We start from the raw sequence: 70,239 nt of genomic DNA, 5'->3' as shown, positions 1-70,239 counted from the left end.
ATGAGGTTAAGGCAAAGCGGAGTTAGGTGATGCGTCCAAGGTCACATAGCTGGTAACTGGAAGTGCTGGGATTCAAACCCAGGACCCCTCTGCCCCACAGCACCATCAGCCACCCACTGAGACAAGAACACACATGCTTTATAAAGTGTAAATTGCAAGCTGGCCCTTCGCTGCCCAACAAATGTTGCCACGTAAGAGGAAACTCTAAGGCTGGTTGCCCTCCCCACCTCCTGTCCCTCTGGACAGAGGGTCCTACCTGAAGATGCCACGGGGTCTGTCATCCCAGGGTCAGTGCTGCTGCTGGGCTGGGTGGAGTCAGGGCTGGGGCCAAGGGTGGAGGCTGGGGGGAGGCGCTCCTTGGCAGGACTGTCCGGGTCCTGCACCTCCTCTGGGCACAGGTAGACTTCGATGGGCCCCTGGGTGCTCTTCAGATAGATCTGCAGGTTCTCCTAGAGGCAGAAGAGAATCCAGGTCACGGCTCTGGGCAGCAGGGCACTGACTCACGGATTGGGGTATACGGATGGACATCCATAGACACCCATCCATGTGAGCAAGCTCAACTCCTGAGCTGGGCCCTGCCGCCTGCCCCATCTGACCTGTGGTGGGCATCTGCTCCTTCTGCCTGTCTGGTCCCCAAGCTCCCTTCTTTGAGGGAGAATATCTTGATTTTCCTTTGGGAAACCACTCCACTCCTATTCTCAAGTCACGTAGTTGAGAGCAGGGGGGATAACACCTTTCCCAACCGCACCAGGTGAGCTTGGGGTGCAGGCTGGGAAAATCACAGTGATGGTGACTTGTTCAGGGAAACACATGACTCAGCTCAGTCCACAAGCGTCAGACCCAGGACTCCTGCCGGACTTGGAAATGGAAACCCCCTTCCCAACTGGCCCCCCCTCCTCCAGCTGGTCTCACAGGAAAGCTACCTTTGCCACCAGAAGAGGGGAGCCCGCCTGGGAATGGATGCAGCACAAAGAATGGCAGAGGAAGACAGAAGGCATGGGGTGAACCAAAAGTCAGTTTGAGCTCTAGTTTGAGTTTGAACTCTACACCTCTCAGTTTGAGCTCTACATCTAGCCCTGCCTGCAATTCCCAAATCTCCTCTCTGGATCTGTCACCCCCACCCCAACTTAAGCCATTTGGACTGGGCTTTGAAACCAAGAGTCCTGATATTTGGCTTTCCCCCTCCTGCTTCTTCCCTCCCATGATCAACTACACATGTGCCATTCTAATACGCATGTCTCCCCCTATTTCCCCTAACAAAAATCCTGTTCATTCTTTAGGACTCAATACATGTAACCATCTGTGGGCTCTTCCTCCAGCTGTCCTTTCTCTGGGCCCTCACAGAAACTTTAAGTCTATAAATGGCAGCATGACTGCTTGCTTGGGTCTTTTTCCCATGAGGTCCTGAGCTCCTTCACGGCAAGGGTGGGGTCTCATTTATTTTAATGTCCTTCCATTAATCGAATTATTTCTTGAGCATGTATTATGTGTCTAGCTCTGGGCTGGGAGTGCCACCGGAAATGCAATATGCTTTTGTAGAGCTTACACTCTAATAGGTAAACTACAACGTAATCACATAATCACCAGTATATCCCAAAAACGGAGGTTAAGTGCCATAGAAAAGCCCAGGTAGTTATGAAATCTGGGGGGTAATCGGGGAAGGCTTCCTTGAGGAAGTGATTTTGAATTGAGACCTGTAGGATGAACAGCAGTAAAGCCGGCAGAAAAAGGGAAGAGCACTTCAGTGGGAGAGAGGGTAGCAGAAGGTCTTATACTGGAGATGAGCTTAATGTGGTGGGGACACTGCAGAAAAGTCAGTGTGGCTGAAGCAAAGCACAATGAGAGAAGAGGCGGGTGAGGTCAGAGCACAGAGGGCCTCATAAGGGAGTATTAAGAATTGTGGTCTTGGGATGCCTGGGTGGCTCAGCGGTTGAGCGTCTGCCTTTGGCTCAGGTCCTGATCCCAGGATTGGGGATTGAGTCTCACATTGGGCTCCCTGCATGGAGCCTGCTTCTCCCTCTGCCTATGTCTCTGCTTCTCTCTGTGTGTCTCTCATCAATAAATAAAATCTTAAAAAAAAAAAAAAGAATTGTGGTCTTTAACCTAGGCATGGTTAGTAGGATTACGGCGAGCACAAATACCACGGTATGTGGGATTCAGGACAGCAGGGGCTGGTGGGATGCAGAAAGATGCCAGGACCAGAGACTTTCTTGGGCCAGTATCTGACATCTCTTATCCTTTCCAGCTTCCACTGTCTCTGTCCTAGATCAGAGACCACCAATCCTGCTCTGGGCACTAGAATGGATCTGGGAAGCGTGAGGCCAGGCAGTGCCAGGGACAGAGCCTACAGAGCAGTCTGGGACCCTCCTAACCCTGCTCTCCACCAAATGCTCCCCCCAACTCACCTCGTTCCTGTCAGGCACTTCCAGTCTTGTCTGTGGAGGGGCCTTGACAGCGATCACCGTCTGTTCCTTAAAGTTGCCAACGGCACGGATGTCCTGGTAAGTCACATAGGCCAGTGTAGAGGCAGGAGAGTCAAGAGAAGCAACTGGTGAAAATTCAAACCCCAGGGGCACCTGGGTGGCTCAGTGGGTCCAGCGTCTGCCTTCGACTCAGGCTGTAGTCCCAGGGTACTGGGGAGCCTGCTTCTCCCTCTCCCCTGTCCTGCTCATGCTCCCTCTCTCTTTCAAATAAATAAAATCTTAAAAAGAAAAAAATGCTCCAATAGTAACAATTTCATGTGGATCAAGCAAATAGGGAGGATTTGTAAACATTAAGAACTGTCTATGGGGGACACTTGGGTGGCTCAGTGGTTGGGTGGCTGCCTTTGGCTCAGGTCGTGATCCTGGGATCTAGGATCGAGTCTCACATTGGGCTCCTGTGGGGAGCCTCTTCTGTCTCTGCCTCTCTGTGTCTCTCATGAATCAATCAATCAATCAATCAATCAAACTGTCTATGGTGGGGGCACCTGGGTGGCTCAGTCGGTGAAGCATCTGCCTTCAGCTCAAGGTTGTGATCTCAGGGTCCTGGGATTGAGTCCCTACATCGGGCTCCCTGCTCAGTGGGGTGCATGCTTCTCCCTCTGCCTCTGTTGCTCCCTTTTGCTTGTGGTTTCTCACTCTCTCTGTCAAGTGAATGAATAAAATATTTAAAAACAAACTGTCTATGGTGATAATCCTAAGTGGAAGAAAGCAGGATATAAAATGTTGTATATAGCAGGCCCACGCTCTGCTTAATCACCTGTACCCTGTGTATAGTATAGGTAAGTGACAATGGCTGTGTTAGGTGGCAACGGTTTCTCTCTTTCCTCCATTTTTCAGATGTAAAGAAATGGACTTACTTTTGTGATGAGAGTAACTCTGATAGACTTGTGAGGAAAAGCCAAGGAGGAAGGAAGACACAGACCTGCCAGACCCGGAGGGCGAGTTAGCCTGTGCAGGGAGGTACCACACGAACTCAGGATATAGATCTGAGCATGCAACAGGGCCCTGCTCCCTGACTCCCCACCACCCCACCACCCCACCACCAGACAGGATATCTCTTGTTGGCCTTGTCCTCGGTCAGGTGCTTGAAGTTCAGGGAGCAGCTCTGGATGAGCTGGTCCAAGGCCTGCTCCATGCTCATCAGCTCCTTCAGCTCCTGTCCCAGCTGCTGCTGCTTCCCAGGCCGGGTGGGGTCTTCAAACATTCCCCTGCCTCTGGGAACAGAGCAGTCCCCCCAGTTCAGTCTCAGTCCACATCCGGGGGCACCCACCCCAGGGCTGCAGGGCAGACCTGCACAAATGGCGAGGAACCCCAGAATGAGGCCATTCGCATGGTCTACACAGTGCCCCCTGGGTTGTGCCAATCAGTGGTCCTGCCTCGCTTCCAGGGAGCTGCTAGGAATTGGAACTTGAAGCTCAGGGGTTGGGCTAGGGAAAAGAAACAAGTCTGATCCCTCTTTTGAGGGGCTCTCAACACTGTCCACCCTATGCCCCAGCCTCCCCCAAATGCCTTGTCTGGATTCTCTTGGGGTCATGCCAGGGGCTACAGGTCTGCTCTGGTCTTTGTAGGAGGAAAGGAGCCTGGAGGACTCATATCTCAGAGCTGGAAGGAGCGTGGGTATAGCCTAGCTCCCAGGAGACTTTCCTAAGCTAGAAGACAGGAATCTTGAGATTCCTAACTCAAGAGGATCTGGGTCCTCTTAGGCCTTTACATGTCCTAGAGATGCCTCTTAAATACACTGGCTCTGCTCCCAGCATGCAAGCCTATCAGATATTGCTCTCAGCTCCAGCCCTGACACACACCCATTGGATATCACCCCCCCGCAACTTTCACCCATGACGTGTGCACCCACTGGTGCCATTGGCCCCAGCCCAGGCACTCACACCCACTGGATGTTGTTCTTGGCCTTCTTACGGATGAGCTGGATACCCTCCAGCACATTGGTGATGTCGTAGATGCGCCGCTTCTGCACGTCCAGCACCTCGGCCGCCCAGTTCAGGTCCAGGACCCCATCCTTGGATTCACTCAGGAGGTAAATGAACTTCTTCGTGAGCAGCCCCAGCGACGTGTCATACCGAGTCTTCTCTCCAGGGGACTTGGGGGCTGAGGAGGAAAGGGCCCCAGTTACTACTCAGGGAGAGCCAGCCTGGGGTCCACTGAGCTGGACCCATTAAGGACCACCCTTCAAAAGAACACAGGAGCGACCACTTTCCAGTTTACAGAGCACTGTGAGGCAGGAGATCATTCGCCACCACTGTCCAGGCAGGGAGCCTGATACCTAGAGAGGGAGCGACTTGTTTAAGGCCTCACAGGTAGGGGCAGGGGCAGGATGGAAACCAAGCGTCCTAACTGCTGGTTCAGAGCATCTTTCCACCATAGCTCAAGGCAGCCATAGCAACACCACCACAACCACCACCAAATACTGTGTCTAGGTCACTGTTCCAAGCACTTTCCATAGACAACAAATTTAATCTTACAACACCCTATAAGTCTGCTGTACAGCCTTCCCCATTTTATGGATGAGAAGACCAAGGAACAGACGGGGAAAGCAACTCGCTCGGCTCACTCAGCTAGAAAGTGACAAAGCTGGGATTTAAATCCAGGGTCTCCAGAGTCTTTCTTCTTAACCCCTCTCCTGCCAGCTATGTCAGGAATCTAGAATTAGGTAGATGGAGAAACAGGATGATGCGCCAGGACTCGAGAGCATTTTTACACTTGCTTTTTCTTTCCACCTGTAGCCTAATAATGATTATCTGAAAGGAATCAGTCCTCTACTATCAAATAGGGCAGGTTCATGAAGAAAGATCCTTTCTTAATGAGGTTGATGTCACAAGACCACATCCCAGCTGCAGCATCTTAAACCGCAAGAGGACTTTGGCAATCAAGTGACTTGCAAATCATACAGCAAGCTCGTGGCCAAAGGAGTTCTGGAAACTGAGTTTTGGAGAGCCTCAGATTCCTCCAGAAGGGGACTTTACGGTCCGTCCACATCCGGGTGGCAGGCATTTGGCACACAGGCTGTTTCTGTCAGGTTTCGCACCCTGGGCAGACACTACTAACGGATCAGCGTGCTTACTATCTCTCAATAAAATTCTCCAGGCAGCCTCCACCGATCAACAGACGGGAGGGCCAACTTTCTTCTATTCCTGATCTAGCTGTGCTTCGTTTTACAGACGAGACAGCCAAGGCTCGCAAGAGGAGTGACCAGAGTCCTCATGCTTCCCACCTAAGGACATACTTTCTTCATGAGGACTCTGACCCCCCCCCCCAAATTATTGTTCCCCTCTAAGTTTCTAAAACTCTGACTGGAATCAGGGTATTGACTGAACATATCAGGAGGAAGCAGCAGAAATTCCCGGCGGCTTAGCTTGCAAAAGGCACCCACCCGGGCAGCCCCTGGATCTTCATCTCTGAGCCTCCTGAGTTAGAATAATCCAGGCTTCACTTCCCTTTGAATCACTCACTGAGCTCTCTGCCTGTGGGAGAAAGACCCTGGTTAGCCCTGCTCCTCTTTAAGCTGGATTCTCTCTTTTTAATTTTTTTTAATTTTTTAATTTTTTTAATGATTTTACTTATTTATTCATGAGAGACACAGAGAGAAAGAAAGGCAGAGACACAGGCAGAGGGAGAAGCAGGCTCCATGCAGGGAGCCTGATGTGGGACTCGATCCCAGGTCTCCAGGATCACACCCTGGGCTGAAGGCAGGTGCTAAACCGCTGAGCCACCCAGGGATCCCGATTCTCTCTTTTTTAAAGATTTTATTTATTTCTATGACAGAGCACAAGCAGGGGGAGTGGTAGCATGAGGGAGAGAGAGAAGCAGACTCCTGAGCAGGGAGCCCAACATGGGACTCGATCCCAGGACCCTGGGATCATAACCTGAGCCGAAGGCAGATGCTCAACCGACTGAGCCACCCAGGTGCCCCTGGGTTATCCCTTTTAGAAAAGGTCAGACTGAACAAAACATAAACTTAAAAAAAAAAAGAAAAGAAAAGCTCCCAAGTACAACACCAGCCATCATGTTCTGGTCACCAGAGTGGCATATGGCGTGGGAGAAGCAGTGCTGGCTTGGGTTGGAGTCCTGACCCCCACTCACCAGCAGTGTGCCCTTGGGCAAGTCAAGCAAGCTGCCTCCTCAGTGAAAGGGGGATAGTGCGCCCTACAGGCAGGTCCCCTGAGAGAGCACAGAGGCATCTGCTTTGTAAACCGGGAAGTGTGCCACAAATAGGCTCCTGATGATGTGGGTGGGGCTGCTGCTGCCCTCTGCCCCTGCCCGCCCAGCTTGCCCTCGGAACCCCCCACCCCGCCCCCACCCCATGAGCTGGGCTTACTTCTGGGGCTGGGAAGGCCCTCCACTCTAATGCACTTCCCCTTGGGAGTCCGGAATTCAGGGATGGCTGGCCTCCCGATCCCCTCCAGGTCCAGCTTCCTTTTGGCCTTGGAGACAGGAGAGAGAGAGGCAGAGTTTGAGAATCATTCCTCCTTCAGTCTACCCCCCACCCCAAGTCGGGGAAAAGAGGCCACCAGCAGCTGCTTTCTCTGCCTCGAGTTACCCCCAGTCCTGGTGAAACCTCATTGCACTTGATGAAGACCCAGCAGCGACTGGCCAAGTGAGCCTCCAGGGGAAAGGGAGTCCCATTTTCGGAGGAGCACACGACACTCTCATCCTGAGGCCCAGGTACTCGAAGGCTCCGGAAGCCAGTCTGGCCAAGACCTCAAGGTTCCTTAATTACAGGCCCCAGGGTCACTTCTACATCCACCACCCCCCACCCCCACGCCCAGAGGATGATGCAGGGAGGAAGGAGTGGGTAGGACTCAAACCACATCAGGCTGGGGAGAGCCTCCCACCCCAGCAAGTGCAAAAGCAGCTGGCCCGCCTGCCCTGGTGCCCATCACAGCCCCACAGCTGGCCCTTATCAGGGTGGGGCTGGGCATCCGCCCAGGCCCAGGGGACTTCCTGGCTCAGTGCCACACCCCAGGGAGGTGCCCACTTCGGGAAGCAGAGCAAACATTCCCCACCCCCATGTTTGGGCTCCGGCTCCAGGGCCCCGGGGGCCCCAGGGTCTCCTGAATAGACTCCATTTGCCATTCTTTCTTTGCCGAGAGGGGCAGACAATGAATCCTTCCCCTGCATCTCAAGGACAAACAGCTGAGGTCCCCCTGCTCCCCCTGCCTGTTCCCGCCAAGCTTGGGAAACACCTGCTGGGGAAATCAAACCACAGACCCATCTGCTCTTCTCCACCCCGCTGCCACCAGGCCCCAATTAGGCCCAGAAGCTGCACTGGCCCGGAAGGGGCCTCTCTCTCCTGCTAGGCTGGGCAGGGGCAGGGCTAGGCTACTAGGGCACTGGGGCACAGGTCAGAGGCCTGGACCTGACTCTCCCGGCTCCTTCACGGGCTTGCTGTGTGCATGGGACTCGGGGAAGCGCTCCACATCCAGGAGCCTCAGTTTCCTCCTCTGTAAAATGGAGCAGAAAACACCCACCTTGAGGGACCGTGGTGAGGAATCAAGGAGATAACTCCTGCAAAGTGCTCAGCCTGTGGCTCAGCACACATAGGTGTTCAGAACATGCAGAGTCCCTTCCCTGAAATCCAGGCTTGGTCTCTTCCTTGACACACCCTTCAGGGGCCACCAAGCCCATTTTCTTCCTCTCCCCTAATCACCCAGACACCTCTAAGTTGGTTGGGGCAGAGAGGCCTATTTTAACCTTTGACAGTGAGGTCATGCTCGGCAGGGCTGAGACTTCTAACTGCTGCTGAGCACAGCTGGGGTGACAGGTGTGGGAAGTGGTGACAGCTCTTCCGGCCATCAGCTCCCCTCCCCACTCCTGCCTCCTCCAGGAAGTCCTCCTGGACTGATTCCAGGTCTGACCCCAAAGCCACATACTAGGCTGTCTCAGCTCTATCCCACACCCATTCCCCGAGAATTTGCTGGAGTTTGAGCAAAGGCCTGGCTGTGCCCACCTGCTCCCATTACTTTATGCAGGCATACCAGTTCCCTCCATCTCACTGTCCCTCCCCTTGTCCTATACCTCTCCTTCTTTTGAGAAGCCTGGATATGATGCTCCTCTCTTCCACCCCTACCCAAACCTGGACATGATCCAAACCCTTCCCTGCTCATTCCTCTTGAAGTCTCTCTGGAATATTCATTTTTTTTTATTTTTTATTTATTTATGATAGTCACAGAGAGAGAGAGAGAGGCAGAGACACAGGCGGAGGGAGAAGCAGGCTCCATGCACTGGGGAGCCCAATGTGGGATTCGATCCCGGGTCTCCAGGATCGCGCCCTGGGCCAAAGGCAGGCGCCAAACCACTGAGCCACCCAGGGATCCCCTGGAATATTCTTTTCTTAACCTCTCAGCTGCTGAATCCCAGATTCTAGGGAATGTGACCTATCTTGTCTCTAGAGAAAGGCCCAGTCATTCATTGAGACCTTCCACATGCCCCGGGCTGAGCCCCAACATTCAGCGCCTCACAGAGTCTCCCCAGCACTGCCAACCCCCATTTAACAGCTGAAGTAACCGGGACTTGGCGAGCACCAAGGTCTTTTTTTTTTTTTTTTTTTTTTTTTTTTTTTGAGCACCAAGGTCTTTATCAATCCTGGTCAAAGTTGTCCATCCAGGACCGTGCACGCATCCCTCAAGAGGAATGCCAAGAGCAAGGAGAGGAAGGGAAGTCAAGCTGAGTTCTACCTGAGGCAGAGCCGGGACAGCCCAGAGTCACCCCAAGCAGGTCCACCTCCCCCACCCAACAGGAGCCAGGCCCTGCTGAGTTCACAGAACACAGGAGGAAGAACCTCACTACCTGAGGAGCGGGTACAAGATAGGAAGGACCTTGAACAGAATATCTGCATCGGGCCTATCACGTGCTCATCGGTGCTGCAACATCAGTATTGGCAATCTCTGCTTGCAGATGAGAAGTGGAGACTCAGAGAGGGTAAGACACATGCCCAAGGTCACACGGGTAAAGAGTAGAGCCAGAGTTTAAACCCAGGATTGTCTGGCCCCAGAACCACATACTAGGCCATCTCAGCTCTATCCCACGACCATTCCCCGAGAATTTTCTGGAGTTTGAGCAAAGACCTGGCTGTGCCCACCTTCCCCCATTACTTTATGCAAACATATCAGTTCCCTCCGTCTCTCAGTCCCTTCCCTTATCCTATACCTCAAGCAGCAAAATGTCCCTCTTCCAAGCCCATCTCCCTGATACCTTAGGGCATAGCCCACAGATGGGCCTGGGCCTACAGAACAGAGGTGGCACAGGACAAGCCCAGAAAGATGAGAGCCAAGGAGAGCCTGAGCAAAGGCCTGGGAGTCACATCCATGGGGGTTCCCACCTGGGCCTGCCTCCTTCTTAGCTGGGGGAGCTCAGCAAGTCAGTTGACCTCCGGAGCCCCACCTGTGAAGTGGGGATATCTGCTCCACCTCATCCGGGATTCAGCGACAGTGCTGCAAAGCGCTTTGCTCACACAAGGAAGCTGCTATCACTAAAGCCCCAGGGGTACCAGCACGGGGGAAGTTCAGAGGTAAACTGAAAAAAAGAGAGATGTGCCAAGAGCCCAGGCCAGCCTGGCTCTAACGTGGAGCCTCCTAGGAGGCAGCCCCTTTGGCTGTTTCTTAAAGGCCTGGTTAGGATTCGAGCTCCCCCTGCCAACCCCAAGGGAGAAGAGCAAAGCTCCTTCCTCCGCAGCACCAGAAGCCAGAGGGTCAGAGACTACCAGACACAACCTCACCATGGGTGGCAAGGTGACGAAGGTGGGACTCGGTGGGGAAGAGACTTGCCCAAGGTCACACAGGGCAGAGAGCCAGGCTTCTCCCAAGCCCTGAGTCCTAATTTAGACGACGGGGGGTAGGAGCAAGTGTTCCAGACCCCAGCTTTACCACTCCATAGCCTGTATTTCCACATCTGACCTGCCTTGTATGGTTGTTCCTTAAAATGTTCCTTTGCTTTCATAGTTCTCAGGGGGACTTTGGAAAAGACAGACAAAAGGAAGGAGAACTGTGCAGAATCCTTTCACAGATCCCGGCAAAAATGAAACAGAATAACGTGATGTGCCTGGCAGGACTAGGGACCCCAGAGAGGAGCATCCCAAGCCTTCCCCGGAGGGTGCCGGAAAGAGCCTCAGACAAGGAGTGAGGAGACCAGGGCCCAGGCCTTCATTCTGCCGTTGAACTTGGTTGCCATCTCTGAGGTCCCTTTAAACAGCAGCTCCCCAACAAATCCTGCTCACCCTGCACTTTGCAGCCTGGCCACAAAACAGTGGCCACACCCAGGGTTGGGTTTGGAGCTGTTCCAGGTCACACCCTGGTAAAATGAGTAAGCAGGGGGCCAGGCCTGCCCACAGGGCTGGGGGCCATGGGGCATCTGACAGGAGAGGGGGCTCTGGGCCTGGCAAGCCTCTAGGGTAGTCTGATGTAAGGAGACTCTCCCACTTCTTGGCTTGTGACTTGGACAAGTGACTTCACGTCTCTGCTCAGTTTCCTCATCTGTAAGATGCCTCATCCCAGGCATCTTGGCCGAGATAACGAATGTGAAGAGTGCCAAGCAGTGCCTGGCACACAAGAGGCGTTCAGTAAAAGAGAACCATTCTTGCTGTGATCACGGAGCCCCTCTGGGAGGGAGCTACAGACAGATGCACCCGGGCTCCTCTGGGAGGGAAGCAGTTCAAAACCACAGCTGTTACTGAAACGCAGCCACTGAAACCCCGCCTGGGCGCCTGAAAGCAGCTGGCCAGAGGAGACTGCACCCGCCACTGAGCCCCTTCCCCGGGGGCAAGCCAGCTCCTCGGTCAGGCAGTACTGGGAAAGTCACGGCTGCAGAGAAGAAACCGATGACCACCAGCCTTGGTCATATATCACCCTGTATGACCTTGGACAGATCACATCCTCATTTTGCGCCTCAGTTTCTCCCTGGAGCTACTCATGCCTCCTACTTCACAGGGTACAAAACTGGTTTAGGCTGTAAAATGCTGAACATAAGAGAGATAACCCATTGTCAGTTATCTTTGGCTGCTTGATCTACAAAATGGGAATAGCACCCCTGCCTCCTTCCCCCTAGTTGAAAATCATGAGCAGGAAGAGGTTCTGGAAAGTTTAGAGCCTTGAGCACCGGCAAAGCAAGATTCCAGTAGCAGGGAGCATGCATCCAGGGAAGACCCCGGGGGTCTGTGTCTGCTCAGTGACCCGGGTCGGAGCAGATGCCTCTAGGCAGTGAGGGATGGTCTTATCTCTGCACCTGACTATTCACCGCTCACAACTAAGCAAACTGCAACAGCCCCACCTCCCCTCCCCGGAGTCTCTTTCCAAAACCCAGGACCTGGAGCTGGAAATGACCTGAGATGAGTTAGCCCAAGGACCCCATGTACACATGCATTTTCAAGAAAAGGAAATGTAAGTCCGGACTGGAGCCAAGACTTGTCCAAGAACACAGTAAATTAGTGGCGTCAGGATCAGAAACCAGGCTCCCCACCCAGCACCCAGTTCCCCCAGGGCTTTTCCCACCCCACCCACCCCTTCCCTATGGTTGTTTCCATTCTCAAGGGCTCCAGGAATTCCACTCCCACAAAACACACCCTGTACCTAGTGCCACCACACTTTGGGCCCTCCCTGGCAATGCCCCCCCCCGGGGGGGAGGGGGCTTGAGAAAGGAAATGTCCATCTGAATAGGCAACCCAGGGGCCTGCCCCCAACTTGCACCTGCTACTCGCTGTCTGGGAGGGCGGATAATTGGAAAGAGTTGGCTGTGCTGGAAATCTGAAGTCTGTCCAAGCCGGACTGGACCTAAGGGACACTCCAACCCTGCCCCCGTTTTCAAGTCCCCCTAGGTCAAGCCCTATACCTGCACGGTAGCAGATGCCCACTACCGGCTTCTGGACCACACAATGAATGAAAGAATGAAGGAATGGTGGCAATGTCGCCTCCGTGGACCTGCCCAAGGTCACACGGTGCCCCGGGGGGTAGTGGGCTGGGTCTCCACACTCCTCCATGCAGTGTTCACGCCACTCCACTGCGAAGGATGAGGTTATTTCGTCCAAGCCCGAAACTAAAAGGCTCTTCTACTCAGACGTGCAGGGCAGCGGGTCGCTCTGGAAGCTGCAAGCTCTCTTTTCCCTCCCAACTCCACCTGGGTCCCAGGCGCTCCTCCCTCCTTCCCCGCACCCGCACCCGCACCCGCACAGGGAGGAGCGGGGGGCGGCGGGGGCAGGTCCCCAGCATTACCGGCAGCCGGCCAGCCGGCACGCAGCGCACCGCTTGGCCCTCGGGTCCGTGCGGGGTGGCGTCGAGGCAGGTGCCGGCCGCCGCAGGGGGAGGCACGGTCTGCGGGTACAGCGAGGCGCAGCAGGTGGCGGTGGCCGGGCAGAGCTGGGGGCTGCTGAGGCCGGGCGGCCACAGCTCGGTAGGGCTCATCGCGGACAGTGCCTTGGAGGGCGGCCCGGCGGCTGCAGCCGGGGCCCGGGGCCCCCGCAGCATGGCGAGCGCCGCGCCCCCTCCCCCCCGGGCTGGCGCGCCGCGGGCACCTGCGGGCTCGGGACCCGCGGAGGCTCACACGGCCGGAGGCATGGCGCGGAGCCGGGGAAGCGCCAATGGACGCCCGCGGGGCACGGCCGGACCCTCCCCTCCTGGCCGGCCGCCGAGCCCGGGGCGCTTGGAGATCCCCGCTTGGAGATCGCCCCGCGGCGGCGGCGGCGGCAGGGCCGGGGCTGGCCCGCCCCGAGGGAGGGCGGCGGCGACCCCGCACCGCCCCGCGCCCCGGGAGGCCTCGGCGCTTAGGGTCCGGCTGGCTCCCCGCAGGGGTCGCTGCGGTCGCCGGGCGCTCGGAGGAGAGGCGGTGCGCGCAGGCGGGGAAGGGGGCCGAGTGCACCGGCTCCCTCCCGTCTGGCTCTCAAGCCTTTCTCTGCCTCCTTTTTTTTCTTCTTCTTCTTCTTTTTTTTTTTTTAGCGCCAAACTGCGTGCCGCGAAATTCGGATCTCCCGCGGAAAACGCAGCGCTCTGATTGGCCGCCGCGACAGGCACAGGCTCCACCCCCCGGAAAGGACCGTCCCCTCGGCTGCGATTGCAACACGAGCTGCGCTGCTTAAAGGGGCCGCCGCACCTGCCGGCGCCCGCGCGCCCCGGCCCTAGCAGCCCGCCCACCGGGCTGGGAGGCTGGTTTGCGTCCCTCGGTGCAGAAGCAACCGGAGCGGCGCGGGACCGGCTGAGGAATAGGCCCGTGTTGCCCCGGAGGTGGCGAATTTGCACACGGAGTCCTGTCCTGAGCTCAGACCTGAGCCCAGACGTTACCCAGGCCGAAGGCCTTTGGTTAATTTGCATGGTTGCTTACTTAGCACATATGCCTTTTTTTTTTTTTAAGATTTTATTTATTTATTCATGAGAGACACACAGAGAGAGAGGCAGAGACACAGGCAGAGGGAGAAGCAGGCTCCATGCAGGGAGCCCGATGTGGGACTCGATCCCAGAACTCCAGGATCAGGCCCTGGGCTGAAGGCGGTGCTCAACCGCTGAGTCACTCAAGCTGCCCCACATATGCTTTTATATCCTTTTTTCTTCCCCGCTAAAAAGGAAAGCCAGGAGCTTGTTTTCTTTCTTGGCAGGGGGGCTATGGGTGGAGCCTAACTGTTTACACCTCTTCCTAGGAGGATACTAACGTCTGAGTGCCTATGGTATGCCAAGCACCCTGCTAAGTCACTGCATGACTTGTTTTAGTTCCTTGACTCCTGGGAGGAGGCGTGATGGTGTTCCTGGTAAAGGTGGAGAGGCGGAAAAGCTAGGTAACTTGCCCAAGATCACACAGAGAGATTCACTGACTTGAGAACTGGCAGGGCAATCTGTACAGTCCAGCTTCTGAGCACTTGTTTGTTAAAAAAAAAAAAAAAAAAAGAAGGTTTCTCTCCTCCCCTCCCAGGCTGTGCCCTACCCTTGCAGGCCTGGATGGGGGCTGGGGGTCCAGAGTGCAGAGCTCTGTCTTGTCCTCAGTGGTAGTCCCAGAGCACACACTCCGTCAATATTTGAACATCTCCATGTGTCTCCGAAACAATCCTTTTGTCACAAGAGCCTCCCTCTCTCTTCCTCATTCAAAACCCTCATTGCTGATCATCCATTTACATTCCCGGTCTCTCCAGTTGAGAGATGCAAAGGCTCCAAGAAGTGACCTTGGCTAGTGAGTGGTGGAGCTTCCAGAAACTCAACTTCCAGGTCTGCTGATTTCCTGCCTGGTGCTGTGTGATTTCTATGCACCTCAGAGGCTGGCATTCGAAACCCTCCAGAGTCAGTCCCCTGCTTAATACCTGGTCCTTGTCCTCGGGTCTCCAGGAGAAGGTGGCACTAAGGCAAGGTGATCAAGAGCCCAGACTTACCAGCAGACAGCACTGGGTTCAAATCCAGACCCAATCACTTTACCAACCGTGTGAACCCAGGCAAGTTTTATAAACTCTCTGAGCCTCACCTTTCTCATCCCTATTAACACCCACCTCTTAGGATTGTGGGGAAATCTCATGAGATAATGTACAGCTGTCAGCACACAGCCTGGTTCCTAAAGAACCTCAAGAAGTAGCAGCTGTGGTTACTTTTCTGTCCTTATCTCCAGTACACAGACTCCTTCACCGCAGTCTACGTATTTCACTGTTTTTCAAGGCCCAGCTTGAACCTCACCTTCTCCAGGAAGCCTTCCCCGCCTGCCTCTCCTCTTCCAGTCAGAGTGCTTCTTGCCCTCTTTCCGCGCCTAGCATGTTCTGACTCAACAAACAAACTTCTGTTTAGTGACAATGAGGCTCCGATTCAAGTCCCACTGTCCAGTTTCTAGCTGAGCAACGCTGGGTAGGCTGTTGCTCCACCTCTCAACCATCAAGTACAGACAAGGCTTCTACTCGGCCGATTTCACAGGACTTCGAGACACTATTGAGATGGTAGTGGTAATGACCCTCACAACACCCCTCCAGGACAGGCATTGTTATTATCCCCATTTTACAGATGAGGGATCCTGGAAGAAATTGTGGCCGAGCAGGTTTGGGGAAGGAGCAGAGCCCCAGGGCCAGGAAGGGAACTGGGGGTGGCAGGGTGCGGCTGAGACGAAAGAAGGGAGCCAGTGAGGGGGCCAAGAGCCAGCTCTCTGTGGTTGAGTTTCGGGCCGCCAGGGCTGGCTTTAGTTTCACTGCCTGGGAACCGACTAATTCCTGTGGCTCACATCTATAATCTGTCTCCTGGAACTGGAATCCCTGCCCCATCCATTCCCAGCTTGTGCTCTTGGTCAGGTCACAGACCTCTCTGAGCCTCAGTTTCCTCATCTTTGAAATGGGGATGGCAAAAGTGATCTTTTTGTTTACTGTGCAGATTCAATAAGGTGTTGGCTACGGAGTCCTTAGAGGGGTGCGCAGGAGCCATTTAATATATTTGAGCTAAGATCTGTGTGAGATGGACCAGAAGAAGCCCCAGTGGAACCAAACCAAAATACTTGCAGTTTTCCATGCATGTGCTACATGCTCCCGTTTCCAGGCTTTGCTTCCATGGTTCGGCATCCACAAGGCCTCTCCTCCTCCCTTCCATCCCCACCCCGCCCCCACTTGCTCAAATCTGACCCACCTTGGAAGCCCAACCCAGATGGTGGTGTGGCAGGAGCAAAGAGTCTGAGGTCAGACATTCAAGGAAACTCTAGGACCTGTGCTTGTCTTCATCTTTCCTCCCTAAGAGTGCCAGACACATAGTAGACCTCCCGTCAGTGATGATGGTGATGATTGTTCACATCTCAGTGTAAAGCACCCAGCTAGGCACTTTACCTGCATTATTATGTTGAAATACCTTTTTTTTTTAAAGTATTTATTTGAGAGAAAGAGATCATGGGGGGGGGGTGAAGGGCAGAAGGAGAAGCAGACTCCCCACTGAGCAGGGAGCCTGATGTGGGGCTCCATCCTTAGACCCCAGGATCCTGATCTGAGCCAAAAGCAGACAGACACTTAACCGACTCAGGCACCCAGGCACCCTATGTTGAAATATCTTAACTACCCTATAACACAGGTACAGTTTGGACAGTTGAGGAAACTGAGGCTCACACATGTAGCGGAAGAGACTTGACCAAGAGCTGGTTAAAGATGAAACCAGGAACTGAACTCAGACGTTTGGCTCCTGAAGCACTGAGCCATTCTAAATAAAGAGCTTATCCCTAGGACCCCAGGTGAAGGAGGGTACATTCTGCCAATGAATCCGAGGTCCCAGTGCTGCAGATGTTGTTGGGGCTGGAAAGAAAGTGCCCCACAACTAGATAAGTTAGGGATGCTTAGTCCCATTTTCCAGATGAGGAAGCCAAGGCATGGGAGACGTTAAGCAACTTGCCTGAGGCTGCACAGCTGGTAAAGAAGGAAGATCCTGTTCCAGCCAGACCCCAAAGCTCTGGAGAAGTTCCCAAACTGGGGTGCGTGGGTGGCTCATTTGGTTGAGCCTCTGACTCTTGGTTTTGCCTCAGGTTGGGGATCTTGGGGTCGTGGATCGAGCCCTGTGTTGGGTTCTGTGTTCAGTGTAGAGTCCGCTTGGGATTCTCTCTCTCCCTCTGCCCCTCCCACCCCTACTACACTCTCTCACTCTCTAAAATAAATAAATAAATCAAAAGAAAGAAAAAAAGAAAAGTCCCCAAACCAAAGCAAACTTGTATTCCAACTGGTGTGCCTCATGCCTGGGATATCTTCTCCTGAAAAATTCCTCAGATTCCCTCTGTTCAAAGTCCTACTTATCAAAATGCAAAATGCTTGATATCAGAAGCTTCTTGAAGGCACAGACCTCCTGTTTTGGGACTCCCCAGGGGAGTCTTGTTCACATGAATCTAAAATCAAGAGAGAAGCCAAAAGGGAGCTGTGGGAAGGAAGGAGGAAAAAAAAAAAAAATCTCTGCTCATTAAGGAGAGGAAAATCAAAACCACAATGAGATTCACACCCACGAGGACGGCCATAATCAAAAAAGGGTCCAGGTTGTGGAGAAGGTGGAGCTCTCGTACATGGCCAGTAGGAATGTAAATTGGTGCAGCCACTTTGGGAAACAGTTATACACAGAGTTGCCATCAGACTGGGGACTATCACTCCTGGATATATACCCAAGAGAACTGAAAATGAACATTCACCCAAGAATGTGTCCATGAATGTTCACAACAGCATCATGCATAACCCCCAAGAGGTAGAAACAACCCAACTATGCATCAAAGGATGAACGGATACATTTAAGGTGGCATAACCACACGATGGAACAGTATTCAGTCATAAAAGGGCATAAATTGCTGACACCAGCCACAACATGGATGAACCCTGAAAACAGTAGGCTAAGTGGAAGAAACCAGACACAGAAGGCCATCTATTGCATGATTCCATTAATGTGAAATGTCCAGAATAGGCAAAGCCATAGTGCCAGAAAATCCAGTCGTGTCGCCAGAGGTGGGTCAGTTTCATTTCACGGATGAGGAAATGGAGGCTGGAGGGAAGCTAAGTTGCACTATGCCTGCCTCTCTCTGTGACTCTGGACTCATGACTTCATCTCTCTCGGATCCTTAGTTTTCTCAACTGTAAAACAGAGATAATGATGTGCACCTAAGAAGGTGCTTTTAGGTGCTTGGTGTGCTGTAGTTCCCTCTCTTTGGTCTTTGGGTGGAAGCTGGTGGGGTTTAATGGTTAAGGGTGCCACCTAGCGGTGAACGCCGCCAACTGCCCCAAACGCGGCCCTTGTGGGCTGGGGAGGTGTAATAGGATGTGAAAGATGCAGCCCTGCTGGGAAGGCCCCGGGGGAGGCGGGGTGGGGTGGGGCCTACCAAATTGGCCAGATTCTTTCCAGGTGTGACCAGACCCTGGGGCTGTTTTGAAGAGATGTTGGGTCCCGTGAAGGTGGCCCACGTTGTAGGAGGGCAATCGGATTCAAGTTCCAGTAGGGATGCCCTGAGTAGCATAGGCAAGCGCCACCCATGATTCCTGTGATTGTCAGTTAATTCTCTCCTCTTCATTTTTTTTTTAAATTCATTTACGATAGTCACACACACAGAGAGAGAGAGAGAGAGAGAGAGGCAGAGACACAGGCAGAGGGAGAAGCAGGCTCCATGCACCGGGAGCCCGATGTGGGATTCGGTCCTGGGTCTCCAGGATTACGCCCTGGGCCAAAGGCAGGCGCCAAACCACTGCACCACCCAGGGATCCCTCTCCTCTTCCTCTTTAAAGAGCAGGAACTCTTTAAAACGCACACCTGTTAGGGGTACCTGGGCGGTTTGGTCTGTTAAGTGTCTGACTTTTGATTTCCCCTTGGGTCATGGTCTCAGGGTAGCGAGATTGAACAGGGTCCTCAGATGGAGCCCCTCATGGGGCTCTGAGCTCAGCTGGGAGTCTGCCGGAACTGCTGGAGAATCTTTCTCTCCCTCTCCCCTCTGCCCCTTCCCCTGCTCAAATAAACAAACAAACAAACAAACAAACAAACAAACCCTGGCTGGCTCAGCAGTTTAGCGTCTGCCTTTGGCCCAGGGTGTGATCCTGGAGTCCCAGGATGGAGTCCCATGTCGGGCTCCTGGCATGAAGCCTGCTTCTCCCTCCTCCTGTGTCTCTGCCTCTCTCTCTATGTCTATCATAAATAAATAAATAAATAAATAAATAAATAAATAAATAAATAAATAAATCTGTAAAAAGAAAACTGGGGCACTTGAGTGGCTCAGTCGGCTGGGTGACTGACTCCTGGTCTTGTCTCAGGGGGTGATCTCATAAGTCATGATCGCTTGAATCATGAGATGGAGCCCCGCACCAGGCTCCCTGCTGGGTGAGGAGTCTGCTTGGGAGTCTCATTCTCTGCTCCTCTCACCATTGGTGCCTGCATGCTCTAAAATAAATAAACAAAATCTTAAACAAAACAAAACAAAACAAAACACTGGATCTTGTCACTCTCTAGCTTAAGGTCTGGCAAGAAGTTCCCCACCATGGCCTGGCCCCTCTGCCCCCAGCCCCTCTGATTTTCAGCCTCCTTCACACAGCAACCTCAGGCTCTGATCAAATACACATCTTCTGGGGTGCCTGGGTGGCTCAGTGGTTGAGCATCTACCTTTAGCTCTGGTAGTGATCCCTGGGTCTTGGGATCGAGTCCTGCATTGGGCTCCCTGTATGGAGCCTGCTTCTCCCTCTGCCTGTGTCTCTGCCTCTCTCTCTCTGTGTCTCCCATGAACAAACAAATAAAATCTTTTAAAATATACATATACATCCTCTGACGCCCCCTCTGACCTCCCTGCTCTCCTTGTTTGCCTATGCTATCCTCTCTCCTCTTCCACCAGGAAAGAAAAGGTCTGCTCCCAGACAGGAGTTTCTCAGATACACAAGCCATTGAGAATACTGTGATCTCAAACAATGCTCAATAAAAATGGGTATCCTGGTACTTTTCAGAATGATAGAACTGAAACCAGGGACACAAAATCAAGAATCCAGAGCTATTACTGGCATTGAAAAATAAGACTCAGAATACTTTTGAAATAAACAGGACATTCAGTCTTTGGAGTCCAGGTGACACTGGCACGGGCATGGGTGGTGACAGCTTCTACCCACCAGGCCTCAGAAGCTGACTCTGATTCTGCTCCCCATGTCCTATTAGGAATCTCAGGCTGTCATAACTTCACAGTGTAATTACAGTTGTTTTTCTGTCCTGTCTTCTGTTCTGTCCCCAGATTTAAGCCATTCCTTGTCTTCTTTATCTTTACACCCCTGTGTTCAGCCCAATATCAATCACAGAGTAAAAGCAGGAGAATTGCTTACTGAACTCTGAATGTTTTTTAGAATAGTTGAAAGACCACTCCCAAGCTCTTTTCAGGAAAGCCTCCGGCCACTGTCAGAATCTCTTTGTGTCCCTGTATGGGAGAAACAGGGGGTCCTGTGGGGCCAAAGAGGTCATAAGGTCCAGTATTCTCAGGCACCACCTTCTTCTGGCTTGTGAAGAGAGGACCATACTTCTTGCTTTCTGATCCCACCTGTCCCCTGCCCTCATGATCATTCCTCCCCCAACAGGCAGATCACAAACAACAATGCTAATAGTAGCAAAGTAAGCTCATTCACACTCCACATCCACTTCAGAGATCACAACAGCCCCATCTGGAAGCCAGGACCAGCCCCATTTTGCAGCTGAAAGAACTGAGGCCAGGAGTACTTTAATGATATGCCTTGAAGGCACCCAGCTTGAGTATCAGGGCCCAGAATTATATTTATTTACTATGTGCCAGTCACCATTCTAAAGGCTTATAAATCTTAACTCATATAATCCTCATAACATCCCTATGAGGTATGTATTGTTATCATCCAACATTACGGATGAAGAAACTGAGGCTCTGAGAGTCTAGGCCATTTGCCCAAGGTCACAGGGCTGGTGATGGCAGGTTTTGACGCCGGGCAGTCTGGGCTCGTCCTCTTTGGCCATTCTGCTATCTATCCTTCCTTCAGGATGTCCTCTGCAAGCCTTGGCTTCAGGTATGTGCCGTAGGATAAGAATACCTACCTCGCACGGTGCTTATGAGGACCAGATCCAATATGTGTGGGCGTCTGGAACACAGTAGATACCCAAGAAGAGGTAAATTTTGTTCCTCTTGGAGCCTCCACGGACAATTGAGCACCGCAACTGCAGCAACTGGCCACCAGAGGGGAGTCACGAGCTGAGGACCTAAGCCCTTCCCTGGGGCCCCGAAGACCGTTGGTTTGGTGGGGGGTGTTAAGGATTCTGCTGAGCCCTTTGCCCCCTATGCCTAACCCTGGGATGCATCCCAGCCCGTGCCAGAATCTCACGGAATTGACCCTCCTACAAAAGAAATGAACTTTAGGCCTAAAATCCATCCAAGGCCCCAGTTCTGGGACGGAGGGGCGGGCGGGATGCGTGGGGAGGAGAGCCCAGCTGTGTCCCATTTGGTGGTGGTAGTGGTGGGGGGTGGCGATTATCAGCCGTGCCCCCTTCTTCTTGGAGCCACAGCTGCAGGGCGGAGGGTGGCTGGGGGAGCTTTGGAATTGTCTCCCTGGGGGTTTCCATGGTTACAGATTGATGCAGGCAGCCCACTAGGCTGGGTCCTTTATCTGTATTGTCTCCTGGGGAGACAATGGGCTTTGGGGATGGGGGGCACTTGGTGCAGATCACTGGCTGCAGCAGGAGCTCTGTGTGCTCTGCTCTAAGAATCCCCTGACCCCACGGCTGGGGCTAACGATGGGACAGGAGGGTCAGCCTTGGAAATCACTCCTTGCTTTGGTGGAGGACACCACCACTGCAGAGACTTGAAGAGGCCCCAGAACAGCAAACCTGCAGGGTGCTCAAAGTAGGAAATAAAACCCCCACATTTGGGAATCAGCCCTGATTAAATCATGATTCTGTCCCTGACTGCTATCTCACTTGGGTGACTTATTTTGCCTATCCAAGTCCCAGTTTACTCATCTGGAAAGTGGGGTCAGACCTGCTTTATAAAATTACTGGGAGAGGGGCACTTGGGTGGCTCAGTGGTTGAGTGGCTGCCTTTGGCTCAGGGCGTGATCCCAGAACCCTGGGATCTAGTCCTTCATCGGGCTCCCCTCAGAGCACCTGCTTCTCCTTCTGCCTATGTCTCTGCCTCTCTCTGTGTGTTTCTCATTGATAAATAAAATATATTTAAAAATAAATAAAATAAAATTACCAGGAGAAAGTACCTAGCACAGAGCCTGGTATCAAAAAGGTACTCAGAGGGGGCACCTGGCTGGCTCAGTCAGTACGGCATGTGACTCTTTTATTTTTTAAAGATTTATTTATTTGAGAGAGCGAGAGCAAGAGAGAGAGAATCCCAAGCAGACTCCCTCCTGAGTGCAGAGCCCAGCAGACACAGGATGTAACTTTTGATCTCAGGGTCATGAGTTCAAACCCCATGTTGGGTATAGAGTTTATTTTTTTTTAATAAAAATAAATAAAATCTTTAAAGAAAAAAGAAGAAAGTATTCAGAGAGCACCTGAGCTCACACAGGCTCCTGGCATGTCTTGGGTCCTAAGACTGGCTCTGTGGTCTTAACCAAAGACCTTCCTCTCTCTTGGGCTTAGCTGTCTCATCTGTGACCTGGGGACTTTGGAAGGCTTATAAAGGATGAAGTGAGATGATGAAGAAAATGCTTAAGGAAATAGAAATCAAACCCCTAACACACAACTCTGCCTTCTAGGACTTAAATCTATTTGGAACATGCAACACGTGCTCATAGGGGGCATGTGGTATTTGGATGAGCTGAATCTTCAGCGCTATGGCAGATAAGGGGGATTTTCTCAGAATCAGGAAATTATTCCCGAAAGGTCTGCCACCCTGTGCCAAAAAGAAACAAAAGCCCAGGGGGGTGAAGGGACTCAGCTACCTGCTGCTGGGTTTGCTCATCTTGCCCTGTCACCATCTTCCCCAAGGGAAGGGTACATGTAGGTAGGGAGGAGAGAAGAGGGAGAGAAAGCTGTCATTTGTGGGACACTTTTATATGAGGCAAGTTGCTTATAAACCCAACTCATAGATAAGGGAACTAAAGATTACTATTCTTGTTATTTAACTGGATTGGCCAAACCATGTATAAGACCCAGGACTGAGATGAATTTATCTGCAGTATGGAAGACAGCAGCTGCCCATGTGAAAGAACAATTCCTTCATCTTTAAATAATCAGCAGAGGGGGCCCCTGGGTGGCTCAGTAGGTTAAGGACCTACTAAGGACCCTTGATGGCAGCTCAGGTCATGATCTCAAGGTGGTGAGATGGAGCCCCACGTTGGGCTAGACGCTGGCATGGAGCCTGCTTAAGATTCTCTCCCTCTCCCTCTGCTTCTCCCTCCTCTCTAAATAAATAAACTAGCAGAGGGAAGCAAAAACCTCTAAATGTCTATCCCTCTTCCCTCCCTTACAATGCACTTAGTCCAGAGCCCTGCACATAGTGGGTGTTCAAGAAATCAAAGTTCTAATCGCCATCACTGTTATTAAATTTATTACTACACATTCAATGCTGGGGATGCAAAGGTAAACAAAACTCACTCCTGTCTTTGAGGAATTCATCCTAGTGAGAGGGAAGGACGAGTGCAAAAAAATACTCTCTTCCACTTGTTTGATTTTGCAAAGCACTTTTACATACACCATCTCATTGAATTCTCAAAACAAGCTCATGAGGAAGGCATTTTTCCCTTTTTAGAGATAAGGAAATGTACCTTTTTAGAGATAAGGAAATGGAGCCTCAGTGGGCTTCAGTGATTTGCCCAGACTTTGTAAAATATGAATAAAATAGGAAAAAAATGTTTGCAGGAAAATACCTTTATTGGATTAACAGATGTGTTTAAAAGGAATAAAATACATTATGTGAGGCATACAAACAGTGGCCCCATTTTATTAAAGAATATGTAAAAGGTAGCTTTTTCTGAATTAAATAAAGGGGGAAGGGCAGCCCTGGTGGCTCAGCAGTTTAGGGTTTAGTGCTGCCTCCAGCCTAGGGCCTGATCCTGGAGACCCCCTGCTTCTCCCTCTGCCTGTGTCTCTGCCTCTCTGTGTGTGTGTGTCTCTCATGAATAAATAAATAAAATCTTAAAAAAACAAAACAAAACAAAAAAACAACCAAGCTCTCAACAGCTCTCATTTATGGAACCACTCACCATTATGTGCCAGGCACTTTCTATGCATTTCTCTAATCCCACAATAATCCTGAGAAGGAGAAGTGGTCAGCCCCCTTCACAGAGGAGAAGCCAAGTCTCAGAGAGATGAAGCTATATGCACAGCAAGAAGGGGATGGAGCCAGGACTGGAACCAAGGCTCTAACCCTCTGGTTAAGAGCTGGAGACCAAAAAAGAAAAAAAAAAAAAAAAAAAAAAGAGCTGGAGACCAGACTGGCTCCCAAGTCAGTTTTGCCAAAGAATATGCTCCTGCTGAGAGGTGATCACTCTTTCTTGTCTCACTCCACAGAGCATGATGAGTGGGAGGGAGAGTGTAGGCAGTTCTCCAAGGTAAGAGCGCTGGTTGCAGCCCATTTGGGAAGCAGCACAGCGTAGAGCGGTTTTCTCAAAGTGTGTGTGTCTATGTACCTCGGTGCGCGCACATGTGTGACCATGTATGAAGCTGGCTGGGTGCCGGGTCTCACGAAGCCATGTGATCCAAATCTGTACATCTTCCCGAGATGTCGATTTTACTTGAAAAATTGAGACATGATGAAGTTTATATTAAAGCACAGATGGCTATAGAATGTATGAGAACATAAACTTCACGTGATATTTTAAGATAACAAAAGACAGCTAGTACTGGGAGGCTCTTTTTAGGTACCAAGCATTAGTCTGAGAGTTTTGTATGTGAACTAGATTAATTCTTGCAGCTGTCTGTGGAGGGGCTGTTGTCACCCCCACACACACACTTTATAGATGCAGAAACAGAGGATGAAAAGAAGTAACTTGTCCAAGTTCATACAGCCAGGAAGTGGAGGAGTGTGGGCACACATAAGCATTTCAATGGCCAAATATTAGAAAATCTGTATTATCCATTGTTAGTTCAATTGAACGTTTACAAGAAGACGTGCAGATGAGGATGAGGATGATGAAGAAGCAGTTGGCTCCTGCTTGATTTCCCTGATAAAATTATGAGGACTGCCAACCGCAGGCAGCTCACCTGTGCCAGGTACTCTGTCGTCTTAATTCCTATGATCCTTTGAAAGAGGTGCCATTGGGAATTTTTACAGATGAAAAACTGAGGCTCAGAGAGGTAGTGTCCTTTGGCTGGTCACGCGGCTAAGAAGTGACAGAGACAGGATTTGAATGGTGGGGCGCGGGGTGGGGGGTTCCCTGTATGACCACAAAGCTGCTGCTCGCACCCGTGACTATGTCACCTCTGACTTCCAGGTCCTCTGGCCTCTAGGTCATGTTCTTCCTACTCCCACCCCTAACTCCCGTTCTCTTCTAGAGAGAGGTACTTCGATGAGTGAGCTGGTTCTGGATCAGGCTGAAAATGCACAGGCTCACAGACTCTAAATCTCCATCTCTCCACCAGCTAAAAACACCCACCCATCATGAAATAATTACAAATCCCAATAATGAGAAAGTAGTAGCTGGGCACTAACTGGGAGTGTAAAGATCTGGCTTTTAAGCCTTAGCTCTGTGAGGAGACCTTTCCCCATGACATTGGATGAGTCACTTCCCTGCTCTGGGACTAGTTCCCTTCCAGTGAATTAGGAACAGTAAAGCTAGCTGTGACTTATCGAGTATCTGCCATGTGCCGGTGAGTTTCCAGATGCTTTACCAAATCGTCCCCACAAATCTGTGGACAGGGTGCAGGATCCTGGCAGGATTACAGGGAGGAAACTGAGGTTTGGAGAGGTGAGGGAGCTTGTCCAACGTGCCACAGCCTGCGAGTGGAGGCACCGAGCTGGAGTCCTACTTTTCGTCCCTGCTCTACTCCTGAGGCACCTGGCTGTCCTGCTGATCAGATGCTCTGGGTGTGTGTGAAAGGGCTCTGAAGGGCACATGCGGAGGGCAGGCAGGCAGTGCTGAGATGCTGTGCTTGGTTTATGTCAACAACACTGCCACGCTGGAAAGATGAGCAAGGAAATTATGTTAGGAATGTGACAACCATGCCCAGCAAGCTCTTTGGTTGGGGTTACCCAGTGCCAGGCACTTCACATATGGCATCAAATTTAATCATCAAAGCAATCATCTGAGGTTCTGAAAGGATAAATAACTTACCTGTAAAGGGAGAGCTGATACACAGCAAAGTCAGGATTTCAGCCAGCATCTATCTGATTCCCGGACTCACAGGGAGAAAGAAAGTGCGGGAGGGCCAGGGGTGGCCGTCTGAGGCCAATTCTGTATGACCCATTGGTTTGTACCGGGTTCTAAAAGAGCTGCTGACATCAACAGCACTAGATGTGGAGGCTGTTTTAGAGACCTGGGCTCTGATGTGTACTCCAGGGTGACCTCTGGCAGGTCCCCTAATATCTGTGAGTCTCGTAGAAGGGAAATGGAGGGACCCCCCCCCCCCAAGCCTCCTGCTACCTTGTAGACTAACATGCCAAGTGCTAGCGAGTGGCGTCTTTTGAAGACGCCTTCTTGCTGCTCTCTTTGAATATGGAGTCAAGTCTACAGCGAACAATGTGATTGACAAGATGTGAGACTGACATTTAGGCTCCTGGGGACCCACCTGAATCTTTGATGGAAGCTGGAATCAACCCTTTGTACATCTGGACCCACTGCAAGACCTATCGGGGGCCTGATGGGGGAGAGATGAGTGTGAGCCAGGGTTTGTGTGTGATGGGGGTGTCATCTGTCTTGATGGTCTCTGCGTCCTCATCTCCTTGCATGATTGGTAGTGGCCTAACACCCTGGTGTATCTTGAAACCCTTATTTTTAAACGTGTGTGTGTGTGTGTGTGTGTGTGTGTGTGTATACACGCACACGCTAGAAAATGGCGTAAGCTGGAAACCAAACCAAGTTCTGGAAGAACCTGGATCAGTGAGCGGGAGGGGTATGCTAGAGAATGTGTCATGCCTTGGGTACCCTTATTGCCATACGACGCACACTTTTAGCCCCAAACCAACCAACTGCCAGCTGGCCAGCGACCACCTCGACTTAGGGTAATGAGTTCCATATGTTTCCATAAGAACCAGGCTAAGCTTTTCCCCAGCAGTTCTTAAAAGTGTTCTCTCCCCTCCCCAGCTTCCAGCTCATGCTTGGCCACCCTTGTTTCATTTGCTCCTAATGAGGGCAGAAGGGAGGCGGCTGGGTGGCAATGACAAGGAGGCAATGCTTTAGGGAATCACCATCCCTGACTTTGTATTTACAGATCTTCAGGGTGAATGGAAGGTTGGGAAGGGGGGGGGTGGCTGGCAGTCCCTCTGCTGGAGCTGTGTGAGGCCCTAAGCCTCTCAGAGTCTCAGCTGCCCCATCCCTAAAGTGGGAATAATAATCCCTGCTCAGGGCAAGCGGGTATCACAGAAAGAACCCTAGATAGGAAGGTAGAGGCTTGGGTTCGTGTCCTGTCTTGACTATGAACTTTCTGTATACCCCCTGAGCAGGCTCCTTACCCTCTCTGAGCCACATTTGTGACCTATAAGGGCCCTTCCGTCCTTGGCAAGCTTCAGATTTTTTTTAAGATTTTATTTATTTATTCATGAGAGAGAGAAAGAGAGAGAGAGAGAAGCAGAGACAGAGACAGAGGGTGCAAGCAGGCTCCATGCAGGGAGCCCGTTGTGGGACTCGATCCCGGGTCTCCAGGATCATGCCCTGGGCCGAAGGTGGCACTAAACCGCTGAGCCACCCGGGCTGCCCAAGCTTTAGATTTATGAACAAACGGCAAAAGGTACAGAGAAGCACATCAACTTAGCTGTCAAACATGGGTGGCCTCAGGGTGGGGCTCGAAGGAAGCCCAAGACCTCCCAGCTGTGGTCACCGCGTTACTGTCCACCTGGGCTCCCTGTGACCGTGCTCTGGCCCAATCAGAGTTCTGCCTTCCACATCTGGCACAAAGTGGGAATAGGGTGGTGGTGTTGAGGAAGAGAGGGAGTGTCCCCGGATGGAAGGTCAGTCCAACAGCTTGGGTGGTGAAGAGGGGAGGCCACAGTCAGCCCCCAGCCGTGCAGTCCTAGGAGTCTGAGTTCAGAGGGCTACAGCCAGCCCCCGCCCTTTACCTGGCTTGTCAAAGATAAGGCCAAATCCTTGTCATGGAGAACCTACCAGACCGATCTGGTCTGCCCACTGATCCGACCAAGGACTGACTCACTAACCTCCAGCACTGACGCTCCTCAGACTGACCCTGGCACCATGTCTGTTAACCCAGGCCACAGGCTGACTGACTGCTGCCCACTCCTATCCAGACTTGCCCCAAACCCTGCCACAGTCTGGCTGAACCCCAACTCTGGCCACACTCTGCCCCCTCACCCTCCTTTCAGACTGACCTCTGATTTGGGTCACAAGGAGACCCCTTGACCTTGCCACCGACTGACCCTTAACAGGAGGAGAAATAACCAGAGAACCATGAAATGCTAAATTGTGAGTGAAATAGGACGCGGGAGAGGAGAGCCGGGCGGGGTGGGGAGGGAGACTGGGGCGGAGGGAGGGGCTTCCCGGAGCACCCAGCGGGCCCGGGGCCACCCTCGGAAGGTCGGACGGGCCTTGTGCGGGGCACGTCGCAGGCGCTCGAGGAATGCGAGTTGCCTGAAAGAATGAAGGAAGGAAGGAACGGGGGCGCGATCCAGGGCGGCCGCCGGGCCAGGGCAGAGCCTGCCCAGGCAGGAAGCGCGGTGGGGGCGCGCTGAGGCTGCAGCGGCCCGAGCGCAGCTGGGGGCAGCGGGAGAGCAGTGGGGTCAGCGACTCCGCTGGGTGGGGGGGCCCAGGCCGGGAGGCTGGGAACTGGGAGGCCGCGCTGCTGGCAGAGTGGCGGGGGCGCCGCGAGGCTCCGGATGGGCTGGGAGCCCCGCCCGCAGGCTGCGGAGGGAGCCGGAGCCAGAGCGGAGCCAGAGCTCAGACATCCGGGCGCCAGCGAACACCTGCGAGCGGCCCCCAGGGCCCGCGGGGGGGCAGCGCGGGTCGCCGGGCGGGGGGCGGGGGCGGGGCCGGCGCGCCTCCGCCCCGCCGGGCTCGGGGCCACGTGGGGGCCCAGGCCCCGCCCCCGCCCGGGCTGCGCGCGGCGGCCGGAGGAGCTGCGCCGAGAGGCGCCGGCGGAGGGCGCGGGGCGGCCGCGGGGCGGGCAGGAGCGAGCGCCCGCAGGCCCGAGCGCGGAGCCCGGGGCGCTGCAGGAGGGCGCTGGCCCGGAGCGGAGACGAGGCCGGGAGCGCGCACGATGGAAGGTTGTGGGGCGCGTCCCCAGCTGGGGACGACCGTAACCGGCCTCCTCTCAAGGGCACCGTCTCCGGTGTCACGGGCCTGGATTTGAATCCCTGCTTTGTTGCCTAGGAGCCGTGTGGCCACGGGCAAGTTCCTTCCTCCGTTCTGAGCCTGCGTGTCCTGTTTGTTTTATTTCCAAAGTAAAAAATCTCTTCCAAAGGCGCCTATTTCAGAGTCGATGCGATCACGAAGCAAGACAGTTAATAGTATATCTTGTGTTTCGGGGAACCTGGTAGATGCTTCCTTTGCGTACGTTACCTCTAATCCGCGTCACAAACCTGCAGCAGAAGTACCATCAATCACCCCAATCACAAATGAGGGAGAGGGACCCCGCGATGGCCCTGGGTCTTTCATTCAGCAAGCACCCACTGGGGACCGCACAGGTACCAGGTGCAGGGAATGGCCAGGGAGGAGAGCTGTCCTGGAGTAGACACGAGAATAGGTTCTGAAGCTACGTGGAGTTGGGTTTACTCATTCCTGCTGTGCCGTTTCTTTGTGGTGTGACCTGCATCGAGTTATTCAGCCTCTCTGAATCAGTTTCTTACGTAAAATGGGAATAATGATACCAGCTTTGCTGCGTTGTGGTGAGGATTAGAAAAAAAAATTGAGATAAAACAGAGCCTGACACCTGGCAGGCACCCGGTAGGTGATTATGACAGACGACACTATCCTCATTCTGAGAGTTTTCCGACCCGCGGCCAAATTGCTTTCACTCTCTAATGACTAATGAATTGGCATCCTGGTTTCAGCTTTTGTCCCAGCCACCTGAAGAGCTCAGTCTCAGCAGACCTGACAGGCAATTTCCTTGGAATTAGCTTAATAATACCTTGTAGGTGTGTGATGCATTTCAAAGACCTTTCCCACCATTATCTTCTGTCCAGGGAGAAGGCTGTAAGAGAACTGCCAGCTGTCGGGCAAAGGAAGGAGAGGCTTGGAGGGGTAAAGTGGCTTGCTCAAGGTCACATGGCAGATGAGCCATTTGGCTCTTTTCTAGCCGTCCCCAGTCCCACAGCTTCTGAGTGAGCAGGAAGCAGCATGCTGTGGCAGAAAGGGTGGATGAAGAGCTCAGTGCCTGGCTCTCCTGCAATTAATGGTCTCATGTAGGGCCAGGTGCCTCAGAGTAGATGGCTCAGGATCAGCAGTCTTACATAGATGTGGAAACCAAGGGTCAAGGGAGGCAGTCTCTAGCTTGCATTGTACAGCTAGGATGTGATAAAGCAAGAATTTGCACCCTTGCGTGGCTGCCACCAGAGCCAGCACAGCACACCTAACAAAACAAACCAAGGTAGACAGGTTGGGAGGCAACCTGAGTTTTGAGGCAGGAGTTATTCACATGGGGGCTGAGGACTTCCTAGGGGATTAGAGGTCTGCTAACACTCTGCGAAGGTATGTGTGTATATTTTCTGGAGTGCGCATACCTTCCACTAGAACATCAGAGGAAGCCAGGAAAACAGGTTAGGAACCGCTGGTCAGCTGATTGGCAAAGACAGATTGCCTCCCCACCACATGCCCCTGTTCACCCCTGAAAGCTCACCAGGGTTAAAGCATGAAGGGCGATGACATGACCTGTTTGTTATGAAATATTGAAGTAACTCATGCCAGGGGCCAACACAGATGAGCTCATATCATAAACAGGAATCTGGTGAGGCCAGGAGCCTGGTGGAGCCCACCTGGGGAGCTGCCTGGTGGGGGGATAAGGAGGGATGGTGTGGTTTGGGGGTCTTGCCCTCTGCCCCACTCTTGGACCTGGCCCCATGGGATGACCAGTCTTTGGCTCTCCACATTTGTAGTCACTGTCATTGGGTTAAAATCCCATCTTTCTCTCAAGGGGATTGTAAGAAGCTGGCCCAGACCCATTATCCACTGAGCCTCAGTTTCTCCATTTCTGAAATACAGATGTTCACAGAGTAGACTCCCAATGGAGGTGCTATAGGAAGGAAATATCAGGAGAAATGAGGGCTGTGGGGCTGCTGCTTCAAATTCCCACTCTAGGCTCAGTCTTCCAATTACCTGATGGTAGAAGAGGGATTGGTACACTACCCCAAACAGCATCCAAATCATTCTGATCAGAGTGGGTGGGGATTTGAAGGATGAGAAAAACCCATCTCCTTTTTTTTCTTTTTCCAAATTTGGAAGCCCAAGAGGAAGCCAAACCAGAGAGCATGAGGAGGGAAATGAAACCAGGCCCTGATCTGCTTATTCATCTCTGAAATGGGTCTATCAACCACCACCCCTGTCTGGGCACCAGGTGAGACGCCACTCTTCCACATCCCCTGCTAGAAAGACATGAATAATTAACGACATTGAAGAGAACAGCCATCGGGTAATGTAGCAAAACGGCTAAGGGACCTAAGAAACTGGGACTCAGGAGACCCAATTTCTATCCCGAGCCCCCAAATTGCCGGTTGAGATTGTGTTAGTCTCTTCCTCCCATCCGTAAAATGAGGGGACAGGGCCAGGATCTTGTCTGCACCCAACCCTTAATGGATATGAGGCTCCCATCAGGAGCTCTTTCCACTGCCCCCCCAGTCTTAGTTGACATCTCTCCATCTCCCTTAAATAAGCAAGTTTGCTTTTCCCAAGGTCCAAGAAGGACATCTATATTTCCCCTACATTCAGCCTTATGAGAGCATTAGCACTTAAGGAAACAAATGACATACTCATATACTCAAAGTGTTTAAAAACCGTTTATTATGCAAAATGTTAACTTTTATAAAAAGTTTAATAATATACATTGCATGGTTACAGAAAGTCACCTTCCTGCAAAAAAGGTACAAAAGCTATATACTCTATTATAGAGTTCATAATCAGGGCAACAGAGCCTTTCTCCAAGGAGACCAGAAGACCAGCTCTACTGCTGCCTTGGCAGACTTTGGAGAGCAGCACTCTCCCCCCAACCCCACACTGTGAAAGACAGTCTTTAAAACTTGGGGGTGGGGTGGGGGCTGGGAGATGTTGCCCAGCTGGTGCCCAGAGCTAGCTCTGGCTCTTTTAGGCCACCCAAGTTCACAGTCCTCCGCTCCCGGGCGCCAGGTCCAGCCTCGAGGCGGGGGTTTGGGGAAGTCAACTGGGCAGGGCGAGGTTGGGGCCCATCCATGCCCTCGGGCTTCCGGCCGGAGAGGGTCCCGGGGTCCCAGGCGGAACGGGCGCCAGCACCTGCGTTCTGGGCGGGGGAGGAAAGAAGACCAGGGAGCCATCAGTTTCCGCCGAGCGCGCCGAGGCGGGGGCCGTCCGCAGACTGCCCGGCGCCAGGGAGGAAACTTGGTCTCTACCTCCAGCTGATAACTCCGAGCCCTAAGCTGCCCCCACCCAGTTGGCGCCAAAGGACCACAGGCGGAGCTTGCAACCACCCCGCCCTCTTGGAATTGACACTAGTTGGGAGAAGCCCGCACTCCCAACTACGGACAGAACGGCTCTTATGTACCTGCGCCTACTTTTCCCCAGGTCTTTGGCCACTGGGGGAGGACAGGGGCAAAGCGCGCGGAAGGTGGAAACGCACATTGGATGGGAATTGGTTCTGTCATTCATTTGATGGAACCGAGGGTTAAGTCACTCTCGCCCCTCCCTCGCCCCGTTTTCCCCAAACTGAGATGGCAATAATCGCTTAAAAGGCCAACCAGTTCCAAGATCTGTCGCTTTAAGCACCGCCCCACCCCCACCCCCTGGGCGACGGCGGGGAGACTCACCTGGAGGCGCCAGGGCTGCCAGGTCAGTGGCAGAAGCTCCTCTTGTCGTTGGAGATCACGAGTTCCGGAGCGAGCTCGGCTGTCTGAGACGAGGAGAAAGAGGGTAAAGTGATGCCCGGCGTTTGGGAGTTTCAGGAGTCCAAGCAGCATCCCGGCTCTGGAGCTCGAGCCCGCCCCACCTCCCGCGCACGCCCCCACGCACCTGGATGGGAAGATGCGGGCCGTCGGGGGGTCCAGGGGCGGGCTCGGCCAGGACCACCTGCAGGTCGAGGATGTAGTCGATGACGCGCTGCAGGATTTCCACCTGGCTAAGCTGAGTGCCCCGCGGGACTCCGGGTACGAGTTCCCGCAAGCGCGAGTAGCAGTGGTTCATGTCGTCCAACAGGCTCAGCGGCTCCTCGGCCGCCGGGCCCTTGCCGCGCCCGCGCGCGATGGCCAGGCTGCGTTCGGACAGGCAGCACACCGCCTCGTAGCAGCCGCGCACCGGGCTCAGCGCCTTCATGTTGCAGAATGAGGCCGGAGGTGCCGAGAGGAGCAGGAGAGCCAGGGAGCCCGACAGCAGCTGGCAACGCGCGCACGCCGGCCGCGGCCCCACTTATAGAGCCCGGTCGGAGCCACGCCCCTTTATGCAAAACGCGCGCCTCGGCCCCGCCCCCGCCAGCCCTGGGCGTTCACAACCCGGTTAAATTGCAAACAGGCTTCCTCCGGCTGGTCTGACGCCGAATACCGCGGAGCCGCGGATTCAAAGAATGAGGAAGCGCTGATACTGGGGAGAGGCAGGCCTCTTTGCCAGCGAGGATTTTAAAAAATCACTTAAAACCATTAACTTTAAGAATTTGCCTTTTCCTGGCAGCGCCCCAGATCTTTGAGCTCCCCTGCCCCCTGCCAGTCCACCCACAGCCCAACACTAGTTCGAACCCACAGCTCCTCTGAGGTCATAAATCCCTGAACAGCAAAGAAGCTTTTTTTTTTTTTTTTTTTTTAAAGCAAAGGATTTTTCAAGGGAAACTTGTAAGGAATTAGTGCCGCCTTGTTCCCCAATTTGCTGTTCGTCTGACCTCCAGACTCACTGGCGTCAGGAATTATCTTGTGACCAGAGGGGAAAAAAAATTAATTGCGGTGAAGCTGAGTTTACAATGAAGAAAACAGATTTGGGTTAGGGCTGAGATTGCAGAAGGAGGAGGGGAAGGGGGTTTGAGCAAAGAACACTATTTGAGCAACAGGGGAAAAGGAAAAAAAAAGAAGAAAGCAGGCCGAATCCGTGATTTTTGCATGGGGAGAGAAAGGAGCTCCCACCCTCTGGCCCCATGCGCTCCATAAGGAGCCAAATACTTGCCAGTTGTGTTTTGGAAGTGAGTTTGATTAAAATCTTGGACCGAGTTTTAAATATGGGGCGACAGACAAGATGATTTCTGTATCAATCTTTCAAGGGGTCCCCCGTGGGGGTGGGTCAATCTCTTAACTCTTGCTTTGCCATCCCCCCACCCCCCACACTTTCCACACACCTCTATGCAGAAAACAATAGTTTGGTAATTTCATCACTCTATTGTCTGTCCCTTTCTGCTATGGAAGGGTAGGGCCACCTGGACTTGATTATTCTTAGCCTTGCTGAAATAGCTCCAGCTCTATCTGAGAGCCCAGGAAAGGGATCAGCGAACAGGGAAGCTAAGCCCTGTATTGCAACAGGACATTGCACTCAGTATTCTTGTCTTCTTGTCACTTCCCAGAACTTTTGGGAATTTGCAGCCTCAAAATGCTGGTTTTCATCTTGGAACTGACCAGGTGGGATTCCCCCAATGGTTGCTTCCTAAATCAATCAGTTGGTAAATATTTATGGAGTCATCTTACACAGAACAGTGGCTCCTGCTCTCAAGAATCTCACAATTTGGGGAGACAAGATTAACACAGGAAACAATTAAGATTTCTATAGTATGTGGCACTAATTAACAGGACAATGGGAGCTCAGAGCTAGGAGAATCTCAAAATAATAATTGTAGAGAGGACACTGGACTGGAAATCCACATAGCCTTGCGATCTTGAACAAGCCCATTTACCCTGGCCTTTGTTGCCTTGTGACTAATATGGGGAGATGGTGCTAAGTGATTATTTTAAATCCTTTCCAATACTAGAAATCTAAGGCTTTATGAAATTTGGACAGGCAGGTGTGGGGTAGTAAAGGGCCCAGAGAGGGGCTATAAAAACATGTCCAGTGTCACACCACAGCTAATGGTAGAGGCAGCCCTGAAGTCCCGTTGTTTGCCATCATACCACACAAGGTTCTGTGTCCCAAGAAAGGGGTCTTCTAAAGATTTCTCCCTAGAATGTTAATATTTCCAAGTTTCTTATACTCTTTAGCATAAGGAAGAAGAAAATAACCTGTAAGTGCACAAGTCAGTCTATAAATGCTACAGACGTCAGAAGAAGAGAATGCCAGCTATTTGGTCATGGGAAAGGAAAATGGTGGCTCCACAGACTCCTGAGTGACCAAATAGAAAGCCCTTTCCTTTTCTATCACGCAGACTTCCGTGGTTTGTGCAAAATGGACAAGCCTGGGTTGGGGGGAGGGTGTTCTGGAAAAATCATGGCCTTTGGAGCCAGGCAGATTTATGTTCAAATCCCGGTTCTTCTCTTTTACTAATGATGTTGAACTAAGTCAACTCTCCATGCCTCAAGTCCCCAATTTATAAAAACGAAGGCTAATTAGATCTAGCTCATTTATTCAACAAATAATTATTGCATGCCTCTGCTCTGCAAGGCACTTGACATATGCTCTTTCCACCAGATCTGGTAGTCTCCTTAGTGCCTGGGGACACAGCATGGGGCCAGGTGTGTGTTAGGTGTTCAGTCCACAGGTCCCTACAGGTTCTCTTCTTGCCTTTTCCCCTCCTCTGTTGCTACCACTGATGCCTCAGGCTCGCGTACCTATTTGCAAAGCATCTTCACATTTACTATTTCCCAAGATGCTTTCGGGCTGAAATGCCCATGGGCTGTGTGACACAAGGCACTAGAAGGATGCAGTGGGATTAGCAAGCAGATTCTCTCTTGGCCATGCCAATAACTTGCAATGTGGCCTTGGACGAGTTTCCTTCCTTCCTGGGCAGAATTTTCTGCAAAACTGGGGGACCGGGCGGGGAGGGGGAGGCAGAGGGGTGCAAGAGACCTCTAGGGGTCCTCTCCAACCTAAGAGTCTAATTCCGAAAGAAGCAGGGGACGGTTGGGGACACTGAATAAAGTTTGAACCCTAGAGACTTCTTTTTCCAACAGCAGACTGGAGGGGCTAGCTCAGGCCTTCTGCAACTAGTTTAGTGGTGGCGGGGCCTCAGCCTCTTATTCCAAATGCCTCTGAACTTTCTGTTCCCAGTTCTGCTCCTTTTACCAGCTTTTTCCCCCCTCTTGCATTTTTTATTTTTATGAAAGGATGTCATTAAGGCTTTTGTCTGCGCTGTTTTTGTTTCAGAACTTTTCTCACAATCCTATTTTTTGTTGAGGAATCCGCTCCTTTGCCCAGCTGTGGGTCCCGGTCCCACAGCTGTGTTGATCTAAGACTCAGCCCCAGACAGCCTGGCGCCAGGGTGGGACGTCATGCGTTCACACAGGGATGCGTGTCCCAGGCAACCTTTCCTCGGGCAGTCACCGGTCGGCGATTGCCGCCCCCACCAATGGGCGCCCGACACCCGAGAAAGGGGCGGGGTCTGCGCCTCCCCGACCCGAGAGCGGCTGGTGAATTGCAGATGCTGGGAACTTGATAACGTTCCTTGAATTGGGGCCCTTCAAAGTCTTTTTTTCCCTCCCTCTTTTGGTTCTTTCTTTTCTTCCTTTTGTTTTTTTTTTCTTCTTCTTCTTTCCTTCCACCTTCTTCCTTGATCTCTATATGTATGTAGTTTTTCTTTGCCATCTCCTTCTTCCTTTTTAAACTATCTCCTCCCAGTGTCAGGAATCATTTTGTAAGCATTTCCAGGAACTGAATCTTCCTTTGCCAAAATTGAAAGAAAAAAAAAAAAGAAGAAGAAGAAGACGAAGAGAAAAAAAAATTCAGTGTTGTGTTCTCTGATTTTTTGAAGTGTTGGCAGAACCATTAAGTGATACTGTTTTGTCTTTAAAATTTTAAAAAGTGGTGGGGGGTCTCTGAGCTGTCGCTTTCAAAGCCAAAGTAATGATGATGAGAACTGCAGATGTCTTTTTGCCTAAACTGAGTTTCTATCTATTTATCTACCTATTTTTTCCCCACTTATGTTGTAAAGTTGGAATCAAGGAAACCTCAGAAACTGGCCCAAGGTTACTTGGGATGTCAGCTGGGGGGGGGGGGGGCAGGACCCTGACCTCCCCCTAACTTGGCTCCCTGTCCACGCTGTTCCCTAGCCCTCATTAGCATTACGGTGGCCTGCTGTGGTCTCAGAAGATCCCCAGATGCTGCATTTCCTAATAGGTAACTGTTTGCTCTCAAAGTGCCTGTAACTGTGTGCTGAGGACTTTCTAGCCATTCACATAAGAACGGACTTCTAAAAAAAAAAGAAAGAAAGAAAGAAAAAAGAATGGGCTCCTTCTCCCCTCAGCAAGGCTAGACCTCAAAGTGCTGCTTGAGACTCATATGACACAAGGAAACCCCAGGGAATTCAGAGTCAAGACCAGCCTCCAAATTCCTGTATGGACTACTTCCCCTCACTCTGCCTCAGTTGTGTCTTCTGTAGAATGGGGAGGAAAATGATATCCACTTACCTCACAGCTGGGAGGACCGAAGGGGAGGAGGATTGGAAAGTGCTGTGGGAACCAATTAGTTATTTTTCTGTGCTACGGTGTGATGCACCCCTGGTGAGTGGAATAGGTGATGCCAGGTGAGTTTAGAGTTTAATGGTTCCTGCTGAGACTGTTCTCAGGAATGTGGGTAATACCCTGAAGGGGACTGTAGGAAGCATGGAGATGCAAGGCTCGAGTCCTTATGGGGGGTGGGTATTTCAGCAGTCTCCAAGATAGGCTACTCTATAGTTAAGAAGTACTTGGTGCTCTCATCATCATCCTCATCATCCTCATCCTTCATTGAATCATAACTGTTCATCTTCTCATACATTATCCCATTATGGATTTTGCAGACAAGGAAACTGAGGCTTAGAAAGGTTAATATGCTTGTCCAAGATCACATAGCCAGTAAGCAGCAGATCCAAGATTTGTACCCATGTCTGCCTGTCTCAAAGCTTGTGTCCTTCTTCCGTGCCTATGCTTTTCCATCTGCGCCTTCAAGGGACTTCTTGGGAAGGTAGCTCAGTCCTGAAAGTGTTTTATTCTACTGGATAGAGAAAAGCTTGTGTGTGTGTGTGTGTGTGTGCGCGCACACATTTGATAGGAAGACAGACACTGGTATTGGGGACATTACGGGAAAAACCTTTGTTTTCTAAGCAGAGAGATTCAGAGAGCGTTGGAAATTTCAAGTTTTTCCCCCCAAAAGCCCTCTCCTGTCCATGCTTTAAAGGACATTTATTCCTAAAGTGCAGAATGACTACTTCTGTTCTTAAGGGTCAGTTTGGAATTGAGTTTCCTCCCTCTCTCCTTCTTCTAACCCAAATCCAGCCTAGTTTGGTCCAGCCAGACCACCCTGAAATTCACTAGCCTCTTGCTCCAACAGGTAGGCAGTGGCCATGAGATGTCCAGGAGCTCACTTGGCATCTGGGGTGAGGGGTAGACACTCACAGAGAAGCAGGTAGGGAGTTTATCTTCTGAGAACCTATCCTAAGTTGGGTGTTTTATAAACTCTATCTTACATAATCTGCTCTAGAGGCTTTAGGGGTAAGTATTATTAGGACAAAGATCCTGAAGTTCAAAGAGATTTGTCACACAGCTGGCTGGAAATAAAACTCCACCAATCAAGATTTGAATCCAGGTCTATTGGCTCAAATCCTCCAAGGATGGAGACGCATATTCAAACCACACACAGTGTGCAGACATGAAGGACTGGTTCTCTCACCCTAGCATTTCTTGGCCCAGGAGTATGGCCAGCAACAACTTGTCAAGCAGGGACAATTTGGAACTTCTAGCATTTGGAGAGCATCAGCAGGTAATGTGGGAGTTTAACTGTAACTTAAAAAAACAACAAAAAGGAAATGAATATATTGCAGAGGTTTTCTATTTCCATAGCACTTTCATTCAGGATTTCTCTGAACACTCCCAACCACTATACAGGGCATATATCTCACCTGCTTTGCAGCCAGGTGGTATTTATCTCTCTGATTTCAGTATACCTCCTAGTGCCTGGCACTTAGTAAAGATGCGCTGAATTAAGTTCCACCTCAGTCATCACTTTTAGGACACCACTTGGGAATGGAGAGATTTAAAAGTCAAATTCACGTTATACTGGATGACTCTGATTCTGTGACTCTCAGGCATAATGTCTTTGGTGCAGATGCCAACAATTGGATTTGGGCTCCTACTAACAGGGGTCAGAAAAGGCTTTAGAAAGATGAAGTCCAGGGATGCCTGAGTGGCTCAGCAGTTGAGTGTCTGCCTTTGGCTCAGGGTGTGATCCTGGAGTCCCACATGGGGCTCCCTGCATGGAGCTTGCTTCTCCCTCTGCCTATGTCTCGGCCTCTCTCTCTATTCATGTGTCTCTCATGAATAAATAAATAAAATCTTAAAAAAAAAAAAAAAAGATGAAGTCCAAAGGAAGAAAAAAAAAGCGACCTCTCCCCCCCACCCCCGCCAGCCGGCCAAGGCCTTGCCCAGATATTGTCTTATGTTGGCCTAGGTCCCAGCTGCAGTTCAAAGGCTTCAAGGGTAGGTACTGAGGCCAAGAGAGGGGGAATCTGACCTGGGACACAGGTGTCGGTGCCAGAGAGGAAAGGGCTCCCTCACCCCAACCGGCCCAGCCCTGCAGCGAGCTGGACGCAGGGGTGTCTGAAAGCACAAGCAGAGACTGCAACTCAGAGAGAGCCTCCCGCCAGCAAAAGGGGCTCCTGAGTGTAATCATTACAGTGGCCCAAGCATCAGCAGGTTATTAAAGGGCAACTTTTGTTGGGTGCCAACAGTGAGCCAGGCATCTTACATGTATTTTCCCTCTCTCCATCCTCATATCAGTGGAAGCTCGCAGGGATGAGGTGACTTGCCCAAGGTCACACAGCTGTTGGGAGGCAGAGCAGGGCTGCCTGAGTCCAAAGCTTGTGCGTGAACCAGGCTACCAATTAGAGGGAAGCAAATGCTGGAGAATGGGGGGGGGGGGGGGGCGGTTGTATTAAGGAGGAATTGAGGATGGAAGGAGAAGGAAATCCAACATTTGAAATCCATTTTGCTCAACAGACCCTCACGGCATCAGGCAGTGGATGCGTGTATGTCTCTGAGTAAGTGGGTTCTTCTCTGAACGCCTGTGTTCCTCCCTGAGCGTGTGTCCTTCACCCGCCTCTGGGTTTGGGGATCCTCCTGCTGAGGGTGGCGGCCTGGGCCCTGGTGAGGGTGTGGGTCTCCGCAGCGCCGCGGCCTATCTGGATGCGTGGTGAGTCTCCGTTGGCGCCCTGCTCCGTGGGCCCCGCCCGGTACGCGCCTGCCTGGATGTGCAGCCTTGTCCCTCACGGCCGCCTCGTATGTGTCCATCGGGCCAGGTGCAAACGGGGCCAAGGGGACAATGCGCTTGCACGCCCGGGTGGCCCTTCCGCCACGCCTCCCTCCGTGCGACCCCCTCCGCCTTCGCCCCGCGCCCTGGCTGCCGCCCCCATCCTGGCCGGCTCCGACCTTGGCCCTCCCGGCCTGCGCCAGGGCGCCCCGCGTCGCCCCGCCTGACCCTCCGCGCCGCCCCCCGCGCCCCCGGCCCCCCCGCCCTCCCGCCCGCGCCCCGCGCCCCGCGCCCCCACCCCCGGCGGCCCCAGGCGCGCAGCTGCGAGACACACAATCGCCCGCGCCCCCGCCCGCCCCCCGCGCAGCCCCTCGCCCAACAAAAGCCGCTTTCTTTCCCCACAACAGATTAAAGACCAGGAGGGGGTGAAAAATAGGCTTCTCCAGCCCTGGCGGGGGAGGGGCGCGGGCAAAGCTGGGCTTTGGGGACTCTTTGATGGCGAGCGTGTGGGAAACCCGGAGGAATGCGGCTGCGGGGACCGCGCAGCGGGGCGAGGCTCCCGGAGAAGGGCCCGAACCCCCCACCCCACCCCGACCTCCGCGCCCCCCCGGGGGCCCCGCGGCCCCCGCGCCCCCGCGCCCCTCGCGCCCCGACCCCCCTCCCCGGGACCCCAGCGCCGCCCCCAGGCCCGCCGCGGCCCCCCGAGGACCCTCGCTGCGCCCTCGCGCCCTCGCGCCCTCGCTCCCGGCCTTTCTGCGCCCTTCGCGCTCCTGCCCCGTCCGTCTGTCCCTCAGCCACTTTTCGCACATTCTCATTTCTCGGTCTTCTATTTTGCGTTTTTCCAGTTTTCCTCTTCGCGAATCTCCTTTGCTCCTCCACCCTTTTCTTCTCATTTCTATTCTCTTGGTCTCTTACTCCGTGTCTTTCTTTATCTGGGTCTAAACACCCATCCTCTATCTCCTCTCTTTGTCTCGGACACACTCTCTGTGTGCCTCTTTGTTGCCGTGGCTCTATCTCTTGGTGGCTCCTTGTCTGTGCATCTGGCTGGGACTCTCCTGGGTTGGCTCCTGGGGACGGTGCTGGATTGAGCACAGTCTCCTGCCTGTTTGGAGCCGGCTGGCAAGAGGGAACCTGAGATGTGGGCAGTTTGTTTAAACATTCCTCTCCCTCCACACACGTATGAGTGCAGATGAGAGCTGGCAAGGGGAAGACGGGGGGAACCCAGAGAACCCATAGGGAGGAGACTTGGGGAGGCCTGGCCTGCTAGACCAGGGTCCACTAGGAACAGGGGCTCTCTGAGGCCTCCAAGGGTTCAGTATTATTTTCAGCCCAGTTTGGTTCAGACTCTGAAAGGAATTCCTGGCCCAGGACCGGATGGTGGCCTTGGGACCCTGATGGAAATGGGTTGGGTCTCCTGGCCCCCTCCCTGTCTAGTCCTTGGGACAGGGCTTGGGGAGGGAGGAGGCTGATTCAAGACAAAGGCCTTTGAAGTGGCTTGGGGCAGAGATCATCCTTGCAAAGACCTGGAGGTACCCACAGGGAACCTCAGCCTAGAATCCTGGAAACCCAGCTTTTGCACTTGGCCCTGCCACTAGCTGACAATCCTGGGCAAATGCTGTCATCTTTGGGCATCAGTTTACCCACCTGCAAAATGAGATATTTGTTTAGACTAGTGATCCTCAGCGTTTTTTTCTACCCACAGATCCCAAGATCCAATTTATTCCAAATTCATTGCCTCTATTAATTAATCTGCTTTCTCATTTTGTATTTATGAAAGACAAGCATTCAGAGTTTCTGATTAGCATGATTCACTACCATGCAGAGCTGTCCTAATTCCAGCCAAAGACACCCCATGGAGACCCCCAAAGCTTTAGTGGTCTATGCAGCAAAATCCCATGGAAGACTATCTGCTTTGGAGTCAGACAACTTGAATTTGAATACTGAATCTGCTAGTGTCCAGCTGTGTGACCTTGGGGCGAGCACACCCTCCCTCTCCTTCCTTATCTGCCAAAAAGGGAGATATTCATAATATCTACCCCACAGGATTGTGGTGAGCATTACATCAGATAACAGAAAAAATGTAAGAAATAGGTGCTCAATAAACAGCAACTGTGGGGATGTTGATGCTCTACACCAATGCTGTCTGATAGAATTATGATGCAGCCACAAGTGGGAGCCACATATGGGATTTAAAATTTCACAGCAGCCACATTTTTGAAAAGTAAGAACAGGTGAAATTAATTTTAATAATGGATTTTACCTAACCCCAAACACCCCAAAATATTATCATTCAAACATATAATTAACACAAAAAACTACTTGTTTTATGTTAATTTTCACACTGGTGAAAATTCGCACACATCAAAATTCATACACATGTGATTTCATGCACATCAAAATCTGGTATGCATTTTATCATGCAGCACATCTAGTTCAGACTAGCCACATTTCTAGTGCTCGGTAACTAGTTTCCACTAGATATGGCTAGTGGAAACCTATTGGACCGTGCTGATCAAATTAGTTAGAGAACCAAGATAGACCTTAGAGAGGAAAGAATACTGGAGCTGAATCTTGAAGGCCAGGAAGGATTTTAATACATGAAGAGCGGGCAGGAGGAAGACAGGAGGAAGAAGGCAGAGAATGGTGTGAACAAAAGTGCTAACCAGCTTGCTTGGGCAGAAGCTAGAAGGGGGGTGGATGCTGGCCAAGACTGGATAAGTAGATGGAGGTGGGGTGTGTGGGATACCTGCCTTATATGCCAGGCTAAGAAGATAAAGAATATGGGCATTAATACTTTAGAATGACTGTCTCTTTGAGACCCACCTTCTTTTCAGGGAAGAAGGCAGCAGTACCGTGGGTAGTGTTGATTCTATTAAGATCTCGGTTAGTACCAGCTACCATTTATTGAAGATTCATTATGACCAGGCACTATGGTAAGCACATTATGTTAATTACCTCATTTAATTCTCTCAACAAACCCTCATACATTGCTGATGGGAATGGAAAATTTTGGAAAACAGTTTGGCAGTTTCTTAAAAAGTTAAGCATAAATTGACCAGATGACCCAGCAATTCTTGTAGGCATCCACCCAAGAGAAATGAAAACATGTGTCTACTCAAAGACTTGTACATGGATACTCAGCCACATTGTTCGTTGTAGCCAAAAAGTGGAATCAACCCAAATGTCCATCAACTGATAAATGGATAAATAGATATAGTTCCATACAATGGAATATTATCCAGCAATAAAAAAGGGAATGAAGTACTGACATATGCAACACATAGAGTCCAAAATATTATGCTACATGAAGGGCACCTGAGTGGCTCAGTTGGTTAAACATCTGACTCTTGATTCCAGATCAAGTCTAACCTCAGCATCGTGAGACTGAGCCCCACGTTGGTCTTTGGGCTTAGTGGAGAGTCTGTTTGAGATTCTCTCTCTCCCTCTGTCCCTCCCAGCCCCCCTCAAATGAATAAATTAATCTTTATTTTATTTTATTTTTTTATTGTTTGAAAGATTTTATTTATTCATGAGAGACACGGAGAGAGAGAGGCAGAGACAGAGGCAGAGGGAGAAGCAGGCTCCATGCAGGGACCCCGACATGGGACTCGATCCTGGGTCTCCAGGATCACACCCTGGGCTGAAGGCAGGCACTAAACCACTGAGCCACCCAGGGATCCCCAAAAGGAGTGAATTCTAATGGAACAGTTTTTTTTTGGGGGGGGAGGAGTTGATAAAAATATTCTAAAATTGTCGTGGTGAGGTTTTGCAACTCTAAATATGCTGAAAATCATTGAATTGTATACTTAAAGTTGGTGAGTTTTATGGTATGTTAATTATACCTCATTAAAGCTCCTTCATTTTAAAAAATTTATTAGGGTGAGAGAGAGAGCACGCACATGAGCAGGGGGAGGGGCAGAGGGAGAGAAAGAATCTCAAGCAGACTCCTCAAGACTCATCACCCCAAGATCATGACCCCAGCCAAAACCAAGAGTCAGGCTCTTAACTGACTGAGCCACCCAGGTGCCCCTAAAGTGCCTTTTAAAAAAAGTTTCCTGGGGCACCTGCATGGCTCAGTTAGTTAAGTGCCCAACTCTTAATTTTGGCTCAGGTAGTGACCTCCAGGTTGTGAGATCCAGCCCCTCCTTGAGCTCCTTGACTAGCAGTCTGCCTCTCCCTCTCCCTCTCCCTCTGCTCCTCCCTCCACTTGTGTGCTCTCTCTCTCTCTCTCAAATGAATAAATATATAAATTCTTGAGAGAAAAAAAGGAAAGTATCCCAACAATATTTGTGATAGATACTACTGTTATCTCATTCCACAGATGTGGAAATCTCAGAAAGGTGAAGCCAAGGCTGCTGAGCCAGGAAGTGAAGGAGCCGGATCTGAAGCCTGCAGAGCTGCACTGCTGACCTCTGGGCTCTCCCACGTGATGAGGGTTGCTTGCGCTGTGCTCACCATCTTTCCGGGGGCATTTGACGCACCAGTTTGGTGCCAGACATGTTTTCAAGCTGCAGCAACTGCTTAGATGACAAAGGTCAGGGGGAGGCTGCAGATTTGGGACGCTGACAGAGCCTCCTCCGTGAGAAAGCTCAGCAGCAGCTGGGCCGGGGTCATGTGTGGTAGCCCCCATGCTCTGACACCCCCTCCCCAACACTGCCTCCCTCCCAGGGGACAAAGGAACTTGGCTCTGAAGCTGAGGCCAGAATATGAGCCAGAGACCTGACCTGACCCCCACCTTGGAGTCGAGTGGATCCGGGGCCCTGGTGGGGGAGGGGCTGTCCCCAAACCCAACAAACAAACCCTGTTATTTTATAATCACACCATAGAACAGACTTGAATGGAAAGCCAGTGGATCTGGAAGCTTGGAAACCCAGTTCGAGCCTCTACCTCCTCAATCTGCACAGTGTCCTTGAGCAAACTTGCTTACTATCTCCAAACCTCAGTTCTCTTATCTGTGAAATAGAGACAATGATACTCCCTTAGGTGGTTGTAAGGATTTGGGGCACCAGGGGTTAAATTCACTTTATTTTAGACTGCCTACGTTATGTGTCTTAAGTTGTTCTAATAATTTCCCCACTCAAAAGAAACAAGCTTAAAAGAGAATAGAAAAAAATAGTTAATAATTCAAGTCAGTGTGTATGGGTGATTTCTTTGTTTCAGGAACTTTACATTTACATTTAACTTTACATTAACTCATTAATCTTCATCACAACCCATGATGTTGGTATTATTATTCCCATTTTACAGATGCAGAAACTAAGGTTCAAAGAAATTAGGTATGTTGCTCAAGGTCACTCAGTGTGGGAAGGACAAGCCAAATGATGTCAGAGCCTTAGCTTCTTGCCATTTATTTATTTATTTAAGTAAACTCTAGGCCAGGGCAGCGCAGGTGGCTCAGCGGTTTAGCGCTGCCTTCCGCCCAGGGCGTGATCCTGGAGACCCAGAATCGAGTCTCACGTTGGGCTCCCTGCATGGGGCCTGCTTCTCCCTCTGCCTGTGTCTCTGCCTCTCTCATTCTCTCTCTGTGTGTGTCTCTCATGAATAAATAAATAAAATCTTAAAAAAAAAAAGTAGACTCTAGGCCAATGTGGGGCTTGAACTCATAACCCCAAGACCAAGAGTTGCTCTACTGCCTGAGCCAGCCAGGCACCCTGCTTTTTGCCATTTAGAATGGAATAGAATAGAACTCAAGAAGACCCCAGTCTCAGGGTTGTGAGTTCGAGCCCCACATTGGGTGTAGACACTTCTTAAAAAAGAAGACTCCAGTCTGGTTTCCTGAAGTCCTGGTGTGTGAGGATAAGGAAAAGCAGCAGTCAGTAAGATGACAAGTTCAAAGGAATTTTTCAACATTTCACCATTTTTTTTAAAGATTTTATTTATCATGAGAGACATGAGAGAGAGGCAGAGACACAGGCAGAGGGAGAAGCAGACTCCCCATGAGGAGCCTGATGTGGGACTTTATCCTGGGGTTCCTGAACCACTGAGCCACCTAGGCGTCCCCATTTCACCATTTCTAAACCTGTTTGCAATGAGGTCGCACATATCATCTTCATGGGAGTGCAGTAGAGTCACGATGACAACTATATTTATGTTTATACCTTTCACATGAACTATCGTATATGGAAATATTTTTAAATTTATAAGAGGATCTCAATGTAATGTTTTAAATAGGGAACACACCTGACTCAAAATTCAGAAAGCATGAAAAGGCACACGGTGAAAAGCCTCCTTCTCACCCCCCATTCCTGCCATCCCCCAACCTGCCAGTCTTGCTAGTTTTTTCAAGGGGAAGGGAAGAACTGATACCTTTTGAAATTAGAAAGTGTGTGCTTAATTTGTTCTGAAGTCATGAGGCATAAAGCCTACCTTACTCTGGTTGATTTCTTCAGGTCAGCCTCTGCCTGATTTCCTGTACCCTTTGATGCATCACTGCTTCCTGCAGGTGATGGTTGGTCCCTTAGGGAAATGGTTGGTCCCCTCTCCCTCCAAACTTCCCCCCAGGAATCCCCACCGGTACCCCGCGATGCTCCTGACCACATTCCCTCCCACCCCAGCTTGTTCCTCATCCCCCAGAGCCTGCAGAGCCTGTAAATCCAGAGAACATCTCATTGTCTCACTACAGCTGATAGGGTGAAGGTGGATCTGGAGGTCACACCTGAGTGGCCTCAGGCCAAACCTAGCCCATAAAAAAAATTGAGGGGGCCTTAACAAATTATTTCAAAATTGGAAAATTTCACCTAAAACACTAAATTTCCAGTTTCATTTGAAATGCTGGTAGATCCAGGGACACCTGGGTGGCTTAGTTGGTTAAGGATCCAATTATTGATCTCAGCTCAGATCTGGATCTCAGGGTCATGAGCTCAAACCCCATGTTGGGCTCCATGCTGGGCATGGAGCCTATTCTAAAAGAAAGAGAGAAAGAGGAAGGAAGGAAAGAAAGGAAAGGAAAGAAAAGAAGAAAAGGAAAGGAAGGAAAGGAAAGGAAAGGAAAGGAAAGGAAAGGAAAGGAAAGGAAGAAAAGGAAAGGAAAGGAAAGGAAGAAAAAGAAAGAAAGAAAGAAAGAAAGAAAAGAAAAGAAAGAAGGCAGCCCCAGTGGCCCAGCCGGTTTAGCACCGTCTTCAGCCCGGGGTGTGATCCTGGAGTCCCACGTCGGCCTCCCTGCATGGAGCCTGCTTCTCCCTCTGCCTGTGTCTCTGCCTTCCTCTCTCTCTCTCTCTCTCTCTCTCTCTCTGTGTGTGTCTGATATGAATAAATAAATAAAATCTTAAAAAAGAAAGAAAAAAAGAGAGAAAGAAAGAAAGAAAGAAAGAAGAAAGAAAGAAAGAAAGAAAGAAAGAGAAAGAAAGAAAGAAAGAAAGAAAGAAAGAAAGAAAGAAAGAAAGAAAGAAAGAAAGAAAGAAAGAAAGAAAAAGAAAGAGAAATATTGGTAGATCCAGCCATAGTGAACCTGTATTCATGTGTGATGAAATCAGCTGGGGCAGCTCCCTGGATTAGGAGGAGGATGTGTTGTCTGGATTGTTAGATGGTTCCCACCACTCTCTGCTGGTTAATGTGGCCAGCAGTTTAATGACCTCTCCAAAGATGTCTACATCCTCATCCCTGGAACCTGTGCATGTGCTCTGTTACATGGCACGTGGAAACTGAGGTTGCAGAAGGTCGCTAATCAGCTGATCTTAAAATAGGAAAGGTATCCCGGATTATTTTTTGGGTGCAATGTAATCACAAGTGTCCTTAAAAGTGGAAGAGGGAGACAGAAGGGGAGAGTCAGAGAAAGAGATGACATGGAAACAGGGTCAGAGAGGTGCCATGCTGCTGGCTTTGAAAATGGAAGAATGGACCATGAACCAAGGAATGTCAGTGGCTTCTAGACGGTGGAAAAGGCAAGGAAATGGATCCTTTTCTAGAGCCTCCAGAAGGGAACACTGAACCTGCGAACACCTTGATTTTAGCCCAGTGAGATCTGGGATTGAGAGAGTGGGGCACAGCTGGTGAGAACTATTGTAAGCACAGGAGATACTTAGCTTAAAATTCTCGGTCAGTGGCACCTGTTGTAGTAAGGGGCGGGCTTGTGAGGTGGATCCCAGGCAGAGGGGAGACATCCGTGCCTGGTTTCCATCCCAGAGTCCAGATCTGTGCCTGGTTTCCATCCCAGCACCCTGAGAGACTTGGGCTGAGCAGGCAGGCCATGGTCACCACTCAGAGAGCTGGCAGGTATCAGCTGCCACGGGAGGAATAGGATCCTTGATTGAGGCCAGGATTAGAGGGTCAAAGTAAATGAGCAGGGACTGGGCCCTGGGCTGGGTGAAAGGGCTGTCAGAGCCGAAGGTGGGAAGGTCAGGAGCAGGTCTTCATATGGGGTGCAAGTGGGGGCAGGATGTGGGGTTGGTGCTGGTGGGTGTGGGCATGACTGGTGGTTCAGGGGTGCTGGGGGGGGAATGGCAGGCCGCCTTGCTGGGAAGGAACTCGTCAACCAATCTATCACGAGCAGTTACTGATGGCTCGTAGTGGCTCGCTGTGTCAGGCTTGCCCAAGGTATTCATGTTTAACAGTGCATATCATTTTAACATAAAAAGATGAAGTTGCATTTAAGGTAGCAGTTTTGGGAAGGAAAACTTCATGGCCACGAGGATGGAAATGTCACCTGGGCAGCCACGTGCCTCACCTGTTCACAAAACCCTGCACACCCCAGAAGCAGTTCCATCTTCTAGCTCCCATGCCCTTAAGTGACCCCTAGACTTTCATTATAATTCTTCCACTTATTTTCTGTGTGTGCTGGCCCATTTTCATTATTATTATCTTTTTAGCAACAAGTCATATAATAATCTATGCCAGGCACTGTTCTAAGTGATTGACAAATGTTAACTTGCTTAAACATCGTAACAAGTGGTGTTAGCTCCATCTTATAGATGTGGGAAAATGAAGCACAGAGAAGTTAGGGAATCTGCCTAAGACCCCATGAGTGGCTATACTTTCCGAGCCTCTGCTTTCTCAGCTGTTAAATTGAGGTAGCGGATTTCAGTGTCCTCACCAGAGCAGGGCTTCCCAGCTCTGGCACTACTGACATGTGACATTTGCTGTGGGGGCTGTCCTGTGCGTTGTAGGATTTTAGTGGCGTCCCTGGCCCCTACCTGAGAGATGCAGTAGCAAACCCCCTTCAGAAGTTGTGACAAACAAAAGCATCTTCAGACCTTGCCAAAGGTCCCCTGGGAGCAAAATCAACCCTGGTTGAGAACCACTGCTCTAATAGGATCTGGGGAGGATTAAACTGGGTAATGCATACAGAATGCCTTCACACATTCATTCCCTTTTCTGCCCCTTCTAAACCTACACTCTTTGAATTGCAACACTTCAGAACCCTCTTTCTCTTTCTGTTCCTTTACTGATCTTGAAGATGTGCCCACCTAAATGTAGACTGTGTGCATGAGAGCTTCTCGCAAACTCGAAGCTGGTTCCAAGGAGTCAGACCTACGTTCTAGTCTCCTCTCTTCCATTGACATGCTGTGTGGCCTTGGCCGAACCCCTCACCTCCCCTAGCCTCAGTTTCCCATGTGTGCACTGAGGGGGTTGACCTAAAAGCTTTCCAAAAGATCTCCTCACTGCAGAAATCAGTGACCGGGTGATTCATACCAAATACCAACAAATTCCCCTCACAAAGTCCAAATTCTTCCAGAGACTTAGTCATTCCAGGGTTTGAACTTTCTCGCAAAAACCATTTGAAAAATTCTCCCAGCTTTAAAAAAAAAAAGAAAGAAAGAAAGAAAGAAAGAAAGAAAGAAAGAAAGAAAGAAGCTATTAAAAGAAAGTAAAAGTTTCAAAACCAAATCCTAAGCAAACAACCCCGAAAACAATACACACACGCGCGCGCACACACGCTCACAGCACCCAAGGTAATGCCGAGAACAGGATATGAAACCTTGCAGGCCGGCACTAAGAAATGATTCACAGGCTTTTCGAGATGCTTCTATTTCAAGGCATGATCCGCCCACTGGATCTGGTGGCTCCAAAAACAAAATAAACCTTAAAGAAGCTGGCATTTCTTATCTCAACACAGAGCCTAGCCAGCATCCCCAGATCTCAGGGTCTCCAGCCAGGAGACAAGGCTGAGTCCTATGAATTCCCTTTCTGTTCTGTTTCAAGTCTCAAGGTGCTGGCTTGTTTTAAGAAAGTCTTTTGCATCTACCTTTGGTTGGCTGAGTTTAAAGCAACACCACCTCAACTGATGTGAGTTCGTAAGGTTTAGTTTAGCAAGGCCTCTGTATGATTCCAGGCTGCTGGATTCCAGGCTGGTCATTCCAGCTGTCTAGTAGCTGTCTCCAACTAAACAATCCTGCCTGGCTTGGAGATGGTGCAGATCAAGAGGACTTGTCCCCAGGTTAGGAAACGTTAATTTTAGCATGCCCTCCAAAGTTTCATGCTCCTGCGTAAAACAGAAATATCGCAGTATTTATTCACTCAATGAAATGCTTATTGAGTGCTTACTGAGCTGGACACCAGGGTTGCACTGGGCTAAGAGGCAGCCTCTGCCTTCAAGGAGCCTTGCTGAATAGGAAAGACACGCAAACTAAATTACTAGAAATGTATGGAACTAGTCCCTGCAGGAAACGCCCTGCAGAAAAAGTGATACTAACATTGGAGCAAAATTTAAAGAAATGCAAACACTTGTGATATGGTTAAGTACAGTCTCCTCTGTGCTTACCCTTGATCGCTCCTTTTGGGTTTAGAAATTTCTTTCACTGGTGCTCTAGCTGCCCCCCACCCAAAAGCCCAGAATGCTGCAGGAAGGGTCGAGCTCAAACCTGCTTTTCTTATCAACCGATTTCCTCATACCCGGATCTTACTTTCATGCCACTGTTGCCCCAGAGAGTCTTCCCTCCTCCCCTTCTTATCTATCCTTCAGGGTCTGATTCCAAGCCCGTTTCCCCCAGGAAGCATTTGCAGACCTCCTGGCTGTGTCCCCACTATTCCTTTTTTTTTTTTTTTCCACTATTCCTAAATGCACAGATCTCGTGCTCTCTTCTTGGCTTTTAGCCTGTCCTGCCTTGTGACCTCTCACGTATTTCTGTCCCAAACTTTAACCTAACTTGTGAATTAGGACAAAGAGCATAAAGACTGACATTAAGTGGTTATGGTGTCAGGCAGCTTGTTAACTCCTTACTATACATTACATGCCTGGCCCATAGAAGATGTACAATAAATATTCGCTGACTGAATGCTTGAATGATTTCACTTCAATACAGTAATAACTGTGAGGCAAGTGCTGTTAGTATCCCCATTTTACAAGTGAGGAAACAGAGGCACAGATAGGTTAAAGCCTGCCTTTGTGGTCTTTCTGCCTCAAAAGCTAAGGTTCAGGCTCATTCTTCAGTTCTGTGTTGCTTGTCTTCAGACACATATTTTTTCCCTAGGAATCTTGTACATGGTGTTTAATAAATGTATCCTGCTAAAAAAATTTTTTTTAAAGATTTCATCTATTTATTTGGCAAAGAGAGACAGTACAAGCAGAGGGAGCTGCAAGCAGGGGGAGGAGGAGAAACAGGCTCCCCGCAGAGCAGGGAGCCCGATGCGGGGCTCCATCCCCACACTCTGGGATCACATCCTGAGCCAAAAAGGCAGACACCCAACTGACTGAGCCACCCAGGCGCCCCTAAATATCTATTGATTGATAGGACACATACCATGTTCCCTTCTTCATCCCATTCCAGACATTATTACTTGCTTTCTTTCGTGGTTCATAGTGTTTATTTGTATGCTTGATTTAAAAACCATCCCACCATGGGATGCGTGGGTGGCTCAGGGGTTTAGGCCTGCCTTTGGCCCAGGGTGTGATCCTGGAGTCCCGGGATCAAGTCCCACATCGGCTCCCTGTATGGAGCCACTTCTCCCTCTGCCTGTGTCTGCCTCTGTGTGTGTGTGTGTCTCTCATGAATAAATAAGTGAAATCTTAAAAAAAAAAAAAAATCCCACCGTTATGTGTGTCTGTCTGCCTCTTCCCCTAGACCATGAATGTAATATGCCTGTTGGGTTCAAGGCTGGCACATTGCTGGTGCTCAGTGATTTGCTGAACTAGGGGAGAAGTGGTGATGTAGTGTGTTGAACTATGTCCCCCCCAGAAGATATGTCCAAATTCTAACCCTGGTACCTGCGAATGTGACTCTAGTTGGAAATAGGCTATTTAGAGATGTAATTAAGGCTCTCAAAACAGGATCTTCCTGGCAGCCCGGGTGGCTCAGCGGTTTAGCACTGCCTGGCCCAGGGCATGATCCTGGAGACTCGGTATCGAGTCCCACGTCCGGCTCCCTGCATGGAGCCTGCTTCTCCCTCTGCCTGTGTCTCTGCCTCTCTCTCTGTATGTGTCTCTCATGAATAAATAAATAAAATCTTAAAAAAACAAAAACAAAAAAAACAGGATCATCCTATACTTAGGGTGAGCCCTAAATCCAAGGACCGGTGTTCTTATACAGGAAATGAGAGATCTGAGACCCAGAAACATAGAGAGAAGAAGGGCTAGTGAAGACCGAGGCAAAGATTGGAGTCGTGGGGCCCGAAGACAAGGAACGGTACCAATGCTGGCAGCCACCACAAGCTGGAGGTGAGGATTCTTTCTCAGAGCCTTCAGAGGAAACCAACCCTGCTGAGACCTTGCTTTTCAACTGCTGGCCTCCAGAACTGTGAGAGAATCCATTTCTATTGTTTTAAATCACCAACTTTGTGGTCCTTTGGTATAGCAGTCCTAGGAGACTAATACGGGGTGTGAGTGGGGGATAATCCTAGCTAAGAAATTCAGGGCTTATTTGTTTTTTTAAAAATTTTATTTATTTATTCATGAGAGACACAGAGAGAGAGAGAGAGGCAGAGGGAGAAGCAGGCCCCCTGTGGGGAGCCCCATGTGGGACTCGATACCAGGCCCCGGGATCACACCCTGAGCCAAAGGCAGATGCTCAATCACTGAGCCACCCAGGCATCGAGAAATTTAGGGCTTAATGGGAGCAGCCTCAACTCTGGGGTCCCACCCCCCGGCTTTGGCACCTACCTGTTCTGTGGTCTTGATGGATGACTCTGCTCTTCTGAGCCTCGGGTTCTTTCTGTGCAAAATGGAGAGAGTCATAGTTATAACTAACCTCTTTTTTCCCCACTTTATTTTATTTTTTCATCATGATTACGTGTAGTCTTTCATGTATAGCTAACATGTGTAGAGAATGCCAGGCAGTGTGGTAAGCCCTTTCCAGGCATCCTAAGACAGCCTGGGTAATAGGCCAGGAACACTCATTAAGAAAAGAAACCAATGGGGTGGGGAGCGCCTGGGGGGCGCCTAGGGGGCTCAGTCTGTTATGCATCTTCCTTCTGCACAAGTCATGATCCCAGGGTCTGGGATGGAGCCCCGCATGAGGCTCTCTGCTCCAAGAGGTGGCTGCTTCTCCCTCTCCCTCTGCCTCTCTCCCTGTGCTCCTCGCCTCCTCTCTTTCTCTCAAATAAGTAAATACAAATCTTAAAAAAAAAAAAAAAAAAAAAGAAAAGATGGGCAGCTCAGGTGGCTCAGCGGTTTAGCACCTGCCTTCAGCCCAGGGTGTGATCCTGGAGACCTGGGATCGAGCCCCACATCAGGCTGCCTGCATGGAGCCTGCTTCTCCCTCTGCCTGTGTCTCTGCCCTTCTCTCTGAATATCTCTCGTGAATAAATAAATAAAAATCTTAAAAAAAAAAAAAAGCCGGGTTTGGAATTTACGATCTCACCTTGCACCCCGCATTTTTCTGCTTTGAACCTGACAATGAGAGCATAGGGTGAGTCAGCCAGAACCAGGTTCAAATCCTGACTCTGGAGTTTGCCTTCTGCCATCTGTCTTGCCCTCTGAGCCTTGAGTTTGGCATCTGTAAAATGGGGATGGTGCGGGTCCCTACTTCATAACACGATGTGAGGACCCGGATCGCGTGTGCTATAAGGGTGGTGCTGCTCAGTGCACAGTAGGTCCTTCACGAGAGGAAGTGGCCGCCGCCACCACCGCTGGAGATGAAGGTTCAGGAGGGGACAGTCCAGAGCAGCAAGCGAGTGAGAAAGGACTGCAACAGCTGGTGGCTGATTTTCCCAGAGGGGGCCTGAGGGACAGCGAGGGCCTCTCGGGCAGCTGCTTCCTGGGGTTGTGATGTCACCAGCCCATCCAGGAGGCCACGGTACCAGTGCCTGTCCCTGCCTCCCAGCTGGCCGGCTACGCTTCCTGCGCCCTGGGCCTGCCCTTGCCTTCTTTCTCATGACCCTTGGGAGGCAGCTGGACCGCAGCTCAAGGAACAACTCACATCTGCAAATTGGGAGAGCAGGGCCCCTCGCCGCTCCCTAGGGCTCCTGCACCTTGGAGGGACCCTAAAGAGCGACTCCTGTCCAGTGGTTGTCAAACCGGGTTCCTCCGAGCCCTGGGATCCTACTGAAATGGCTCCAAGGCCACTGAGGGTGGGGAGGGGGTGGCATGGTGGGAGCAAGGTGTACGCTAAGCAGGCCAGGTTCTGAAGCACCCCCATTTCCATCTTGTTTACGTATTAGATCTACTTATAAAGCTTAATTTCTGAAGAAAAGATTTTGTGGCAAAAGAAAGTTAAAAAAAAAAAAAAAACCCTTTGATCCTTCATGGTATGTGAATTATATCTCAGTTTGAAAGAAACCAAAAAGCAAGCCCTCCGGTTCTATTCTACCCTTTTTGTTTTCTAGATAAGAGACAGGCCAAGTGAGAAGCAGCAGCCCCTCCATGCTCTCCTCATGAATCAGGGCTAGAACTGGGAGCCAGGGTGCCAGCAGAGGGTGCGGGCAGACGGCCCTGATCCCCGCACCTGACAATCACCACCGCATCCCTCCACTCTCCCGGGCACAGCTCAGGTGCAAGGTGAGGCCAACTCTGTGACACCCCCCCGCCCCCACCCTCCAGCAGGCTTGAGGCTATACCAGCCTGCTGGAGAGCTTCATCACCTTCCTGGGAAAGCAGGGATTAGGAAAACAACTCCTGGGAAGGTGGAATGTATAAGTTCTTTTTTTTCTTTTTTTCTTTTTTTTTTTTTACTTATTCATGAGAGACACACACACACACACACACACACACAGAGGCAGAGACACAGGCAGAGGGAGAAGCAGGCTCCATGCTGGGAGCCTGATGTGGGACTCGATCCGGGGTCTCCAGGATCAGGCCCTGGGCTGAAGACGGAGCTAAACCACTGAGACACCTGGGCTGCCCATATAAGTTATTCTTTGAACTAACATTTTCAAAGTACCTACTATATGCCGGGCATCATACTTCGCTTTGGAAATTGAGGCAGGACCAGGATGTCAGACTCTCTTTCTTCTGGAAACTTAACATTTGTGTGGCAGGGGCCGATCCTAAACACATAACAGGTAAGTCAATGGGAATATATCAGAGTAAGTTCTATGGTAGGAAGAGTAGGGGCAATGGCGTAGAGACGTTTCTAGTTAGATTGGGCGATTGGACAGGATCCTCTAAAGGGGCAGTATTTGAACGGAGACCGCAGAGAGGTGAGGACCGAGAGGATTAACGCTGGTGATTCTCTGTGGTTGCCAAGTGTGCTGTGTAAATGCCAGAGCGCAGCAGGAAGGCAGAAGAGTGATTACCCCAGTGTCCACCTGCAGTACAGTTCGGTTATTACTATAAATACACACATGTGACGTGCACACGTTCACGTGTTTGTTCCCGACTTGTGTTTGCTGATGGTACTCATGCTTCACGTGGCACGCACACCTGCAACACGCCACATCCTCTTCCAAACATTTAGATGTGCTGCTCTGTTTAATCCTCCTAGCAACCCTGTCAGGTAGGCACTATCGTTTCCCCTATTCTACAAGTAAGGAAACTGAGGCTTGGGGGGGGGGGGGTGAACGGCCCTGCCTGAAGGTGCTTGATCTGGAACTTGAATCCAGTCGATCTGAAGCCTGTGGGTTTTTTTTTTAATTTTTTTAAGTTTTTTATTTATTTATGATAGTCACAGAGAGAGAGAAAGAGAGAGGCAGAGACACAGGCAGAGGGAGAAGCAGGCTCCATGCACCGGGAGCCCGATGTGGGACTCGATCCCGGGTCTCCAGGATCGCGCCCTGGGCCAAAGGCAGGCGCCAAACCGCTGCGCCACCCAGGGATCCCCTGAAGCCTGTGGTTTTAACCATCGCCCACCTTTGCCTCATCCATGGTCTGCCCACAGTAGGTGCTCGACTAAATGGATGTCTGCTTGTGTTTGGGGAGAGGAAGCTCTGGCCAGATGTTTAGCCATTCCGGACCCGTGGCACAACTGGCCCTGGAGGGGCACACGAAGTTTTGCGCTTACCTTTTCTTGCCTTGCTCCCACCAACCTTCCAAAATCAATCCCTGAGGTCCCAAACGAAGAAAAATGAATGTGCTGGCAGGAGTCACGACAGTGTCTGCAATCCTCTATGCAGATTGTGAAACTAGACAAGTTCTGAGACCATGACTCACAAATGTTACGTCAAGAAGGAAATTACAAACAAGTAATAGCTAGGAGCACCATTTCACAGAGCGTCCTTCCCTGGTTGTGTCACCCCGGGGCCCCGACCCTATGTTTTAGTCACGGCAGGCGTCTGGAATACAGATGGGAGCCCTGTGTCCCCCCTGACCTCCCCCCCACCCAAGCCCAGAGCACCCTCCTCCCAGGTCCTCTCTCTCTGAGAGTTGGGGTTTTGCACGTCCCAACAGGAGGTCCTGATCCTCCTGTATTTTTTGGAGATGATGGTTCCTGGCGGGTGGTTCTGGGTTCAGATTCTGGCTCAGACACTTACCAGCTGAGTGCCTTTGGCAAGTTTCTGGACCTCAACATCCTTCGTCAGGGAATAACTAGGACAACAGAAGCCCATGTCCTAAGGGCTCCAAGAGGGCAGCATCCTTGTGTGTGTGTGTTCATTGCTATATCCCCAGGGCTTTGAATGGTACCTGGCATCAGTGACTAAATATTTGCTGAATGAATGAAAGTTCTAGTACAGGACCTGTTCATATAATAGGCACTTAGTACCTGGTGACTGTTATTATTACTACTAATGCCTGAAGGAAAGCCTGCAGAGGCACTGACCTCCTAGCCCTCAGAGGACTCTCAGGATCAGCGAAGATACTGGTATATCCGCTGGTCCCAGATGGGTTTACTGGTGTGAGTCAGGGTCCCAGAGCCTGGACACCTGGGCTGGTAGGAAGAGGGCTGGGCAGACAAAACTCCGATCTTATAAAAGTCAGGAAGAGGATTGGGGCACCAAGGCATTTAGGGATACAGGGACTTTCTTTCTGCAGTAGGGTGGGGAGGGACAGATGGAGAGAACACCTTGATAAAAACAGGGAAACTTGCTCCTTGCATCAGTCACTGTTCCAGCAGGAAACAGATGGCCTGGCAGAAGGGGCACCTGGAGAGAGAGTTTAATGAAGGGCTTTAATCTCTAAAGGGGTTGGTAGGGTCAAGGGATGGAGGTGCACCCAGGGCCAGCAACAGCAGGAAGCCCTGGCCTCTGTTAGCCTGGAGGGGCGAGCGGTAGGTGTAGGAAACCAACTGTGGCCTTAGGTAGGGCTCTGCACAGTCAACCCAGCTAGTGGGGAGGAGGGAGCCAGGGCAATAAGTACCCAACCCCTCTCTTCCTTTCAACACCGGTCTTCTGCTGGTGCTTCCACTGGCCAAACCCAAGTGGAAACCAGAGAGCAGAGAAGCCCAGGCACTTCCCTGGGCACAGAAGGGAGGGCTGGTCTGGAGGGGCACGTAGAGAACACAGGGCATGCCTTGTTTTTGTTTTGCTTTTGTTTTTAGCATACCTAGGGGTGAGGGACTTTATATACATTATTTTATTATTATGTGAATTATATATATTCTGGAGGTGAGGAAACCAAAACTCAGAAAGGCAAAGTGACTTGTTTGGGTCTTCTGACCCCAAAACCATGATCTTCCTTCCTTCCTTCCTTCCTTCCTTCCTTCCTTCCTTCCTTCCTTCCTTCCTTCCTTCCTTCCTTCCTTCTTGATGTTTTAATGAAGACTTTAGAGTGGGTTGGGAGATAGGGAGATATTTAAATATCTTAAGCCAAAGAGATGTAATGCACAGGCTCACTTGGATGGGCCAGTGTCACCAGAGCTCAGTGGCAGGGCATGTCTGAATGGTGCAGCTCTGTGTAGGCTGAAGAGGGGAGGCCCCGCAGCTGGCCTCACCCACAGGAGTCCCAGCAGTGAAGCTTCGGGAAGCCCATTGCCTTCCAGTAAGCAGGGTCAACATTATCAATGAATTACTGGTTTATTATAAAAGGATATAATTCAGGAACCAGGATGGAAGAGATGTGTGGCGAGGTATGTGAGAAGGGGCATGGAGCTTCTGCATCCTCTGCAGGCATGCCATGCTCCCCAAATCCCCAGGCATTGACCAGCCTGGAAGCTCCTCATGTTCTATCTGTGTGACGTGATTCTGAGAGAGCTCACACTGACTTTCTGGCTGATATGTTCTACTTTCCAGGGGAAATCTCTCTTGACCGGGTGATGCTAAGTTTCAAATGGAAGGAAGTTCAGGAGACAGGGAGGACTGGTAGCAGGGGAGATGTTGTATACTGTGGAGGGTCTTTGGCACTCACCAAGCCTTTCCAGGAGCCACCCCATGATTTTGAGTCTCATTCATTCTGGGATGCAATAGCTGTGGAATGGACAGGCCAGGGGAGCAGGGGCTGGGTTTGGAGGGGCATTGCTCATGGAGATCAATGAGTAATTAGCTAATTATTACCTGGCAGCTCCACCTCCTGCAGAAATATTCACTCATCTGTACAAAGAGGCATTTATAAAGATGATCATGGCAGCTTTTCCTGTAACCATGAGAAACTGAAACCTCTAAATGTCTATCATTCAGTGTTTTGATTGTACCCGGGGCTTAATTTCTAGAGATGAGTGAGTGCCAACACAGTGAAGCCAATGCCATTGAAAGTAGTTTTACTACTTCTAATTCCAAAGAGGTGGGGCAATCCACACCACACAAGGCCACACAAGGAAGCACTAGGGTCGGTCAGTAGGTGGAAGGAGTGAGGGGAGAATAGGGCACAGAACCTTGGTTGTGGTTTCCTTGGAAAGGAATGGGCAAGCTAGGGTAGGTAAATTTGAACTTAGCTAATGTTGGCAAGCTTTGGGCTAGCAGGTGGTGTCTAGTGGTCCAGTGCCTGGCCCTGGGGTGATTTAGGGCAGGGGGAATATTGACTTAGTGTGCGGGAGTTAGGTAGGGTGGTTGGGGGTGTGGGCTCTGGATTGGTTGATTTGTACACGAAAGATGGGTTCTCGGGCAAACTTGTCTACTATCTCTAGTAATTAGTGAGCCCTAGGAAAGGTGGTTTCTCTAGGATTAGAAAGATCTCAGGGCGTCAAAGCATCATTACATGCAGAAAGCAAGAAATATGATTAATGCATTTGAAGAATGATGAAAAATGACAATACATCATCCTTTGGAATACCGTATGGGAGTTAAATAGTCAGGTAGGTCTCCGAGTTCTGGCATACATGGCCTCCAAGACATTGGTAAGTCAAGAAAACAAATTCTGAAACAATACTCACCCAAATTATTCCATTGACACATGGGGGAAAAATACACAAAATGAATCTTAAGCTTCTGTAGGTCTGTATGTATATGGGCAGTGCCCAGAAAAATGTAGAAATGAATAGACCCCAAACTGCATCAAAAAGGTCTTTTACTGTATCTGTATGTGCAAAAAAAATTTAAATAAGAACATGTTCACATATTATCTATGTCATTAAATAGAAAAGAATTCATTTAGGGCAGCCTGGGTGGCTCAGTGGTTTAGCACCGCCTTCAGCTCAGGGCTTGATCCTGGAAACCCCGGATCGAGTCCCACATCGGGCTCCCTGCATGGAGCCTGCATCTCCCTCTACCTGTGTCTCTGCCTCTCTCTCTCTGTGTGTGCATCTCTCATGAATAAATAAATAAAATCTTTAAAAAATAAAAATAAAAAAAGAAAAGAATTCATTTAAAAAAATAACTTGGGGAGGTGCCCGGGTGACTCAGTTGGTTAAGCACCTGCCTTCAGCTTAGGTCTGCAATTGAGCCCTGCATCAGGCTCCCTACTCAGCAGAGAGCCTGCTTCTCCTTCTCCCTTTGCTGCTCCACCTGCTTGTGCTCACTATCGGTCAAATAAATAAAATCTTAAAAAAAAAAAAGGAAAAAACAACCTGGAGGTGGAGCAAATTGAGTGAAGGTGGCCAAAAGGTACAAACTTCCGTTATAAGTAAGTTCTGGGGAGATCATGTACAGCACGGTGCCTATAGTTTATAAAACTGTATTGTGCTTTTGAAAGTTGCCAAGAGGGATCCCTGGGTGGCTCAGTGGTTTAGCGCCTGCCTTTGGCCCAGGGTAGGATCCTGGAGACCCGGGATCAAGTCCCACATCAGGCTCCCTGCATGGAGCCTGCTTCTCCCTCTGCCTGTGTCTCTGCCTTTCTCTCTCTGTATCTCTCATGAATAAATAAATAAAATATTTAAAAAAAAAGAAAGTTGCCAAGAGAGTAGATCTTAAGCCTTCTCATTAAGGAAAAACATTTGTCACTACGTGAGGTAATGGGTGTTAACTAAATGTATCGTGGTGATTATTTCACAATATATACATATATCAAATCATACTGTACACCCGACACTAATACAATGTTATGTGTATGTCAGTTATACCTCAATAAATCTGGAAATTAAAAAACAAAACAAATCTTCTACCTGCAGATAATATCAAACCTACGTGATGAACATGATGGGGAAGCATGGAGGCTGGCTGGTGAGGAAGCTGAGAGGAGTCCGTCACCCTGATTAGGCAATCAGGGAGGCCTTCCTGAAAGAGATGAGTCCTGAGTTATGTTTTGAAGGCTGGGAGAAAATTATAGCTAAATGAAGTAAATCACAACTATTCTATTGAGTATATTGACCAAGGGAACAGTAGGGAGGAGTAGAACAACAGCTTTATTTGGGAGCATAAGATTTGAGAGGGAGAAGGGTGAAGGATGAGGCTGGACGTAGATATTTGGTGGCCTCTCTCACAAGCCCAGCTGAAAGGTGTGATTTCCCCCAGAGTGCAGTGAGGGGCCTTGGAAGAGCTTTCGGCTTTGCCTAGAGTGGGCCAGGAGGTGAGGCAAGGGAACGGGAAAAGCAAGAATGAGGCCGAGGGGTGGCTTGCCCTCTCCCCAGCACCACACTCCAGCCACACACAGCTCTCTTCCTGACCTCTACCCCGGTGACCCTCAAACTTGAAGGTGCATCAAAATCACCTGGAGGACTTGTTAAAAACCCAGCTTGCTGGGTTCCACCCCCAGAATCGTCTGGTAGATCTGGGATGGGTCCCAAGGATTTACATTTTATTTGTTTATCTATTTAGTTATTTACTTATTTTTACGTAATCTCTACACCCCACGTGGGGCTCAAACTCACAACCCCGAGATCAAGAGTCACACACTCTTCTTTGGAGCCAGCCAAGAGCTCCGGAATTTACATTTTTGACTAATTCCCAGGTGACACTGTTGGTTGGGGAACCCCACCTGGAAAATTGCTAACATTCCTATCCATTCTCACCTTAAGGCCTTTGCAATTGCTTTTCCCTCTCCTTGGGATTTTCTCCCTTACATCTTTGTCACCTCCTCCGAGAAGCCTTCCTTAACCACTCTTGGTAGCCGCTCAACCACTATCTTCTGGCCTGTTTTGCTTTCTCTACTGCACCAGTCATATTTAGAAATTATCTTGTTGCTATATTTGTTGACTTCTTTATTTGTTGTCTGTTTGCCTCTATGAGAACATAAGCTCCGGGAAGGCAGGGATCTACCCCTGGGGGCCTAGGACAGTGCTTGGCATGCAGCAGATCCGCAGGAAATTGTCTACTAAAAGAAAAGCGGGTGGGGTGGGCTTCTGCAGCCTGGGGACTCTTCAGGGCTTGGAGTTCTCTGCCAGTGGAGGCCTTGGTGATGGGCACCAGCCCAGAAAGCTGTTTGGATATTGAACTGAACGGTTGACATAGGTTAGAAAAAGTCATCCTTTTTTGGGGGGGAAGGGACAGGGTGGGGTGAGACAGAGTTTAAAATAGGTGACCTTTCAAGCAGATGTGGGAGGAAGGAAGGGCCCACTGACATCACAGCTGAGAGGCCCAGAGCTCCGTTGTGGTCCAGGGGCCAGGGCCACCAGAGCAGGTCCCCAGCCTGAGTCACTCCCACCTGTAAGGCAGAAGACCAGGCGGAGCCTGGGGGTGGGGGGTGGGGGTGTGGCCCTGGGGGAGTGGAGGGGGCAGAGAGGGGTGGCGGCTGCGGGCAACCTGGGTCCTCCTTCCTTCTTTCCTCAGCCTCCCTGCATCGTGGAGGCCTGGGTAAGACACAGGTCCTCGATTTTCTCATCTGGGGAGTCGGGGGCGGGGAGGAAGGAGCCAGACCAGTCTTCTCCTCATGCCACAGTTGACCTCACCCCAGCTACTCACCTCCACTCGCGGCACTCATGTGCCTGCAGTTTGAACCATCCTGCCTTAGGCCTCCATCCAAGCTCTTTGTGTGCACGCGGGAACACACACTCACACACACACACACACACACACACACATATGCACACGGGCCCTCTTCTCCTAAGCCGATGCTCTCTATTCTCCAGAATAGAGAACTGCTGGGTGCAGACAGAACAACAATATGGGCTTTGGAGCCTGACAGACCTGGTCCCAGATCTGGCTGTCCCTGATTCCCTGGTGACTCTTCCCTCTTCTGACCTCAGCTTTCCTTCCTGTAGAGTGGATACATCTATCGCTTCTCAGCCTTTTGGCTAAGATCAAGTGTAGAGTGGGTATATGCATCTACCTTGTAGATTGTGGTGAGGATAAAAAAAAAAAAAAGCCAATTATGAAAGTTGGTTTCTTTTGCCCCTTTTTTTCCATTTTTGTTTTATTGTGGCAAAGTACAATAAATGTACCATCTTAACCATTTTTAGGTGTACAGTTCAGTGATATTCAAGATACTCATAAGTGTGCAGCTCTCACCACCATCCATCTCCAAACCTTTTCATCTCGTGAATCTGAAACTCTGTCCCCGCCCCCCTCCCCCACAGCCCCTGGCACCCTCCATTTGACTCTTTTTTTTTTTTAAGATTTATTTTTAAATAATCTCTACACCCTACGTGGGGCTCACACTCACATCCTTGAGATCAAGAGTTGCATGCTCCTCCAAGGGAGCCGGCCAGGTCCCCCTCCATTCGACCTTTTGGCTCTCTGAATCTGACTACCCTGAGTACCCCTTGTAAGTGAGATCACACTGGGGTGCCTGGCTGGCTCCATCAGAGGAGCATGTGACTCTTGATCTCGAGGATGTGAGTGCGAGCCCCATGCTGGGTGTAGAGATTACTTAAAAAATAAAATCTTTAAAGAAAAAATAAATGGGATCACATGGTATTTGCCTTTCTGTGATTGACTTGTTTCACTCCATGCTATATCCTCAAGGTTCATCCATGTTGTAGCATGTCAGAATTTCTCCCCTTTTTAAGGCTGAATAATATTTCATCGTATGCATGGAACACATTTTGTTTATGCATTCATCTGTTGACAGACATTTGGGTTGCTTCCATGTTTTAGCTATTGTGAATAATGCTGCTGCTGTAAACACTGGTATAAAAATATCTCTTTGGGACCCTGCTTTCAATTCTTTTAGGCATACACCCAGAAGTGGAATTGCTCGATCATGTGGTAATTGAATTTTTAATTTGTTGAAGAATTGCCAGCCCAGTAGTTGTACCACTTTACATTTCTACCAATAGTTCCTTTGCCTTTTTTGACCTCCCCTAGTTCCAACTACCACTGCCCTGAAGTATTTCAGGATTTCTCAACATGATAAATTCCACGAGCCCTGACAGTCCTTGGGCTGGACCACCCTAAAGCCCTTGACCCCAGCCTTGGTGAAAGCAGAGACCCCCTCACACACCACCAACTCCGCCCCAGCCTCCGGCTCAGAGTTGGTAGCAGAGCAGGAAGGGCTACCAAACACCACCTATGCACCAAGGGCCCCGCTAGGTACTTCACACGCATCAGCCCCTTCACCCTCATCACCGTGCAGCAGTGTTACCCTGCCCACCGGGAGAGCGAGCCTTGGGAAGTGTCCTGACCTGCCCACGCAGAGATTGATGAGCAACGAGGCTGGGGAAGTGGAAAGAGCCAGCCCGGTGACGAAGGTCCTTGAATACATTTTATCTTGAGGGCAATAGGGAGCCAACGCAGGTTTTAGACAGGGAGGCAACATGATCAGACGTGGGCTGAAGCTGAGCAATGGTAAGACGCCTAATGCAGGGGCCGTGTTGTCTTAGGCAACATACTGTGGTTCTCTGAACCTCAAGTTCCTCATCAGCAGAACAGGCTTAATCACAGTACAAGCTCCCGGGGAGCCGTGGGAGTTCAGTGAGATCACCAATACATGCAAAGCATTTACTGAGGCCAGCCGGGCACACAGCAAGCGCTCGAGAACCCCGAGAGTTGTGGGAAGTGAGGCATCGCCACTATTTTTATTGCAACTCTCACTGCTTCGGGGCAGCCTCCCAGGTAGGCGGGGGTCTTCAGCCCCCAGGAGCCTTCCCAGCCCAGCTCAGTTCCGGTGGCTTCTGTTGGATGACGTTTCTCTGCTTCCTGGTGGGGAGGGTGGGAATGGCAGCCACGCATGCAGGTGCCACCTCCCTGCCCACCCCCGCCCTGCCCTCCCCTGCTCCTGCTCTCTCTGCCCCAGGTCTATTTCCAGCAGCGTGGCTGCCTGAGGCCAGCACCAGGTGTGGGTGGTGAGTCAGAGCCAGGCCTGGTGGCCCTGGGGGCCTAAAGCTGTCACAGCCTCCCTCCCTGGGCCTTTCCCGGCAGCCCTCCGGGCACTTTAATGAGGGGAAGCCTAGACTAGTGCCCAAAGGTCCCTCATGGGTGTTCCAGAGCCCCAGCTAGAAGTGGGGGCAGGGGCCATGCCCCGTTCAGCTCCCCTCCTGCTATACCTAGGTCCAGACTTGGCATGCAGCAGGGGTGCAATAAGTGCTCTGACTGAGTGAGCCAGCCTTTGCACAAGACTTTGGAGAAACAAGATTTGCTTTTGTGAAGACAGAGCATAGGTTCTAGAGACAGTCTCTATGACCCTTGGCAGGTAGATTTGCCTCTCTGAGCCTCAGTTTGCTCATCCGTGAAATCGGGATACCATGTGTACCTTGTAAAGGACCTTTGCGAGGTGCAAATGAGGCCGCCTCGGAGAACGGTCTACCGTGCCTCGACTAGATCTGTAATAACATGGGCCGCGTTTTGTTACCCCTATAACAAGTATATTTATTGCTCTATCTGCTTCTCCCTGGATGGTGAACAACGCCTGGGTGGGGGCTGAGTCTTACTTATTTTTGTTCCCCCCCCTGCCGGGCACCGGGCCGAGCGCAGAACCAGTGCCCCACCCGTGTTTGTTGCACGACTGCCTGACTCCAGCCAAGACAAGAGCCAGTGGGACCGGATGGTGGTGACTGTAGGCCGCAGCAGGCCACAGGCCACCGGAGTGCTCACCATTTCTTCGGCACCTGAAGGCCAAGAGCGTTCACGGCTTACTTCATCAAATCCTCACAGGGCCGCCTAAGCAGGTACTGTTACGATCCCCATCTTACAGATGGGGAAACTGAAGTTGGGGGTGTTAAGTCGCTTGCTTATGGTCACATGTTGACCTAGAGGTGTCACTGAGACTGCGTCTGCCTGGCCTGATGATGTTCTTAACGGTCCCAGAAGAGGGGGTTGGGAGGCACTGCCAGAGAATTTCCTTGCTGGTCTGTGCTGCCTTGACAAGGTGGCCTGATCTCGGGTCTCTGAAGGTCTGTCTGCATGTCTGCGTGTCCTCACCAGTACTGAGGACTCTTAGAGATGGGACTGTGACTCCCTCACCCTGGTGACTCCAGGGCTCAGCGGGGGCTGTGGCATACAGCAGGCGCTCCATGGGAGTTTCCTGGGTGAATGCATGGTCTTTGGCCTTCTCTGTTGACTGGGTCCCACACTGTTGAGATGGCACAAACCACTCCACTTGAAGGCACCGAATGTCCGGGCACCAGTCCAACCCAACAGCAGGTGAGGTGACTACCTCCAGCAAAGCTGGCTTCTTAGCGTCAACACTGTCCTCCACTTCAGAGTCTCCTTGTCCAGCCCCAGATCAGCTCTCCCTCCCCCTGCCTCCCAGGACTTTGGAGCTCCTCTCCCTGACTCATGCCCCCGCTCTCACGCCTGGCCAAGCAGGGACTGGCTTTCAAAGTCATTGAAGCGGCTCTGTGTCGGGTAGGCTGGGCCTTTTACATAATTTCTTGGAGTCTCTAAGCCTTTAGTTGCCATGCCCCAGCTTCCACCACAGTGCCAGACACATAAGAGGTGCTCAATAGATATTTGAGTGACTGTCTTCAGGCTCAATGAATCTGCAGGTCTACTGAACTCTCTGCTGGTAAAACTTTGGACTGGTGTGTTTGACCTTGGCATTTCTGGGCCCTGGTCTTCCCATCTTTGAAATGGATATGTTTAAAGGAACCAGCCCTGGCTACCCCAGTGTCTACTGCAGTGTGCTGGACGAACAGTGGACATTCCCAGGTACAGCCTCCCCCGACTGTGCACACCTAGATTTTGATGAAACTCAAAAAGGATTGCAGGGAAAGCCAAGTCCTAACGTGATCTGTGATCATCATGATTGTTGAACTAGCCGCTCACCATGGGCTAAGAGGAGCTCTACAATCCTCAAATCCTCATGCAGGAGCAAGACTGCTTCTGTTCTCTTTGAGGAAGCAGAATGCAGAGCACAGGGTGTGAATGACATCATTACAGGACTCAGTTGTTCATCTCTTGATCTATTTAACAACTATTTATGGGGCAGCTTCTAAATACCTGTCCCTTAGGGACAGGACAAGGAACGAGAGGTTCTTTTGGAGCTTATGCTCTGGTGAGAGACACAGGGAACACAAAAATAAGGATACATAAGAAATGCGAAGATGTTTTCTTCCTTGATAGATAAGTGCTATCAAGGAAGTCAACAGGGTGCTGGGTAGAGGGGCAAGGGAATGGTGTTACCTTAGCAAGGGGAGGAGGCCGAAGCAAGCCCCCCCCAAAAGCTTTGGGAGCTGCCAACTAGAGGATGGGAAGGTGCTGACCTTGCAAAAAAGCAGAGGGAAGAGCATGGCAGGTCGAAAAAACAGTATGTGCAAAAATTGTGAAGAAGAAAGGGATAATTGTGGATGTTTTCTGTATTTTTTTTTTTTTTTTAAATCAGGGGCTCCTGATTTAAAAATCAGGCTCCGTCGGAAGGCCATACAACTCTGGATCTTGGAGTTGTAAGTGTGAGCCCGACGATGGATGTAGAGATGACTTAAAAAAAAAAAAAAAAAAAAAAACACTGCAATTCCTTAGTTATTAGTAGTGCCAGATTAATTTCTTCATTCAACAGAAGAGCCCCTACTGTGTAGCCAGCCCTGTGCTTGGCCCTAGGGACAAACAGAGCTGCTTGAAAGGGACATTCTTGTCACACACATCCTGGACCTGGCACCCCATGGAGATGGGCTGGTCTGATGTTTGCGAAGGGCTCCCAGCTTGGATCCTTGGGGAATCCAAATAAACCCCGCAGGTTCTGGCATCCCAGGCCTCCCGGCAGCCAGCAGCTCCAGGCCTGCATAGGAGAGAGGCTTCTGTTTCCTGCCTCTCCCTCCCCCACCCACCTGGGCACAGAGGGTCTTTCATCCATTGTTACTGCTTCCTGCCCATCCATCTCCAGCTGCTGGTCTGAACCCTGCAGATTTACACTGACAAGCGGATGCTTTTACCAAGACCCTCGAGGGGGACAAGGAGGGGAGTGGCCTAGGGCGACGGGGAGGCTGGGGGAGGGGGGGGCCAGAGCTTTGTGACGAGGAAGAGTTTCCTGCCCCAAAGAGGTGTTAGACCTGAGGGCTGAGATGGAGGGAAGCAAGCCTCTGTCCCCAAAAGCTCCCCCTTGCTGGGAGAGGGAGTGATTAATGACCCCTGACTCAGCAGGGCCCCCCATGCCCCTTGGTCTGGGTTTGGGTTCAGCAACATCTTCCCTGGCCTCATTTCTGATCCGCAGAATGAGCACGGGCCTTGGAGTCAGGAGACCTGGGTTTATGGTCCATCTCTGCCAACCCTTCACTGAGACTTAGACAAATTTCTTAGTCTCCTTGGGTCTCAGTTCCCTCATTTGACAGGTGGGTCTAATAATCTACATCCAGCAGTGCTGTGACAACGAATGTGATCTCGTAGGACAGATGGTTGTAAAATGCCATAATATGAAAAACATTTTCTCCCCTGGGCTCTCTTATCCAAAGTAGGAGGTTACAAACTGGATCCTGGTAAGGGAGGCTTGATGGAGCACCTACTGTGTGCCAGCTGCTGTGTCAGTGTTGAAGATAAGGAGCAACAAGACTCAGTTCTTGTTCTCTCGATGGAGACAGACAAGCAAACAGACGTGCATCTCGTGTCTGGTTGAAGCCTTTGAGTGCACCAGCCGAGTGTGGCTCTGGAGCCAGCCTGCTTGGTCTGTATCCCAGGTCTGTCATTTCCCTGCTGTGTGGCTGTCGGCAAGTCACTTAACCTCTCTATGCCTCAATTTCCTAAATATATAAGATGAGGACCAATAATTATGCACCTCCTAACACTGTTGTCAGGATTAAACTATTTGATACTTGTAAAGCACTCAATATAGCACATGTTACATACTATGCCTCAATAAATAAAAGTTACCATTAGTATAGAGTCTGCATTTTGCCCGGAATGACAGGAGTCTGGTCTCTGAGCTGGAACTGCAGTAGCCAAGCCCGCAGGCAGCTGATGTCCAGCAGACACCTGCTTGGGCACCAGGTCTCCATGGCTGGCTGTGTCTGTCTGTCCTGGGACAGCGTGGGGTCATGCACCTGCAGTCCAGCCAACTGCCATTTGCATGAAGCTGGAGCCAGTCCCGAACCCTGAGGTGCCAGAGCTTCGAGAGGAGAGTGGCAGCCACACGGTCCTACCAGGCTGCGAGATGTGGAAACGTGGCCGTGGGAGCTCAGGCTCCGAGGCGCTGAGCCTGCCACCAGGGCATCAGCTGGTCCACCCCATGCTGTCCCACGGGCTGTCCCCAGACTGGCCGTGCAGGTGCAGGCCCCTGCCTAGTGGAAGGAGAACCCTCAGCTGGACACCAGTGCCCTCACCCCTGGCTGGGTGGGAGCAAGAAGAGAGGGAGCCTTGAGCCCCAAGAAAGAGGGAGGACCGGGAACAGAATGCACTGGGTGAGAATAAACCATTGGGACCTTCTTCCCCTCGGTACTGTGCAGGATTTGCAAGGGATGAAGACCCTTCGGCCCCATTCTACTCACATACACGTGGTCTCTGGACCGTGTGACTCATTTCAGATCAAAGCTAACTCAGGAAAGAGCAGAACCGCTGACCACCGCTCTCACCCTGGACTGTCAGGAAATGCTGCCCGGGGTTTCTTGTTCAGTCATGACTAAGGAACCACCAGACCTAATGAGTTGGAAATAATCCTACACCTTAATTAATTAATTAATTAATTAATTTTATTTTTTAATTTATTTTTTATTTTTTTAATCTTTTTTTTTAAAGATTTCATTTATTTATTCATGAGAGACACAGAGAGAGAGGCAGAGACACAGGCAGAGGGAGAAGCAGGCTCCATGCAGGGAGCCCGATGTGGGACTTGATCCCGGGACTCCAGGATCATGCCCTGGGCCGAAGGCAGGCACTAAACCGCTGAGCTACCCAGGG

The 70,239-nt window shown here is 50.8% G+C and overlaps 2 protein-coding genes and 1 pseudogene across 3 annotated transcripts in view; 1 reads left to right on the top strand and 2 right to left on the bottom strand.

Annotated features, from left to right (window-relative positions):
- E2F2 (E2F transcription factor 2) overlaps positions 1 to 13,360 on the bottom strand; it is a 22,991-nt gene extending 9,631 nt beyond the window's left edge. The window contains exons 1-6 of one of the 2 annotated variants that reach the window (XM_041764904.1): positions 12,698 to 13,360; positions 6,814 to 6,919; positions 4,367 to 4,586; positions 3,539 to 3,697; positions 2,406 to 2,520; positions 257 to 449 (exon numbers count right to left, since the gene is read on the bottom strand). In XM_041764904.1, coding sequence (XP_041620838.1) covers positions 257 to 449; positions 2,406 to 2,520; positions 3,539 to 3,697; positions 4,367 to 4,586; positions 6,814 to 6,919; positions 12,698 to 12,949 — 1,045 coding nt within the window. In that variant the 5' untranslated portion in view covers positions 12,950 to 13,360. Of the gene's footprint in view, positions 1 to 256; positions 450 to 2,405; positions 2,521 to 3,538; positions 3,698 to 4,366; positions 4,587 to 6,813; positions 6,920 to 7,501; positions 7,564 to 12,697 lie in introns of those variants that run through there. The other variant, XM_041764905.1, reaches the window with a different exon arrangement.
- Positions 13,361 to 31,942: 18,582 nt separating this feature from the next.
- ID3 (inhibitor of DNA binding 3, HLH protein) lies at positions 31,943 to 33,549 on the bottom strand. Its single transcript, XM_041764876.1, has 3 exons — positions 33,163 to 33,549; positions 32,961 to 33,043; positions 31,943 to 32,437 (listed from the first exon to the last, which is right to left on the bottom strand). Exons 1-2 carry the CDS (start codon positions 33,460 to 33,462, stop codon positions 32,984 to 32,986), a joined length of 360 nt encoding a protein of 119 aa, XP_041620810.1. The 5' UTR covers positions 33,463 to 33,549; the 3' UTR covers positions 31,943 to 32,437; positions 32,961 to 32,983.
- A 29,703-nt stretch (positions 33,550 to 63,252) lies between these two features.
- On the top strand, positions 63,253 to 63,424 carry LOC121498411 (annotated as a pseudogene).
- The last annotated feature ends 6,815 nt before the right edge of the window (positions 63,425 to 70,239 follow it).

Source organism: Vulpes lagopus, chromosome 8, assembly GCF_018345385.1.
Source record: "Vulpes lagopus strain Blue_001 chromosome 8, ASM1834538v1, whole genome shotgun sequence".
NCBI classification, from domain to species: Eukaryota; Metazoa; Chordata; class Mammalia; order Carnivora; family Canidae; genus Vulpes; species Vulpes lagopus.
Note: the sequence above shows the minus strand (reverse complement) of the source record. Positions and strands in the feature narration are given on the sequence as shown.

What these genes read in the sequence shown, in the direction of transcription:
- ID3 (XM_041764876.1), bottom strand. Translation starts at nt 33,462, where the DNA reads ATGAAGGCGCTGAGCCCGGTGCGCGGCTGCTACGAGGCGGTGTGCTGC. An exon ending in GCCCGCATCTTCCCATCCAG is followed by an intron (nt 33,044 to 33,162) that starts GTGCGTGGGGGC and finishes TCCTCGTCTCAG; the next exon opens with ACAGCCGAGCTCGCTCCGGA.